The 72,089-nt window shown below is 45.0% G+C and overlaps 2 protein-coding genes across 3 annotated transcripts; both read left to right on the top strand.

Moving 5' to 3' along the window:
• The first annotated feature begins 34,159 nt into the window (after nucleotides 1–34,159).
• On the top strand, nucleotides 34,160–35,906 carry LOC138358987 (calphotin-like). Its single transcript, XM_069317476.1, has 2 exons — nucleotides 34,160–34,315; nucleotides 34,797–35,906. Exons 1-2 carry the CDS (start codon nucleotides 34,160–34,162, stop codon nucleotides 35,904–35,906), a joined length of 1,266 nt encoding a protein of 421 aa, XP_069173577.1.
• Nucleotides 35,907–45,458: 9,552 nt separating this feature from the next.
• LOC138358969 (uncharacterized) lies at nucleotides 45,459–50,973 on the top strand. Of its 2 annotated transcripts, none has more exons than XM_069317461.1 (4): nucleotides 45,459–45,870; nucleotides 46,018–46,095; nucleotides 46,223–46,456; nucleotides 46,615–50,973. In XM_069317461.1, the coding sequence occupies exon 4, from the start codon at nucleotides 47,609–47,611 to the stop codon at nucleotides 49,847–49,849; it is 2,241 nt and encodes a 746-aa protein (XP_069173562.1). In that variant the 5' UTR covers nucleotides 45,459–45,870; nucleotides 46,018–46,095; nucleotides 46,223–46,456; nucleotides 46,615–47,608; the 3' UTR covers nucleotides 49,850–50,973. The 2 variants fall into 2 exon arrangements, with proteins under 2 accessions (XP_069173562.1, XP_069173563.1); XM_069317462.1 differs by having other exon boundaries at nucleotides 46,615–47,794.
• The last annotated feature ends 21,116 nt before the right edge of the window (nucleotides 50,974–72,089 follow it).

The raw sequence follows: 72,089 nt of genomic DNA, 5'->3' as shown, positions 1-72,089 counted from the left end.
GTTGTATTACAGACACCAGCTCTAGTGTTGTATTACAGACACCAGCTCTAGTGTTGTATTACAGTCACCAGCTCTAGTGTTGTATTACAGTCACCAGCTCTAGTGTTGTATTACAGTCACCAGCTCTAGTGTTGTATTACAGTCACCAGCTCTAGTGTTGTATTACAGACACCAGCTCTAGTGTTGTATTACAGTCACCAGCTCTAGTGTTGTATTACAGTCACCAGCTCTAGTGTTGTATTACAGTCACCAGCTCTAGTGTTGTATTACAGACACCAGCTCTAGTGTTGTATTACAGTCACCAGCTCTAGTGTTGTATTACAGACACCAGCTCTAGTGTTGTATTACAGTCACCAGCTCTTGTGTTGTATTACAGTCACCAGCTCTAGTGTTGTATTACAGTCACCAGCTCTAGTGTTGTATTACAGTCACCAGCTCTAGTGTTGTATTACAGACACCAGCTCTAGTGTTGTATTACAGTCACCAGCTCTAGTGTTGTATTACAGACACCAGCTCTAGTGTTGTATTACAGTCACCAGCTCTAGTGTTGTATTACAGACACCAGCTCTAGTGTTGTATTACAGTCACCAGCTCTAGTGTTGTATTACAGACACCAGCTCTTGTGTTGTATTACAGTCACCAGCTCTTGTGTTGTATTACAGACACCAGCTCTAGTGTTGTATTACAGTCACCAGCTCTTGTGTTGTATTACAGAGACCAGCTCTAGTGTTGTATTACAGTCACCAGCTCTAGTGTTGTATTACAGTCACCAGCTCTAGTGTTGTATTACAGTCACCAGCTCTAGTGTTGTATTACAGTCACCAGCTCTAGTGTTGTATTACAGTCACCAGCTCTTGTGTTGTATTACAGTCACCAGCTCTAGTGTTGTATTACAGTCACCAGCTCTAGTGTTGTATTACAGTCACCAGCTCTAGTGTTGTATTACAGTCACCAGCTCTAGTGTTGTATTACAGTCACCAGCTCTTGTGTTGTATTACAGTCACCAGCTCTAGTGTTGTATTACAGTCACCAGCTCTTGTGTTGTATTACAGTCACCAGCTCTAGTGTTGTATTACAGTCACCAGCTCTAGTGTTGTATTACAGTCACCAGCTCTAGTGTTGTATTACAGAGACCAGCTCTAGTGTTGTATTACAGACACCAGCTCTAGTGTTGTATTACAGTCACCAGCTCTAGTGTTGTATTACAGTCACCAGCTCTAGTGTTGTATTACAGAGACCAGCTCTAGTGTTGTATTACAGTCACCAGCTCTAGTGTTGTATTACAGAGACCAGCTCTAGTGTTGTATTACAGTCACCAGCTCTAGTGTTGTATTACAGACACCAGCTCTAGTGTTGTATTACAGTCACCAGCTCTAGTGTTGTATTACAGACACCAGCTCTAGTGTTGTATTACAGACACCAGCTCTAGTGTTGTATTACAGAGACCAGCTCTAGTGTTGTATTACAGTCACCAGCTCTAGTGTTGTATTACACACAATAGGTCTAGTGTTGTATTTAACCCAGTAACTCTACTGTTGCATTACACACAATAGTTCTACTATTGTATTACAGACACCAGCTCTTGTGTTGTATTACACACAATATCTCTAGTGTTGTATTACACACAATATCTCTAGTGTTGTATTAAACACAATAGGTCTAGTGTTGTATTTAACCCAGTAACTCTACTGTTGCATTACACACAATAGTTCTACTATTGTATTACAATGAGCAGGTCTTGTGTTGTATTACAGACAAAGCACAACTGTACTAGATACAATAGCTCTTGTGTTTCTATCACAGACATTAGGTCCTTGAACTCATCCCAGGATACTGTGATATGAAATTTGTTACTAAGTCATGAATTAAATAAGTTGGTAACAATTATTTTGCTGTTAGTGGACTCAACTTTATATCGACGTTTGAGTGGTAAACTAACTAGTGGATAGTTGAGTGGATAACTACTTATTGTAGTTATCCACTCAAGTATGGTAAGTAGTTATCCACTCAACTATGGTAAGTAGTTATCCACTCAACTATGGTAAGTAGTTATCCACTCAACTATGGTAAGTAGTTATCCACTCAACTATGGTAAGTAGTTATCCACTCAACTATGGTAAGTAGTTATCCACTCAACTATGGTAAGTAGTTATCCACTCAACTATGGTAAGTAGTTATCCACTCAAGTATGGTAAGTAGTTATCCACTCAACTATGGTTAGTAGTTATCCACTCAACTATGGTAAGTAGTTATCCACTCAACTATGGTAAGTAGTTATCCACTCAACTATGGTAAGTAGTTATCCACTCAACTAACTAGTTGAGTGGATAACTACTTACTGTCTTGTGATAAACGCCAGTCACAGAGGGAAAATATAAAGACTAGCAGATCCATATATTTATTTCAATTAACATCTTCATAAATTACAGGAAAACTAAATCAATCTCGGATTTTGTGTTCCTTGGCTAGAATTTAGATTCCTTAAAATTCCAGGTGAGTGTGTGAGCAGGACTGGTAGCGTGGGAGGCTGGTTCATGAGGACAAGAACATCTACACTGTTGAATTTTCTATATGTGGAGAACACAGCATGGTATCACCAGAACAGAATGTTGGTTTTACAGTCAGATTGGTTCTCAACCCACAATCGAGAACCCGGGTTCGAGTCCCAGGTGAGAGAGACATGGTTAGGCTCGTTTCCTTTCACCTAATTCCTTGGTTCATCTAGCAGTAAGTACGGACCTGGGAATTAGTCATCTGTTGTGGAAATGCAACCTAAAGTGGGTCAGTAGTTTGACCTTGAGATCTTGATACCAGCCAAATGCACATACATACACAGGCTGCTTGTCCCTCTAAACATGTTTTATTATTAGTATTAGCTCATTCTCCATTCCCTCCTTCTTAAACTACCCAATGGAGAGTGTATGTTGAAGCAACATGAATGAAAAATACCAAGAATGAATGATTACATTCACTGTTGGCACTACCATTATTCTCACTATGTCAAGGATACAGTAGACACTGCTGTCACTACCATTAAACTCACTATGAAAACAGTGTCATACAACTCCAGTCACTGCGATCACTGCCATTATACAGGCTATGACAAGAACACAACAACAGCCACTGCTGCCGCTACCATTATACTCACAGGAAAACAACAAGCAGTGACACTCCCATTATACTCACTATTTCAAGGATACAACAGCAGTCACTGCTTTCACTATCATTATACACACTTTGCCAAAGATACAATAGCAGTCTCTGCTGCCACTTCCATTATACTCACTATAACAAGGAAATAACAGCAATCACTGCTTCTACTACATTATATGTACTATGACAAGGATACATAAGAAGTCACTGCTGACATTACCATTATACACTGCGAGAGATGAATATCTCATAGCACAAATTTATTGCTTGCATAAATGCTTGCAAGACACAACTTCGTTAGTTGCTATCCCAAGTGTGTCAAGTTGGATAACACTGGATTCCTTTTCACTTGAGGAGTCAAAACAGGCCATCGGTTCTGTCCTGGGTCATCGGGATCTGCTGCACTGGAGTCGCAACAGCGACAGTACTAGGAGGGAGGTACCCTCCTAGTACCTAGAGGCGAGGTGGCCTCTGGAGGAGGGAGGTTCCCTCCTAGTACCCTCTGCCAAGGGGAGGAATGTTTGCTACAAAGTGGTATTGGAGGGTCAGGACAGGTTCTCTCCCCGCTGATACGCTTGGGTACTGACTACTATTCTTCAGCTCACCCCCTCAGAAAAAGTGTGGACCTCTTGCTGGACGCGGTGAAACTAGACATGACGTCTCGAGGTGCCAAAGATGCCTCTCCCAATCAGAGGAGTTCACATGAAATGCGGGAAGGCCTAGGTGTTGTGATTGGTTTTAGGTGATAACGTCACTGAATCATGGAGGTTCCACGAGTTCCTCCATGAGGATCATTCGGTCGAGAACGTTCAGGGACGAAGGGACTGTTCTTCAGAAGCTCGAAGACATGCCTCTTGATTCTAAGTTCTAAGTTCGGACCCCAAAGCACCAGATCCGAATCACTGCGTATTACAGGTGTCATTTACAGGATTAATGTAATTACAAGTATTACAGGATTTATCTACATCAGAAGGATAGAGGATTAACGACACCATCAACGGTTCGAGGACTAAGCCGTGACCACATGTGCCATATGTGAGATACAAGCAGTGTGAAATATCTGCACCTGTGATCTCACTGGAAGGAGAGAGAGAGAGAGAGAGAGAGAGAGAGAGAGAGAGAGAGAGAGAGAGAGAGAGAGAGAGAGAGAGAGAGAGAGAGAGAGAGAGAGAGAGAGAGAGAGAGAGAGAGTGAGAGAGAGAGAGAGAGAGAGAGAGAGAGAGAGAGAGAGAGAGAGAGAGAGAGAGAGAGAGAGAGAGAGAGAGAGAGAGAGAGAGAGAGAGAGAGAGTGAGAGTGAGAGTGAGAGTGAGAGAGAGAGAGAGAGAGAGAGAGAGAGAGAGAGAGAGAGAGAGAGAGAGAGAGAGAGGGAGAGAGGAAGAGAGCGAGAGAGAGAGAGAGAGAGAGAGAGAGAGAGAGAGAGAGAGAGAGAGAGAGAGAGAGAGAGAGAGAGAGAGAGAGAGAGAGAGAGAGAGAGAGAGAGAGAGAGAGAGAGAGAGAGAGAGAGAGAGAGAGAGAGAGAGAGAGAGAGAGAGAGAGAGAGAGAGAGAGAGAGAGAGAGTGAGAGTGAGAGTGAGAGGGAGAGAGAGAGAGAGAGAGAGAGAGAGAGAGAGAGAGAGAGAGAGAGAGAGAGAGAGAGAGATGAGATCTCGGGTAACCGACATGGGAGATGGTGTGAGTCACTATGTGCTCCTATCCTGATTCACAGCGGTAAAACTCACTCAGGTGGAGTCTCAGAGGAGGTGATTGTAAGTTCAGCAGTTAAGCATCTTAAGTGACAATCACGTGTGAAATATCCCAAGGAAAAGTGTCCGGACAGTTGTGTCTAGGGAAATCGTGGTGGTTCACTATATCGATGTCGAGAGGAGGCGAGGTGATCTCTCACTCTGGTGTGTGTGTGTTTTCACCTAGTTGTATTCACCTAGTTGTATTCACCTAGTTGTGCTTGCACGTGTTGAGCCCGCCTCTTTTGGCCCGCCTCTCAACTGTCAATCAATCAACTGTTACTAACGACTATCCAACACACACACCCCAGGAAGCAGCCCGTAACAGCTGTCTAACTCCCAGGTACCTATTTACTTCTAGGCAACAGGGGGCATCAAGGAGAAAGAAACTCTTCCCATCTGTTTCCCCCGGCCTTGGGAATCGAACCCGGGACCACAGGACTATGTATCCAGCGTACTGTCCACTCAACTATCACACGCCTTGTGTGTGAGTTTGTACGTGCAGTTGTGTATAACCATGCAACACAGAAAATGGGAAACGGTGTGTGTGTGAGCACGCCATTTGAATTCTCACTAAGAGGGGTTAATTGTACTAACATTCTAAAGGAGTGATTGAGTGAGGGTGATAAGTTACACTAGAGCTATTGATGGACCACGCGAGCTGGTCAAGGTGATTGACCAGCTCGTGTGTTGTAAACCAAGCTATCTCCAAGTATTTACCCTCTACCATCAGGGAAGCTTGAGGTGTGAGCTTTAACTAACATTGTTGTGGAGGATACACTGTTGGGCTCCCTCGCTTAAAATCCCCAGTTTACCAGCGACCTGGATCATAGTAAGCAAAAAGTGTGAGTGATTGAATGTAAGTGCTAAAATCCGGGTTATTTAAAGTGCTGTACACATATGAATTTTGGTGATCAGTAATCACCCAATCTCGGCTAGATTAGAGTATATCTTTCCACCAGCTTTCTCTTTCTGGGAGTCCCAATGTGAATGTGGAAGTGTGAAGCTGTCAGGTCACTTACAAATGTCGCGTCGTTAGTGGAGTGACCGATGACGTATGTGTGTGTGTGTGTGAACAGTATTATTAAACACATTTGAGATGGGGTGTTAACATCTGTCACAGGGAGTGATTAATTACTACGGTCATCTTTGTCACACGTAAGTAAGTGGTGTAATTACGGTTATCTTAGTGACACATATTATTATTGTATGATTATCTCATTAAGGGTTATATTGTGAGGTGATACCTTGTTATTGTTTCGTCTGTGTGATAAGCAATAATAAGTATTCGAATTATCATGATTATTGTTGTGTTGATAAATTGATTGTTAACTGGTTGAGTGACAGTGTGATTAATGTAAACTAATTGACTGATTATTGACTGTCTGAGTGAACTGACAGTCAATAATCACAGTGTTTAACTTATGGTTGTTAATTAATTGATTGAATGTTGACTGAGTGACAGAGTGAGTATCGTAAATTAATTGTGTGTTAATTAATTCATTGTGATTTAGTGTCTTTGTGACACTGATAAAATACAGTAATTACTTGTTATTGTTGTTGTGAATGTCTTGGTGACAGTGTTCTTTTGTATTTATTTACGAGTGTAAATTTGTTGTGTTGGTGAGGTGTTAGGATACTGCCAGACGCAAGTGTGGTAATTGACCTGTCCATTGGGTGTAGACAGTTGTATCTTACACCTGCGAGAGTGGTGGGAACGGATTCTTGCTGCGAGGTGGTGTTTTGACGGTTGTTGAGGTGACACTCTTCAGTAACATAACGAATGTGAGTCACTGTGTATTAGTACATAACTTGTTTAATAAATTCATTTATTTTGTTATACGTGCCTGTAATGTCATTCCTAATTATGAAGTACTGCCCCATTATTCTTTTCAATTTCTTCTTGATATTGTCAATAGTTTGAGTTGGCTCGGGATCCAGCCCAGAGCCTCAAGAACTGAATACAAAATTCGGTGTGAGGTCCACCGTCTGCTACTTGTTAAATTTGCTCGCAAGCAAGTAGCAGAGACAAAGACCTATGTGTGGAAGGTCTGGTATTGCTTGTGGAATAGAAGACAGCCCTGGTCTTCAACACTTTCTGAAATACCTGTACCGTGGCGTCTTACTCACGCCTCCGGAGTGTATTCATATGTTTGTCGAAGACAAACATTCAAATATACATCCCAATAACCAGAAATCTCACATCTGGCGCCCAGCGCCATGCTAGAGAGTCTGTGAAGGGGTAAAATCTCACATCTGGCACCCACAACGTGGGGCTAGCCATGTGTGGAAAAATTGCTTCACATGCATACACACTATGACAAGAATATTTCAGGAGACACTACTACCACTACCATTATATAAACTATACAGCCCATCCTCTGAATATGGGGAGGTAAATGTAAGAGGACAAGTAAGTGTAATTATGTACTATTCCTAGCAGTCTGGAATTGTACCTATTTTCACTTAGTATTAAACCACACTGTCAAATAAATTGTGAATATTTGAGTTTACCTGAAACGCTGAATAGAAAACCACGACCTAACCTAACCTTCTTAGTGTATGAGGACAAGCGTTTCATTGCTTCTAAAATACAATTAGTACTTAACCTATAGCTATATTGATATTACAGTTTTATAAAACTAATAAAACAAAACTAAAATATTTCAATAAATTGTAAAATAACTTGGGATATTTTAAAATTTTGTATAAAATCTCTATTTGTTTAATAAAAATGATAAAGAACATCCTGATATTTAAAACTTTTGCATTCAGAATTGAACTTGAAAACTATGGGATGCAGCTATGACATGGTTACAACACCAGTCACTGCAATCACTGTCATTATACGACAATGATATAACAGCAGTCACTGCAGCTGAGAAAGACAGAGTTTCAGATTAATTCTGTTCTTCATAACAAGTAATAATAATAATAATGAGCTCATTACAGCGATCAGTGTCTAGATAGAGACTTACAATGAGGAGACGATGGTCAGCGTCTCTCACCTTGTGGTATTATTCTTAATGACCCCTCACACGTTGTTCTTGAGAAAGTAATATACAATATTCTTGGAGATAAAGAATAATCTCCCACTAAACTAAACTTATAAACTCCGAATAATTAAGAGAACACAGTGTGTTCTACGGCATCACCTAAACTCTAAGGACCTCATAGTAATATTGAAAATGCAACAATATTGAAAAAACACACAATGATCTTGAGTAGAAAAGTTGTTCTGGAGAATACACAATGGTCTGGAGAACACACAATGATCTAGAGAACACAATGATCTGGAGAACACACAATGATCTAGAGAACACAGTGATCTGGAGAACACACAATGATCTAGAGAACACAGTGATCTGGAGAACACACAGTGATCTAGAGAACACAGTGATCTGGAGAACACACAGTGATCTAGAGAACACAGTGATCTGGAGAACACACAGTGATCTAGAGAACACAGTGATCTGGAGAACACACAGTGATCTAGACAACACAGTGATCTGGAGAAAACACAGTGATCTAGAGAACACGCAGTGATCTAGAGAACACAGTGATCTAGACAACACAGTGATCTGGAGAAAACACAGTGATCTAGAGAACACAGTGATCTGGAGAACACACAGTGATCTAGAGAACACACAGTGATCTAGAGAACACAGTGATCTAGAGAACACAGTGATCTGGAGAACACACAGTGATCTAGACAACACAGTGATCTGGAGAAAACACAGTGATCTAGAGAACACGCAGTGATCTAGAGAACACAGTGGTCTAGACAACACAGTGATCTGGAGAAAACACAGTGATCTAGAGAACACGCATTGATCTGGAGAACACACAGTGATCTAGACAACACAGTGATCTAGACAACACAGTGATCTGGAGAACACAGTGATCTAGAGAACACAGTTATCTGGAGAACATAGTGATCTGGAGAACACACTTCCCGGAGCTGCTCTCTGTACCCGTTGGTCCCAGGAGAGGGAGTACCCTGTGGCTGCTCTCAGTACCCCTTGGCTCCCAGGTAACACACACACAGGGGAATGTTGTCCCACCTGATGAGCGACAAATATCGTCCATACGCCGTCACTGGAAGAGAATATGACACTATGAGTCTAAAGTTATCTTCCCAACACTCCAGCATGAAGTGGAGTTCAACACACCAGCTCTGGACGAGGAGTTCAACACACCAGCTCTGGACGTGGAGTTCAACACTCCAGCTCTGGACGTGGAGTTCAACACTCCAGCTCTGGACGAGGAGTTCAACACTCCAGCTCTGGACGAGGAGTTCAACACACCAGCTCTGGACGTGGAGTTCAACACTCCAGCTCTGGACGTGGAGTTCAACACTTCAGCTCTGGACGTGGAGTTCAACACTTCAGCTCTGGACGAGGAGTTCAACACTTCAGCTCTGGACGTGGAAATCAACACACCAGCTCTGGACGAGGAGTTCAACACTTCAGCTCTGGACGAGGAGTTCACCACTCCAGCTCTGGACGAGGAGTTCAACACTCCAGCTCTGGACGTGGAGTTCAACACTCCAGCTCTGGACGTGGAGTTCAACACTCCAGCTCTGGACGAGGAGTTCACCACTCCAGCTCTGGACGAGGAGTTCAACACTCCAGCTCTGGACGTGGAGTTCAACACTCCAGCTCTGGACGTGGAGTTCAACACTCCAGCTCTGGACGAGGAGTTCAACACACCAGCTCTGGACGTGGAGTTCAACACTCCAGCTCTGGACGTGGAGTTCAACACTCCAGCTCTGGACGAGGAGTTCAACACACCAGCTCTGGACGTGGAGTTCAACACTCCAGCTCTGGACGAGGAGTTCAACACACCAGCTCTGGACGTGGAGTTCAACACTCCAGCTCTGGACGAGGAGTTCAACACACCAGCTCTGGACGTGGAGTTCAACACACCAGCTCTGGACGTGGAGTTCAACACACCAGCTCTGGACGTGGAGTTCAACACACCAGCTCTGGACGTGGAGTTCAACACACCAGCTCTGGACGTGGAGTTCAACACTCCAGCTCTGGACGAGGAGTTCAACACACCAGCTCTGGACGAGGAGTTCAACACACCAGCTCTGGACGTGGAGTTCAACACTCCAACTCTGGACGAGGAGTTCAACACACCAGCTCTGGACGTGGAGTTCAACACTCCAGCTCTGGACAAGGAGTTCAACACACCAGCTCTGGACGTGGAGTTCAACACTCCAGCTCTGGACGAGGAGTTCAACACACCAGCTCTGGACGTGGAGTTCAACACACCAGCTCTGGACGTGGAGTTCAACACACCAGCTCTGGACGTGGAGTTCAACACTCCAGCTCTGGACGAGGAGTTCAACACACCAGCTCTGGACGTGGAGTTCAACACTCCAGCTCTGGACGAGGAGTTCAACACACCAGCTCTGGACGTGGAGTTCAACACACCAGCTCTGGACGTGGAGTTCAACACACCAGCTCTGGACGTGGAGTTCAACACTCCAGCTCTGGACGAGGAGTTCAACACACCAGCTCTGGACGTGGAGTTCAACACTCCAGCTCTGGACGAGGAGTTCAACACTTCAGCTCTGGACGTGGAGTTCAACACTCCAGCTCTGGACGTGGAGTTCAACACTTCAGCTCTGGACGAGGAGTTCAACACTCCAGCTCTGGACGTGGAGTTCAACACTTCAGCTCTGGACGTGGAGTTCAACACACCAGCTCTGGACGAGGAGTTCAACACTTCAGCTCTGGACGAGGAGTTCAACACTCCAGCTCTGGACGTGGAGTTCAACACTTCAGCTCTGGACGTGGAGTTCAACACTCCAGCTCTGGACGTGGAGTTCAACACACCAGCTCTGGACGAGGAGTTCAACACTTCAGCTCTGGACGTGGAGTTCAACACACCAGCTCTGGACGTGGAGTTCACCACTTCAGCTCTGGACGTGGAGTTCAACACACCAGCTCTGGACGTGGAGTTCAACACTCCAGCTCTGGACGAGGAGTTCAACACACCAGCTCTGGACGTGGAGTTCAACACACCAGCTCTGGACGAGGAGTTCAACACACCAGCTCTGGACGTGGAGTTCAACACTCCAGCTCTGGACGTGGAGTTCAACACACCAGCTCTGGACGAGGAGTTCACCACTCCAGCTCTGGACGTGGAGTTCAACACACCAGCTCTGGACGTGGAGTTCAACACACCAGCTCTGGACGTGGAGTTCAACACACCAGCTCTGGACGTGGAGTTCAACACACCAGCTCTGGACGAGGAGTTCAACACTTCTGTCGCTTCCATGAATTCTTTGAATTCTTTAATTTGGAATGAAATCTTACATGTGTATTTATTAAAAAAAATTAAAGCAAATTCGGCAAAATATACAGCAAGTTAAATATTATATTTTGATGAGAGGAGGTGACTAACGGAGACCTGAGGTCCCGGGTATTACAATAACAAAAAGAGATTATAGTTAAATGATGATCATAAATTATTTGTCCAAATTAGTGTGAGGTGTATGTAAAGTGAGGGGGAGGGGGGGTCGCCCTCTGAAGCATACACTGTAACAATATGGTAATCTTGGGCATAGCATAGCATTACCATCCGAGTGCCGGCGGGGAAGTGGTTCAAATAGCTTCGGCTATCACTTCCTTATGTCCGGTCGTGATGGTCAAGCGGATTAAGGCGTCCCTGTACATACCAGTTGCGTTGCTCCTGGCAGTATGGGTTCGAGTCACTTCTGGGGTGTGAGTTTTCAGTTGTATATAGTCCTGGGGACCATTCAGGCTTGTTTGCATATATATATATATATATATATATATATATATATATATATATATATATATATATATATATATATATATATATATATATATATATATATATATATGTCGTACCTAGTAGACAGAACGCACTTCTCAGCCTACTATGCAAGGCCCGATTTGCCTAATAAGCCAAGTTTTCATGAATTAATTGTTTTTCGACTACCTAACCTACCTAACCTAATCTAACCTAACTTTTTCGGCTACCTAACCTAACCTAACCTATAGAGATAGGTTAGGTTAGGTTTGGTTGGGTTGGTTAGGTTCGGTCATATATCTACGTAAATTTTAACTCCAATAAAAAAAAATTGATCTCATACATAATGAATTGGGTAGCTTTATCATTTCATAAGAAAAAAATTAGAGAAAATATATTAATTCATAACCTAACCTAACCTAACTGACATAACCTAACCTAGCCTACCTGACCTTACCTAATGTAATTTACCTAATTTAACCTACCTTAACTAAACTTAACTAACCTAACCTAATCTAACTTAACACAACTTACCTAACCTAAAATAACTTACCCATCTTGAGGTTATCTTGAGATGATTTCGGGGCTTTTTAGTGTCCCCGCGGCCCGGTCCTCGACCAGGCCTCCACCCCCAGGAAGCAGCCCGTGACAGCTGACTATCACCCAGGTACCTATTTAACTGCTAGGTAACAGGGGCATAGGGTGAAAGAAACTCTGCCATTGTTTCTCGCCGGCGCCTGGGATCGAACCCAGGGCCACAGGATCACAAGTCCAGTGTGCTCTCCGCTCGGCCGACTGGACCCATCCTAACATAACCTAACCTAAATTAACGTAACTTACATAACCAAACTTAACCTAACCTAGCCTTGTGTAACCTACCTAACCTAACCATATTTACTTAACATAACTTACTTAACCTAACCTAACTTACCTAACCTAACGTAACTTACGTAACCTAACTTAACAAACATAACCTAACTTTCCTAACCTAACTTAACTTACTTAACCTAACCTAACTTACCTAACCTAACCTTACTTGACTTACTTAACCTAACCTTACTAACTTAATGTAACTTACCTAACCTAACTTACGCATCCTAACTTAACTTAACTTAACATAATATACTTAACCTAACCTAACTTACCTAGTTCAACTTACCTATTTTCCCTATCTAACCTAACTTACCCATCCTGACCTAACCACTGTACCTAACTTACTAACTTAACTTGCATAACGTAACATAACTTATCTACCCTTAACTACCTAACCTCCTCCACATAATGTAACTTACCTAACGTAACTTACCCAAACTGACATGACCTAACTTACATAAATATTCCTGCGAGTCTTTTTAGTGTTTTGTCATTCAATATCTCATATTCATTTTCTCATTTCAAGGGTTAATTTCTCAAATGGTCATTTATGCATTTCAAGTACTATTTGTTAAAGATTAAGGTGTTTAAGCATTTTCAAAGGATTTGTTATATACTTGCATTTACTCCTTTCAAGGGGTAATTTCTCAAATGGATGTTTACACATTTCAAATGTTATTTGTTAAAGTTAGAGTATTTTAGCATTTAAAGGTATATTTGTTCGATATGTCAGTTTATGCACTTTGTATCTTTTTTACTTAAAGTTCGTCAAGTTGAACATAAGTTGAATTTATTCTATTTGATATAATTGTTCTTATTCTTCCCCCTTTAACCTAACCTCTTTTGATCTTAGTGTATTTATTAGGTTTTATATAATTTGTTCTTATTCTTTGACTTTTAACCTAACCTTTCAGATGTAGTTTATTGTGCTGGACATATTTTGTTAAATATATTATCCTTAACCTAACCTTATAGATATAGTTTTGTTACCCCTTTTTGTATATTTAACCTAAACCCACCTTAACTCGGCAGCTTAAACACGATATTAAGAAAATATCGTGTTTACACTGCACTCCCTACTACTAGTGTAGACAACACTGGTCAAGGGTACAGGGCACACACTGGTGTAGACAACAACACTGGTCAAGGGTACAGGGCACACACGGGTGTAGACAACAACACTGGTCAAGGGTACAGGGCACACACGGGTGTAGACAACAACACTGGTCAAGGGTACAGGGCACACACGGGTGTAGACAACAACACTGGTCAAGGGTACAGGGCACACACTGGTGTAGACAACAACACTGGTCAAGGGTACAGGGCACACACTGGTGTAGACAACAACACTGGTCAAGGGTACAGGGCACACACTGGTGTAGACAACAACACTGGTCAAGGGTACAGGGCACTCACTGGTGTAGACAACAACACTGGTCAAGAGCACAGTGCCCCACACTTGTATTATGAACAACACTGTTAAAGGTACAGAACCAACACTTGTTTAGAGGACATCAATGATCAAGGGTACAGTAACCCACACAGAGAAAGAGAACAACAATGCTCAAGGGTACAGTGTCCTCACAGGTGTAGGGAACATCGCTGATGAAGGGTACTATGCCCACACTGGTGTAATGAACAACATTGGTCAAAGTTATATTGTCCATACTAGTGTAGAGAACAATATTGGTCAAGGGAACAGTGCCAATGTAACGGAGGCGAGCCTTTAACCTCACTTAAACTGGTTAAATGCTGGTTGTTAATTAGTTGTTCTTATTATCCCAAAGTTTTTAATGTAACCTTCAGTCCATCTCATCGAATCTAAAGCGTTTGATCGCCTAGATATCACGATGCAAGGACACTGTACCTTCTCTGGTACACTGCAAACGTTGAGAGACGGCCGCCACCTCCTGACTTAGTAAACCCACTGAATAATTCCCCCAAATGACGGTGAAGCAGGAAACTGTCAAATAGACATAAATCCCCAAATGTCCATCCCTAATAATGAATACGAGGATGTTTTTACGTTAAGTGTGGTTTAATTTAAAACACAAAGTGTTTATATGAGGTAGTACATGCTTGAGGGCGCGTGCAGGACATCATGGGAGTATAGCACAAAGCATGAGGTCTTGAACACAACGAAAGAATATAAAATGGAGGGAACTCACTAAATACAAATTAATTGAATCAAAAGTTTAATTAATATAAAAGATACAGATTTTACAAAGGATGAACACTCCCTGAATGAACACTTCCTATCTGAGGCAAATGAGTAAGACTTAGCAAATACTAATACCAGAAACTTATTGAATTTTTAACTTAAACAAAGCCAGACCAGTTGTAATGCCTGCTTCTAGGAGCGGGTCTTGACCCTACAATATTAACAGCCACACTAGATTTTCTCTCCTCTCCCAGCTGTGAAGCTGACCTAGGATCGTTGCGCTATCCTCAGATTAATTGCCGCCGTTCATTACAATTGCTAATTGGTATTCACTGGCAACTAAGACTAACTGAATCTTTATCCTCAACACAGATGGTAACTATACAGATACTTGACCAACCTTATTTTGAAATACAATAGTGGATAGTAACCTGCATCTATAATTTATGAATTAACAAACACTGAGGGTGTTATACTTCTGACCGCCTGACCTCCTTGATCAAGAGTGAGTCAGAGGCCAGATCACAACTAGTCCTATATTCTAATTGACTTAAGTGGCCCTTTTGTCAACTTAAGGACTTCCTCTATATTTCCAGTAGACGTTAAATTGACACAGTTACTTAACACAAGATGTTATTATTTACAATCACTTTTAATACCTGAATTTATCTAAACCTGTTGAATTAGCTCACACCAAGACTGTAGCAATCATGCCTAAAAACTCAGGTAGAAACTATCCTGAAACTCCAAAACCAAGATTAACCATGTCGACAATAATATACAAGGTTTCAAAACTTCTAAAACAGCTTAGACTGTTACACCAACAATAGTGCTGAGAACAACAATGGTCAAGGGTACAGTGCTCACACTGGATAAGTGACAACACTGGTCAAGGGTACAGTGCCCACACTGGTGTAGTGAACAACACTGGTCATGGGTACAGTGCTCACACTGGTGTAGTGAACAACACTGGTCAAGGGTACAGTGCCCCACACTGGTGTAGTGAACAACACTGGTCAAGGGTACAGTGCCCCACACTGGTGTAGTGAACAACACTGGTCAAGGGTACAGTGCCCCACACTGGTGTAGTGAACAACACTGGTCAAGGGTACAGTGCACACACTGGTGTAGTGAACAACACTGGTCAAGGGTACAGTGCCCACACTGGTGTAGTGAGCAACACTGGTCAAGGGTACAGTGCCACCCTGGGTACTCACCGTTGAAGGTCTCTGTCGTGAACTCCGACGGCGTGTCACTCAGGTTGGCCACTATGGGGTCACGTTTGCCTTTTAAGAATCCCACCTGTCAACACAACTGTATGTCAAGCCCACCTGTCAACACAACTGTATGTCAAACCCACCTGTCAACACAACTGCATGTAAAGCCCACCTGTCAACACAACTGTATGTCAAGCTCACCTGTCACTGCAACTGTATGTGAAGCCCACCTGTCACTGTAACTGTATGTCAAACCCACCTGTCACTAACTGTATGTCAAGCCCACCTGTCACTGTAACTGTATGTCAAGCCCACTTGTCACTGTAACTGTATGTCAAACCCACCTGTCACTAACTGTATGTCAAGACCACCTGTCACTGTAACTGTATGTCGAGCCCACTTGTCACTGTAACTGTATGTCAAACCCACCTGTCACTAACTGTATGTCAAGCCCACCTGTCACTGTAACTATATGTCAAGCCCACCTGTCAATGTAACTATATGTCAAGCCCACCTGTCACTGTAACTGTATGTCAAGCCCACCTGTCACTGTAACTGTATGTCAAGCCCACCTGTCACTGTAACTGTATGTCAAGCCCACCTATCACTTTAACTATATGTCAAGCCCACCTGTCAATGTAACTATATGTCAAGCCCACCTGTCAATGTAACTGTATGTCAAGCCCACCTGTCAATGTAACTGTATGTCAAGCCCACCTGTCAATGTTACTGTATGTCAAGCCCACCTGTCAATGTTACTGTATGTCAAGCCCACCTGTCAATGTTACTGTATGTCAAGCCCACCTGTCAATGTTACTGTATGTCAAGCCCACCTGTCACTGTTGCTGTATGTCAAGCCCACCTGTCACTGTTGCTGTATGTCAAGCCCACCTGTCACTGTTGCTGTAAGTCAAGCCCACCTGTCACTGTTGCTGTATGTCAAGCCCACCTGTCACTGTTGCTGTATGTCAAGCCACCTGTCAATGTAACTGTATGTCAAGCCCACCTGTCACTGTTGCTGTATGTCAAGCCACCTGTCAATGTTGCTGTATGTCAAGCCACCTGTCACTGTTGCTGTATGTCAAGCCACCTGTCAATGTTGCTGTATGTCAAGCCACCTGTCAATGTAACTGTATGTCAAGCCCACCTGTCACTGTTGCTGTATGTCAAGCCACCTGTCACTGTTGCTGTATGTCAAACCACCTGTCACTGTTGCTGTATGTCAAGCCACCTGTCAACACGACTATGTCAACCCCCCCCCCCTCTCAATTAAACTGAATATTAATCTCACCTGACAACATATCTGAATGGTAATCCAATCTGTAAACACATCTCTATGTCAAACATCATAGATGAACACACACCACAGACGAGCGCATGACACGAGTGACCCTGCCACAAGTAGGGTAAATTGAGACGTAGACCGTGCGCAAGCCCTGCAACAGGTATGCAATTGCACACCTGAAGCAGGTAAATGCGTGGTCTGTGTATTCCGGGGGGGGGGGTGGTTATCTGTGGGGACCCGGGGAGCACGTGGCGGCGCGTCGCAGGTGTCGCTCAGTGGTTGTGTGTCGCGAGAAGTAGCATGTTGTGTCGCTGTGAGTAAAAGTGTAAGTATAGGAAGAGGTGAAGTGTCCAGGTGATCAATAATAGTAGTAGTAGTAGATGAATATGAACGAGTATGTACCGTAGAGTTAATCGTGTGTAGATATATAGTTAAATAACTAAATAATAATATTTACACACTAGGTTACTTTTAACATCTTGACGTATGTTAAAAGTAACCTAGTGTGTAAACATGTTAAAAACCACAAAAGTGACGACTCATATTATCAGCAGTTTCAGATTGCTACAGCGACCGGCTTTATTAACTTGGTTAATGTATATGTAAGGTGCGATCAAATGGTGGAAGCCTCTCTCCCAAAAATTACCAGCAGCTCTCAAACCATTGTAATGGGTGATTTTAATGCTAGACACACTAGCCTGGGTGACACCAAAACCAACAGGAATGGCAGAGTCTTTGTAAAATACTTAAGGGATAATAACATGTCCGTGTTCAACTTTGACTCTTCTAACGTCACACACCTCATGGGTGGCAGGCTTGATTATGTCATTGGTCACGGTCTCATTGATAATGCTGTCGGAGGATCAATTGTTCATGAATTAGTTAGTGATCATTTTGCCATATTCAGTTCATACACTATCAATAATGTCAAACCCCTAAGCTTTGCAAAAGAAATAATTAATATCCCTGAAAATTTACACATGCTCTTCAAATTCCGCATTTCTGAATGGTATAACACTTACTGCTTTACTACCGTCAATGCATTATATGAGGACCTGGTCACTGAAGTAACCGCTTTTTATGACAATGTTGTAAAATCCACAAGACCCAAACCAGTGAGGAAGGGACAGAGGTGGTTCACTGACTCACGCCTTAAGCCCCTGCATGACAGAGTTCTATTCCTAGCTGAGCAGTATAAAACACACCCTCAACATATTTCTTAAAGCCAGCCGAGAGTTTAGAGAGCTAAAGGAACAGGTGTATAACCAGCACTGGGAACAGTTTTTGCAAGGCATCAATCGTGCAACATCCTCATCCCAAATGTGGAATAAAATTAAAAATATTTTTCGTCCTAGCAGTCGTCAACTTGATCACCATTCACCTGTAGACTATGCCGACATGCTGCTTCAGCAATATGCAAGCACTGCTAGTATAAGCAGCCTGCCCCAAGATGTGCAAAACTATCTGGCTAGTACCAAAATAAATCGTAACTTCAATATTGAAATTGCCTGTAGTGAAATAGGGCCTGATGATAACTATGGCATAACCCCCTTTGAAATTAAAAATGCACTCAAAAAAGCTAAGGCTACCTCTCCTGGAGAGGATGGCATCACATACAACACCATGAGAGTACTTGCTGAGCTGCCAGATAGCCCTTTGCTAGAATTATTTAATCAAAGTCTAAGGCAGGGTGTCTTACCTGACCGCTGGACACAGGGACTCATAATACCCATACCCAAGCCTAATTCACAAAAATTTAGACCCTTTTCTCTGACGTCGTGAATGTGTAAAGTTCTTGAGAGAGTTATTCTCGACAGACTAATGTTTCAAATCAAGCCCCACCTTGCCCCTAACCTGTATGGTTTCCTTCCTGGAAGAAGCACACAAACTTGCTTTGCTGAGTATTTTATCAGAGAGGGACCAAACTCTCAGGCGGCATTTATTGATCTCCAAACTGCTTTTGATACAGCAAACAGAGAAATAATCCTAGAACAGCTAGCCTCTTTTGGAGTTAAGGGAAGACTGTTGACATGGCTCAGGGGTTACCTGAGTAACAGAACCGCCTCAGTCCTTTTCAAGGGGGCCAAAAGTAAACTTTGTGCACCCTTTGAGTTGGGTACTCATCAGGGTGGAGTGCTAAGTCTTACACTGTTCAATGTTCTGATGCATAAATTAACAATTGATATTCCCACACTACCTGACGAAGCCGTCATTTGTTATGCCGATGATATATGCATTGTTGCAAATTCCCAAACTAGACTGCAAGCTCTACTTGATTCATTCTCTGCTAAAAGCATTGAATGTGGTCTTGTTATCTCTATAACTAAATCCAGAGTTCTCCATCCCCAAGAGAAAACTCATGTCCCTATAACTTTCAAGGTCAACAACTTGAACATTGAAACGTGTAGGCAGCACAAATACCTTGGAGTTGGTATTAACAGTGACATTGTAAATGATCTACGCCGTAAGTTAAAAGAAAGACTAAAACCAGTGAGAACACTTACTGGTAAGAATATTGGTATCAATACTAAATATGCTAGACTATTCTATATGATGTTCGTTAGATCTCTCGTTGATTATAATGCTCTGCACTTAATTAATTTCCCCTCCTCTGTGTTGGACGAACTTGAAGTAGTACAGAATGAGGCCATGAGGATAATTCTTGGTGCTCCAAGATGCACAAGAATCATCAACATGAGGGAAGAACTGAAGCTTCCAACCATACTAGAGAGAATAATGCAAGTCAACACCACCTTTTGCCTTAAAGTCATGAGAGACCCTACATCTCCTGCATTGCTCAGAGACAAATTATTTAGTGCTGTTAACACCCTTTTGACTGGTGCCGACATACCAACTCACTCCTTTTATGATAATTGGCTGAGCAACAATGCTTACAATCTCATTAAACTTAACATTCCTTTTAAGTGCAATCTACCTGTCTCTGATATTCCTCTTTATCTGTACCCCACCATTCTAGTATCATACACACCTGTCACCAAGAGAGATAATGAGAATCTTGCTCTTCTTAAAGCTGTCACTCTTGTAACAATTGCCTCCTCCATCGAGAGTTCAAGATCTCACGAGCACTGTGTCTACACCGACGGCTCAGTCCAATCCTCTACTGGACGGACTGCAGCGGCATGTAGGATTTATAGAAATAATATTTGCACAAAGACAGTCAGTGTCAGGTTAAACAACTGGCTGACCTCCACACAAGCAGAACTAGCAGCATTACACTTAGCAACCAGTACACTAAAAAACATTGGAGGAGGAATAATATTCTGATTCAAAGTCTGCTCTTCAAGCAATCGAAAACTTCTCTTGGAAGATCGACAGCAAGAACCTCATACTCCCAATTATAAATGACCTAATTGATGCACAGAGTAAAGGGTTTCGAATCTCCTTTGTATTGATACCTTCACACATAAATATAACCCATCATAATGAGACAGACATTGCAGCCAAATTAGCGTGTAACAAGTTTGAAGTTGAATTAGATCTAGGAATCCCCATCTCTGCTGTCAAAACTGTATTGGTCCAAACATTCAGATCTGATAGGAAAGAACTTACTGACTCCCAACGACCTGAAAGTACTAGTATAAAAAGCTATGATTTGTTCAGATCTGAAACCTACATCTATGGGCAGCACAAAACGTCCACTAGACTGTGCGACACAGTAGTTGCAAGGATCAGGTTGGGTTACCGTTACCTGTGCCAGGTGGCTGCAGGTGACGGATCTCCCAATCCTGAGCACTCCAGTTGCAAACTCTGTGAGTAGGAACTACGGCACGATCTCCCGCACTACATCACTGAATGCCCAGTTATTAAACCTTTCAGACCAGTTGGCATGAGGTACCTGGAGCTTTGCAATTACTTTATTCACTCTCGTATTCTTGAAGATATCCTCACAGTGTACCCAAAATTTGCCAGTGCAGGCTTCTAAATACATGGCCCTGTATGACTAACCATCCTGCGAGATGGGGACTTGTATTACCACTGCTACCTTATTCAATCTTGTGTCGATGATATCCTCAAAATGCATCCGGAGTCTGCCAGTGCAGACCGCTTATCACATTCCTCTGTATGACTAACCATCCTGTGTGATGGGGACTTTTTAGCATCACCTAGTTACCATTTTTGACACACTGTACTCCACTTCATATAGTCTACACCCCACCCAAATGCAGGTATAAAAAAATTGAAGATGTTTAAGCTCTATTCAGTTATAGTTGTGTGTGTGTGTAAACTAAAGTCTTTGAAAATGTAATAAGTTTTATGAAACGCGCTCAAGTGTCGCGTCAGACTAGAAATAAAATTGAATTTTGGAGAATTGATTTTTCAATTACCATCAACAGTAAAAGGAAACATAAGAAAGATCGAGAAAATTCGTGTTAGAATTATTAATCTTACTTTTTCAGTCATATATAATAATATATGTCTACAGGAAAGACTGCTACCAAAATATACTAATATTAAAACGCACGACCCAGCAGCAAGGAATCAAGCCTTCACGATAAAATATCGCCAAGATCTGATTCGTAATCAGATATACAAGGCAGAAAATGAAATCAAAGACAACAAAACGCAACTACTTCATGCTACAAACGAATGTAGAAACAGCAACATCGACGAAAGTCTCCGTACTCGCATCGAGCAACACCTCGACATCCTCACAGACCGACATCACTTCAGCACTGAAACAAGGATAATCAAGAAACTAACAACGTTATATGGAGGACCTATGGCAATTCCACGACCAAGAGACGGCTTCCTGAACCTTGTAGGAATCAACCTCACTGAGGACCAAGTCACTCTCCTACATCTGGGTATAAACTGTCACGTTATGTACAGACCAAGTTAGATGGCCCGGGAAGTGGAGTTGGAGATTCTGTTGGACGACATATTCGACCTCGAGGCACAAAAGAAGGTCACCACCAAAGACACCTTACAAGCAGAACTTATTGCGGAAAGAGGAAAGAATCGATGCAACTACAGAAGCACCATACTGTCCCCCAAGCTCAAAGCGGCAGCTAAGAGTCTTCGTGAGAACAAGGAGATAGTTGTCAGGAGAGGTGACAAGTCGCCAATATACGTCATTCTTAAAAAAGACGAATATCTGGCAAAAATGAACCTCATACTCTCTGACCAAACTAAATTTCAAAGGGTAACGAAGGACACTACAGCCGAATTGAAAGCAAAGGTCAACAAATTGATCGAAACTGTGAACGCCAAGAAATCCGGACTCCACCTGCCAAAGATTATTGGGGAATATAAACCTGGATACGCGTATGGAAATGTCAAGACATATAAGCCTGGAAACCCACTTCGACCAATCATTAGCCAGATACCCACACCCACGTACAGACTGGCGAAACGACTCAATGGCTTGCTGACTCCTTATGTCCCTTACGCCTTCAGCCTGAAGTCTCCAAAGGAATTTGTTGACTTACTGCGGGGAACACAGGCCATAGGGATAAGAGCCTCGTTGGACGTAGAATCACTGTTTACCAACGTACCTGTGGATGAAACAATCGGGATGATAGCGAACAGAGTGTATCGTGATTTGGCCTGTACTCTTCTTGACATACCAGAAAACATTCTAAGGAAACTACTCCAAGCTTGTACTAAAGAGGCACCCTTCTTGAGTCAGGATGGGCACATGTATAAGCAAGTAGATGGGGTCGCCATGGGTTCTCCCCTAGGTGTCCTGTTTGCGAACTTCTAACATGAGAACCATCGAGCAAAAAGTCTTTGTTGACATGAACTTGAAACCGGCCATATACTGCAGGTATGTTGACGACATTTTTACACAGGTACCTGATGTCAGACATCTGCAGGACCTGAAGGAGGCATTTGAGTGGAATTCTGTGTTGCGTTTCACTTACAAGATGGAGAAGGATGGGAAGCTGCCCTTTCTAGATGTAACAGTCATGGAAAGGAGCGGAGGTTTCCACACTGCAGTCTACACTAAGGAAACAAACATAGTAATGTGCCTAAATGCCAACAGTGACTGTCCAGACAGGTACAAGAGGAGTGTTATTAACGCTTATGTCGACCGTGCTCTCAGCCACAGCTCAGGATAGAAGCAAGTCGACGAAGAACTCTGTAGGGTTAGGCAGGTCCTAGTCAACAATGGCTTCTCCAATGGTTTCTTTGAGGACATCATAAGAAGGAAAGTGAAACGCCATGCAACCTCTGAAGAGACAACTAACACAACACCTATACCCTCTATTAGACTATTTTACAGGAACTTCTTTTCCACAGCTCATAAAACGGAGGAAAGGGTCCTGAAAGATATTGTTAATAGAAACGTTATCCCTACAGATAAAACTCAGAAGATACAACTGACGATTTACTATAAAACCAAAAAAACGGCCAGCCTACTCATGAGAAACTCTTCAGACACAAAGCAGAACGCTTTATAAGAGACCAACGTCGTCTATGCCTTCAAATGCCCTCTTGGGGACTGTAAGCCTCAAAAAACTCAGTATATAGGCCAGACAACAACATCTCTTTCCAGGCGTTTAACGATGCATAAGCAACAGGGCTCCATTAAGGAACATATAATCTCTTCCCACAACCAAACCATCACCAGAGAAATCTTAGCAAACAACACAGAAATCATCGATAGATACAGCGATAGCAGGCGGCTTGACATCTGCGAGGCACTACCCTGGAAACACAAACCGAAACTGTCTCTATTTTCCGCTTGTTACAATTTGTAATAAAATTGTTACATCTTGGCTTAACGTGTTTATGGCGTATTAGAACGTTGTTACAACTTGCTATATTGGTTGTTATAGCTGGTTAGGAAGTGTTAAAACTTGTTCGAACGTTGTACCAACGTCGTAGTTTCGGTGTGTGTTTGGCGGGTACACATCAAGAAGTCAACACCAGCAATCAACAGCCAATTAATGCACAACTATATTCTACCCACTTCAAGACTCCGCTCCAATATAGAAGAATCAAGAAGTATGGGCCAATAGGCCCTCTGCAATTACTTCCATTCTTACCTTCAATACCCATTGATTCGTGTTCTTTCTTGTGGTGAAAGTTTGTTTTCACCTCATCCAAAACTGTTGTAACATATCACCCCACCCAAATGCAGGTATAAAAAATAGAAGATGTTTAAGCTCTATTCAGTTATAGTTGTGTGTGTGTGTAAACTAAAGTCTTTGAAAATGTAATAAGTTTTACGAAACGTGCTCAAGTGTCGCGTCAGACTAGAAATAAAAATGAATTTTGGAGAATTGATTTTTCAATTACCATCAACAGTGAAAGGAAACATAAGAAAGATCGAGAAAATCCGTGTTAGAAGTATTAATCTTACTTTTTCGGTCATATTTAATAATATATATATATATATATATATATATATATATATATATATATATATATATATATATATATATATATATATATATATATATATATATATATATATATATATATATTCATATATATATATATATATATATATATATATATATATATATATATATATATATATATATATATATATATATATATTAGTATATTTTGGTAGCAGTCTTTCCTGTAGACATATATTATTAAATATGACCGAAAAAGTAAGATTAATAATTCTAACACGAATTTTCTCAATCTTTCGTACATTACGCTTCACTGTTGGAGGTAAATCAAAAATCACTTCTCCAAAATTCATTTTTATTTCTAGTCTGACGCGACACGGGCGCGTTTCGTAAAACTTATTACATTTTCAAAGACTTCACAAATACACAACTGATTAGAACTTGCGTTTCCCTGATTTTATATCTACATTTGAGTGAGGTGGGAAGGGTGATGTGGCATTAACACAAGACAGAACACTAGGGGATATTAATAGGGTATTAAAAGTATCAACACAAGACAGAACAGAAACAATGGGTATTGAATAGAAGTGTTTGTAGAAAGCCTATTGGTCCATATTTCTTGATGCTTCTATATTGGAGCGGAGTCTTGAGGTGGGTAGAATATAGTTGTGCAATAATTGGCTGTTGATTGCTGGTGTTGACTTCTTGATGTGTAGTGCCTCGCAAACGTCAAGCCGCCTGCTATCGCTGTATCTATCGATGATTTCTGTGTTGTTTACTAGGATTTCTCTGGCGATGGTTTGGTTATGGGAAGAGATTATATGTTCCTTAATGGAGCCCTGTTGTTTATGCATCGTTAAACGCCTAGAAAGAGATGTTGTTGTCTTGCCTATATACTGGGTTTTTTGGAGCTTACAGTCCCCAAGTGGGCATTTGAAGGCATAGACGACGTTAGTCTCTTTTAAAGCGTTCTGTTTTGTGTCTGGAGAGTTTCTCATGAGTAGGCTGGCCGTTTTTCTGGTTTTATAGTAAATCGTCAGTTGTATCCTCTGATTTTTGTCTGTAGGGATAACGTTTCTATTAACAATATCTTTCAGGACCCTTTCCTCTGTTTTATGAGCTGTGGAAAAGAAGTTCCTGTAAAATAGTCTAATAGGGGGTATAGGTGTTGTGTTAGTTGTCTCTTCGGAGGTTGCATGGCTTTTCACTTTCCTTCTTATGATGTCTTCGATGAAACCATTGGAGAAGCCGTTATTGACTAGGACCTGCCTTACCCTACAGAGTTCTTCGTCGACTTGCTTCCATTCTGAGCTGTGGCTGAGAGCACGGTCGACGTATGCGTTAACAACACTCCTCTTGTACCTGTCAGGGCAGTCGCTGTTGGCATTTAGGCACATTCCTATGTTTGTTTCCTTTGTGTAGACTGCAGTGTGGAAACCTCCGCCCTTTTCCATGACTGTTACATCTAGAAAAGGCAGCTTCCCATCCTTTTCCGTCTCGTAAGTGAAACGCAGCACGGAACTCTGCTCAAATGCCTCCTTCAGCTCCTGCAGATGTCTGACATCAGGTACCTGTGTAAAAATGTCGTCAACATACCTGCAGTATATGGCCGGTTTCAAGTTCATGTCGACTAAGACTTTTTGCTCGATGGTACCCATGTAGAAGTTTGCAAACAGGACACCTAGGGGAGAACCCATGGCGACCCCATCTACTTGCTTATACATGTGCCCATCCGGGCTCAAGAAGGGTGCCTCTTTAGTACAAGCTTGGAGTAGTTTCCTCAGAATACTTTCTGGCATGTCAAGAGGAGTACAGGCTGGATCACGATACACTCTGTCGGCTATCATTCCGATTGTCTCGTCCACAGGTACGTTGGTAAACAGCGATTCTACGTCCAACGAGGCTCTTATCCCTGTGGCCCGTGCGCCCCGCAGTAAGTCCACAAATTCCTTTGGAGACTTCAGGCTGAAGGCGCAAGGAACATAAGGAGTCAGCAGGCCGTTGAGTCGCTTCGCCAGTCTGTACGTGGGTGTGGGTATCTGGCTAATGATTGGCCGAAGTGGGTTTCCAGGCTTGTGCGTCTTGACATTTCCATACGCATATCCAGGTTTATATTCCCCAATGATCTTTGGCAGGTGGAGTCCGGATTTCTTGGCGTTCACAGTTTCGATCAGTTTGTTGACCTTTGCTTTTAATTCGGCTGTAGTGTCCTTCGTTACCCTTTGGAACTTAGTTTGGTCAGAGAGTATGATGTTCATTTTCGCCAGATATTCGTCTTTTTTAAGAATGACATATATTGGCGACTTGTCACCTCTCCTGACAACTATCTCCTTGTTCTCACGAAGGCTTTTAGCTGCCGTTTTAAGCTCGGGGGACAGTATGGTGCTTCTGTAGTTGCCTCGATTCTTTCCTCCTTCTGCAATAAGTTCTGCTTGTAAGGTATCTTTGGTAGTGACCTTCTTTTGTGTCTCGAGGTCGAATATGTCGTCCAACAGAATTTCCAACTCTACTTTCCGGGCCATTTCACTCGGTCTGGACATAACATGACAGTTTATGCCCAGATTTAGGAGAGTGACTTGGTCCTCAGTGAGGTTAATTCCTGCAAGGTTCAGGAAGCCATCTCTTGGTCGTGGAATTGCCATAGGTCCTCCATATAATGTTGTTAGTTTCTTGATAATCCTTGTTTCAGTGCTGAGGTGATGTTGGTCATTGAGGATGTCGAGGTGTTGTTCAATGCGGGTACGGATACTATGGTCGATGTTGCTATTTCTCCACTCGTTTGTAGCATGAAGTAGTTGCGTTTTGTTGTCTTTGATTTCATTCTCTGCCTTGTATATCTGATCACGAATCAGATCCTGGCGATATTTTATCGTGAAGGCTTGATTCCTTGCTGCTGGGTCGTGCACTTTAACATTAGTATATTTTGGTAGCAGTCTTTCCTGTAGACATATATTATTAAATATGACCGAAAAAGTAAGATTAATAATTCTAACACGAATTTTCTCAATCTTTCGTACATTACGCTTCACTGTTGGAGGTAAATCAAAAATCACTTCTCCAAAATTCATTTTTATTTCTAGTCTGACGCGACACGGGCGCGTTTCGTGAAACTTATTACATTTTCAAAGACTTCACAAATACACAACTGATTAGAACTTGCGTTTCCCTGATTTTATATCTACATTTGAGTGAGGTGGGAAGGGTGATGTGGCATTACATTTGAGTGAGGTGGGAAGGGTGATGTGGCATTAACACAAGACAGAACACTAGGGGATATTAATAGGGTATTAAAAGTATCAACACAAGACAGAACAGAAACAATGGGTATTGAATAGAAGTGTTTGTAGAAAGCCTATTGGTCCATATTTCTTGATGCTTCTATATTGGAGCGGAGTCTTGAGGTGGGTAGAATATAGTTGTGCAATAATTGGCTGTTGATTGCTGGTGTTGACTTCTTGATGTGTAGTGCCTCGCAAACGTCAAGCCGCCTGCTATCGCTGTATCTATCGATGATTTCTGTGTTGTTTACTAGGATTTCTCTGGCGATGGTTTGGTTATGGGAAGAGATTATATGTTCCTTAATGGAGCCCTGTTGTTTATGCATCGTTAAACGCCTAGAAAGAGATGTTGTTGTCTTGCCTATATACTGGGTTTTTTGGAGCTTACAGTCCCCAAGTGGGCATTTGAAGGCATAGACGACGTTAGTCTCTTTTAAAGCGTTCTGTTTTGTGTCTGGAGAGTTTCTCATGAGTAGGCTGGCCGTTTTTCTGGTTTTATAGTAAATCGTCAGTTGTATCCTCTGATTTTTGTCTGTAGGGATAACGTTTCTATTAACAATATCTTTCAGGACCCTTTCCTCTGTTTTATGAGCTGTGGAAAAGAAGTTCCTGTAAAATAGTCTAATAGGGGGTATAGGTGTTGTGTTAGTTGTCTCTTCGGAGGTTGCATGGCTTTTCACTTTCCTTCTTATGATGTCTTCGATGAAACCATTGGAGAAGCCGTTATTGACTAGGACCTGCCTTACCCTACAGAGTTCTTCGTCGACTTGCTTCCATTCTGAGCTGTGGCTGAGAGCACGGTCGACGTATGCGTTAACAACACTCCTCTTGTACCTGTCAGGGCAGTCGCTGTTGGCATTTAGGCACATTCCTATGTTTGTTTCCTTTGTGTAGACTGCAGTGTGGAAACCTCCGCCCTTTTCCATGACTGTTACATCTAGAAAAGGCAGCTTCCCATCCTTTTCCGTCTCGTAAGTGAAACGCAGCACGGAACTCTGCTCAAATGCCTCCTTCAGCTCCTGCAGATGTCTGACATCAGGTACCTGTGTAAAAATGTCGTCAACATACCTGCAGTATATGGCCGGTTTCAAGTTCATGTCGACTAAGACTTTTTGCTCGATGGTACCCATGTAGAAGTTTGCAAACAGGACACCTAGGGGAGAACCCATGGCGACCCCATCTACTTGCTTATACATGTGCCCATCCGGGCTCAAGAAGGGTGCCTCTTTAGTACAAGCTTGGAGTAGTTTCCTCAGAATACTTTCTGGCATGTCAAGAGGAGTACAGGCTGGATCATGATACACTCTGTCGGCTATCATTCCGATTGTCTCGTCCACAGGTACGTTGGTAAACAGCGATTCTACGTCCAACGAGGCTCTTATCCCTGTGGCCCGTGCGCCCCGCAGTAAGTCCACAAATTCCTTTGGAGACTTCAGGCTGAAGGCGCAAGGAACATAAGGAGTCAGCAGGCCGTTGAGTCGCTTCGCCAGTCTGTACGTGGGTGTGGGTATCTGGCTAATGATTGGCCGAAGTGGGTTTCCAGGCTTGTGCGTCTTGACATTTCCATACGCATATCCAGGTTTATATTCCCCAATGATCTTTGGCAGGTGGAGTCCGGATTTCTTTGCGTTCACAGTTTCGATCAGTTTGTTGACCTTTGATTTTAATTCGGCTGTAGTGTCCTTCGTTACCCTTTGGAACTTAGTTTGGTCAGAGAGTATGATGTTCATTTTCGCCAGATATTCGTCTTTTTTAAGAATGACATATATTGGCGACTTGTCACCTCTCCTGACAACTATCTCCTTGTTCTCACGAAGGCTTTTAGCTGCCGTTTTAAGCTCGGGGGACAGTATGGTGCTTCTGTAGTTGCCTCGATTCTTTCCTCCTTCTGCAATAAGTTCTGCTTGTAAGGTATCTTTGGTAGTGACCTTCTTTTGTGTCTCGAGGTCGAATATGTCGTCCAACAGAATTTCCAACTCTACTTTCCGGGCCATTTCACTCGGTCTGGACATAACATGACAGTTTATGCCCAGATTTAGGAGAGTGACTTGGTCCTCAGTGAGGTTAATTCCTGCAAGGTTCAGGAAGCCATCTCTTGGTCGTGGAATTGCCATAGGTCCTCCATATAATGTTGTTAGTTTCTTGATAATCCTTGTTTCAGTGCTGAGGTATCAGATATACAAGGCAGAGAATGAAATCAAAGACAACAAAACGCAACTACTTCATGCTACAAACGAGTGGAGAAATAGCAACATCGACCATAGTATCCGTACCCGCATTGAACAACACCTCGACATCCTCACAGACCAACATCACCTCAGCACTGAAACAAGGATTATCAAGAAACTAACAACATTATATGGAGGACCTATGGCAATTCCACGACCAAGAGATGGCTTCCTGAACCTTGCAGGAATTAACCTCACTGAGGACCAAGTCACTCTCCTAAATCTGGGCATAAACTGTCATGTTATGTCCAGACCGAGTGAAATGGCCCGGAAAGTAGAGTTGGAAATTCTGTTGGACGACATATTCGACCTCGAGACACAAAAGAAGGTCACTACCAAAGATACCTTACAAGCAGAACTTATTGCAGAAGGAGGAAAGAATCGAGGCAACTACAGAAGCACCATACTGTCCCCCGAGCTTAAAACGGCAGCTAAAAGCCTTCGTGAGAACAAGGAGATAGTTGTCAGGAGAGGTGACAAGTCGCCAATATATGTCATTCTTAAAAAAGACGAATATCTGGCGAAAATGAACATCATACTCTCTGACCAAACTAAGTTCCAAAGGGTAACGAAGGACACTACAGCCGAATTAAAAGCAAAGGTCAACAAACTGATCGAAACTGTGAACGCCAAGAAATCCGGACTCCACCTGCCAAAGATCTTTGGGGAATATAAACCTGGATATGCGTATGGAAATGTCAAGACGCACAAGCCTGGAAACCCACTTCGGCCAATCATTAGCCAGATACCCACACCCACGTACAGACTGGCGAAGCGACTCAACGGCCTGCTGACTCCTTATGTTCCTTGCGCCTTCAGCCTGAAGTCTCCAAAGGAATTTGTGGACTTGTTGCGGGGCGCACGGGCCACAGGGATAAGAGCCTCGTTGGACGTAGAATCGCTGTTTACCAACGTACCTGTGGACGAGACAATCGGAATGATAGCCGACAGAGTGTATCGTGATCCAGCCTGTACTCCTCTTGACATGCCAGAAAGTATTCTGAGGAAACTACTCCAAGCTTGTACTAAAGAGGCACCCTTCTTGAGCCCGGATGGGCACATGTATAAGCAAGTAGATGGGGTCGCCATGGGTTCTCCCCTAGGTGTCCTGTTTGCAAACTTCTACATGGGTACCATCGAGCAAAAAGTCTTAGTCGACATGAACTTGAAACCGGCCATATACTGCAGGTATGTTGACGACATTTTTACACAGGTACCTGATGTCAGACATCTGCAGGAGCTGAAGGAGGCATTTGAGCAGAGTTCCGTGCTGCGTTTCACTTACGAGACGGAAAAGGATGGGAAGCTGCCTTTTCTAGATGTAACAGTCATGGAAAAGGGCGGAGGTTTCCACACTGCAGTCTACACAAAGGAAACAAACATAGGAATGTGCCTAAATGCCAACAGCGACTGCCCTGACAGGTACAAGAGGAGTGTTGTTAACGCATACGTCGACCGTGCTCTCAGCCACAGCTCAGAATGGAAGCAAGTCGACGAAGAACTCTGTAGGGTAAGGCAGGTCCTAGTCAATAACGGCTTCTCCAATGGTTTCATCGAAGACATCATAAGAAGGAAAGTGAAAAGCCATGCAACCTCCGAAGAGACAACTAACACAACACCTATACCCCCTATTAGACTATTTTACAGGAACTTCTTTTCCACAGCTCATAAAACAGAGGAAAGGGTCCTGAAAGATATTGTTAATAGAAACGTTATCCCTACAGACAAAAATCAGAGGATACAACTGACGATTTACTATAAAACCAGAAAAACGGCCAGCCTATTCATGAGAAACTCTCCAGACACAAAACAGAACGCTTTAAAAGAGACTAACGTCGTCTATGCCTTCAAATGCCCACTTGGGGACTGTAAGCTCCAAAAAACCCAGTATATAGGCAAGACAACAACATCTCTTTCTAGGCGTTTAACGATGCATAAACAACAGGGCTCCATTAAGGAACATATAATCTCTTCCCATAACCAAACCATCGCCAGAGAAATCCTAGTAAACAACACAGAAATCATCGATAGATACAGCGATAGCAGGCGGCTTGACGTTTGCGAGGCACTACACATCAAGAAGTCAACACCAGCAATCAACAGCCAATTATTGCACAACTATATTCTACCCACCTCAAGACTCCGCTCCAATATAGAAGCATCAAGAAATATGGACCAATAGGCTTTCTACAAACACTTCTATTCAATACCCATTGTTTCTGTTCTGTCTTGTGTTGATACTTTTAATACCCTATTAATATCCCCTAGTGTTCTGTCTTGTGTTAATGCCACATCACCCTTCCCACCTCACTCAAATGTAATGCCACATCACCCTTCCCACCTCACTCAAATGTAGATATAAAATCAGGGAAACGCAAGTTCTAATCAGTTGTGTATTTGTGAAGTCTTTGAAAATGTAATAAGTTTTACGAAACGCGCCCGTGTCGCGTCAGACTAGAAATAAAAATGAATTTTGGAGAAGTGATTTTTTATTTACCTCCAACAGTGAAGCGTAATGTACGAAAGATTGAGAAAATTCGTGTTAGAATTATTAATCTTACTTTTTCGGTCATATTTAATAATATATATATATATATATATATATATATATATATATATATATATATATATATATATATATATATATATATATATATATATATATATATATATATATATATATATATATATATATATATATATATATATATATATGTACAAATATATATATATATATATATATATATATATATATATATATATATATATATATATATAAATATATATATATATATATATATATATATATATATATATATATATATATATATATATATATATATAAATATATATATATATATATATATATATATATATATATATATATATATATATATATGTGTGTGTGTGTGTGTGTGTGTGTGTGCGCGCGTGTTCGGAAAATCTACAGAGAAATATGAAAGGAAGTGAACGTTTCGGCCTGTTTAATCCTTTGTCAAGACCAGATTGACTTTAAGGAGAGAGAGGATACAGGCCAACACCTGGAACCTGACCAACCCATTTCTAGGGAAAGAATTAACCAGAAATAGGTATAGCTTAGCTTAGAATGGTCAAAAAGGATTAAGCGGTCAGAGAATAAGGATGAAAGATTAAAGAAAAGCCTCATGAACACACAATATATGAATATAAAATTGTAATGAGACATTGTAAGCCTCTCTATCAGAGTTTTTTCTTAAACTGTTGTGCAATATTATAACTTAAAAATGGATCAAGTTTGTACATACCTGTACTAACATTAAGAAGATTTGGACACTGACTGATTAGAGCAGACTCAATCAAATTCCGTTCCACGAAACCACCACAATTGGTAATGCTTTTTGCCCCATTCTTGCACATGAGTTTATGCGATCACACTATTAACTGGAATGGGGCAAAAACCATTACCAATTGTGGTGGTAAGAGATTAAGGCCTTGAACTCAGGCTACTGGATTCAAATCATTGCTACTGTGTGTTTTACATCTCGTAACGTAAAGGGACCAACATGCAAACACCTTTCTATTAATGTGTGACTGTTTTTCAGTTCTTGTAACACAGTCAATGTAACGTAATGCAGGAAAATAAACTTTCTGCTGCCCAAATAAGTAGCATTTGAAAATGTATGCATATCTAGACAATCCCCCATAGCCTCCACATCCAACACCAGTAATAATTAGTACTGTGTAGCTGTTTTTTCAGTTCTTGTAACACAGTCAATGTAACGTTACACAGAAAATCTGGCATTCTGCTGTCCAAATATATATAATTGAAATGTACAGGTGGCAACTTAATCTCCCTCGCCTCTACATCCAACACCAACGCCAAATATTACTGTGCGATTGCTGGCCTGACTGCCAGGGGGTCTAGACGTGGTCGCCAAGCGCTAATGAACATAAGATAAATTTTTCGTAGGTTTTCTGTAGACACTAAACTTTAGTGAAAAATCTTCCTATGAGTAAGTACATCTAGGAATTGCAAACATTTAGCAATTTCAATTTCCATAGTAAATTTTATAGAGTTGACTTGCGCTCCCCAGTCGTTGCTAAGCGTTCCGTGTGGGAGGGGGTTGTTGTGGCGTCGGCGCCATGGGGACCTTCCTTCCCTCTATTCGCCACTCTGAGACCATGGGTCTGGAATTTTCTGGACGTGCGTCTTACCTAGCCCTTGAGATTGTCCTGTTAGATATGCTGCGTGTGCATGTTGCTGATGTGTACGGGCTCCAACTGCTGCCCACCTATCGGGTACTTGTTAAGTTTAACTCTGCTGCTGTCTATAGGGACTTCGTGGCCCGTTACGATGGGCGCTCTCTTCCTCTCCCTGGGGACGGTGGTACCATCACTATCTCTGACCGGTGTTGCTCGGTAACGTATGTGGCCCTGCCTGGGGTGCCGTTTGAATTCACGGAGGCTTTGCTTCGACGGTATTTTGGCAAGTTTGGGACTGTCGTTTCCATCCGGATGAACTCTGTCTCTGCCGGCAGGTGGCGTCGAGTCTTGTGTGGGACCCGGACTCTCAGCCTGAGGCTCAAGACTCCTGTTCCCTCCGCGGTGACCTTGATGGGCTACAACGCCTGCGGTGACCGTGCGGACGTTCTACGCAGGACAGCCTCGACAATGTTTTCGTTGTGGCATTGAGGGGCATTTGGCAGCTGATTGCACTGGGGTCGCGGTTGCACCTGTTAATTTGTTCCGGGATGAGGATTTTCCCCCGTTGGTGGCGCAGGACCTGTCACCTCGTGATGGTGTGGGTGGGGAGGTTCCCCTGCCGCCTGTTGACCCGGTGGTGGCTGTTGGCCCGGCATGTGTGGATGGTGGTGTACATGACGAGGTGGTGGTTTGGCCGGCTCCGCCCCCGCAGTCAGTCTCGTCGCTTCCAACGGCTTCTGCACCTGTTTCCGACTCTGTGCCTTCGACGTCTCTGCAGGCTCCCTCACCTGTGTTGGACCCTTCCCCTCCTGCGGCTGCGCCTGTTCCTTCTCCTGTCTCCTCTGTGGATGGCGATCTCGTCCCCCGTGTTGTTGAGGCTGACGTTTTGCGGAGTTGTGCTCCCTCGGTTGTAGGGTGGCCTGCCGCCGGCTACTCTCGGGTGCCTTCTGCTGGGGGTGACAGCTCCGATGATCAACGGCCTGTCCCCCAGCGTTCGCGTATGGATACGGGTGCTTCGCCTCCTCGATCGTGGGCAGAGGAATGTGAGGATGCGGCGAGGGTTGATGTTTCTTCTGAGAGCTGTTCCTCTGTGAAGTGTGAGGATGATGCGTCTGGTGCTGGTGTGGGTCCGGTGGATGGTGTGGGCCCTAGTGTGGCTCCTGCTGTTGGGGTGGGGGCCTGTGTGGGGCAGGTACCTCTTGCTTTGGGTGCGTCGCTTGCGTCGGATGGTTCCGGTTCCCCGTGGGGGGTGGTTCCCCCTTGCGAGGTTGAGAGTGGACGTGGCGACCTGGTGGTGGTGTTGAAGAAAACTGCTCACTCTGAGGGTTCTGTGCCCCCTCCCCCGTCTCCTGTTTCGTCGGCAGCGGTTATGCCGCCTCACACGTCTCCGGCCATTTATTCTGTGTCTCCTGCTTTGTTGGAGGCGGTGTTGCAGCCTCCGCCCGCTGTTCTGGCGTCTCCTGCTTCCTCGGCGGCGGTGTTCCTGTCTCCTAAGTCGGGTTCTTCCTCTCCGGTGTCCTGTGGTTGGGGGCGACCGCTCCCACCGGATGTGGTGATCCCCGAGAATATGGAGTACCCGCGGTGTAGTGAGGGCCGTTCCCCAACCAAACTAGAGTATTTGATTTGGGAAGCTTATAAGCGGAAGTATCCGTCATGGAAGTTTCCTGAGATATATCTGCCTTGTTGACTGTTGTGTGTTGATGGGTTGCTTGTGCCTGGGTGCGTGGGTGTGGGGTGGGGTTGCATGTGTGTGTCTGGGTCGGAGGGTTTTGTTTTCCGGTTCCTGCGTGTTCCATTTTTTTTTTCTTATTGTTTGCTTGTGTGTGTTTTTTTGTGTGTTCGTGTTTTTCTGTATATGTTCTGTGTGGTTGAGTGTGGTTTTATACTTCCGGCTCTGTGTGTAGTATGCGTGGCTGATTGTGCTATTGTGCTGCTGTAGTGGTGTGTTTAGTGTGGTGGCAATTTATATTATGTACTTGTGTTCTTACGGCTTTTTGGTCGTTTGCATGTTTTTTGTGCCTTTGTTTTTTGTACTTACGGATCCCTGTGTGGTTCAGTTTTCTGTTATTAATGCCTTGTGTCCTGTATTGCTTTTAGCTTGTCTTATGTGCCCGTGTTGGGGTTTGTTATATGCTTTGTATCATGTGTATTTCACTTTTGAATATTCTTGTGTTTGGGCTCTTTGACTGTTGTATTACTGTATACTATATTCTGTGTATCACGTATGTACTCATGTTTTTTTGTGTATGGTTTTCTGTTTGCACGTTGTGGTTTTCTTTTATCAATAAAAAATATATATATATTACTGTGCTGTCCTTGTAACACACAATGACATTAGCGCTGTTTGTCTCTGTCAACCCACAGTGGTTAAACTCTCAGCTGTGGTCGACGCACGGCTGCTCTCATCTCAGGTCGCCTACCCACACATCCGCCATCACATGCCCTCTCGTCCATCATACGTCATTTTCCAATCCCCGTAGCCTGTCTGTCTACATTTCTCAAACACACCAATAGTTGGAAAAAGTATTTATTTTTTCCAAGTAACCTTAGTTTTAAAGATTCTACACATCCCATTCTGCTTATTCAGAGGAACTATCTAACGATGAATGATAGATCGGTCTTGTCTCTTTTCTTTATCGCTGAGTTATCACACAGCTCAGCCACTCTTTCATCCCCACATTGGCGCTCGATCCACCAGGTGCCAAATATTTTTCACCTTAGTAATTCTCAATGGAATAGTCGGTGTGTGCTGTTAGCAGAGGAACTTAGTTCTTAGTTTAAAATTCTTTCAGTTGATAGCCGTTAACTACGTAGGATTGGATAGACCGGTTGTTCTGTGCAAAAGCCTTTACATATGATCATAAATAATAATACTAGAGTATGGACCCAGTTCACAAATGCACCATTAGGTTTGGAGACTTAAAACAGTACATTAACCGAAGGAAGACTGACATGTCTCCATCGGAATAAGCACAGAGGCCAACCCTTGTAACCTTGAAACGTAACGTGACCAACATGGTAACATCATTCTTTGCCCAAATAACATTTTAAGAGTAACGAGTGTCGTAACGGGGTCTTCAATCTTATTATTATAACAAATCAAAATCACTGTTACAATGTGTTTCACACTTTGTAACGTACCCTGACCAACGTGCAATCATCATTCTTTCCCCAAATATCTTCTTTTAAGAGTAACGAGCGCCATAAGACAGTCTTCAATCTTATTCCACATATAAATATTACTGCGAGTCTGTTTTAGCCCCCTTGTAAGACGCACCATGTGTCGTAACGCAGAAATCAACGATCTGTCGTCCAAATAAATATCATTTTGAAATGTAAAGCGTGTCTACCTAATGTAACGTGACGAACGTGCAAACATCGTTTGACCATTCTTTTACTGTGTGACTGTTCTAGACCTTGTAAGACACAATGTAATGTCACATAACATGGAAAATCATAGACCTGATATTATATTTTAAAATAGCTTGTTCATTGTCACTGAGTACAGCCCGGTTATCTCAATGCTAGCGTGTTTTTTCAACTCGAACGTAAAGTGACCAACATGTAAACATCGTCCGTTCGTTCTATTACTGTGTGTTTGGATTCCTGGCTGCGCCACCAGAGGGTGCAGACGTCGGGCTCTGGTTGTCAGTGGTCGTTTGCCGTTGCTGAGTGGCGGTTGCTGTGGGGGTGGGGTGTGGAGCTCCCGCTGGTCGGGGCCCCACCTGCCAGTATGGACGGGGCTGGTACTAGCCGTATCAGAAGACTAGACACAGTGCGGCTGGATTTTTCTGCTGATGTGGTTTGGCCCGTTGTAGAAGTTGCCCTCCTCGACGTCCTCCGTGTTGACGTCCCCGAGCTCTTGGGCCTAGAGAAGTTGTCGCCCGCCCGTGTTGCGGTGTCGTTCGCCAGGTCAACTGTATACCGGGAGTTTGTGGCCCGCTGGAATGGCCGCACGCTTCCTCTTCCGGATTCGGCTGTGTCTGTAGAGATCTCGGATCCCTGGGGGCCCTTGACGTTTGTGAGTATTCACGGCGTGCCGGTGGCCTTCCCCGAGGCGGCCCTCATGGCCTTGTTTACGCGGTTTGGGTCGGTGGTGAAGCACCGGTTCAACACTTTGAGTGCGGGCCGACTGAAGGGGGTCCGGCTGGGTTCACGCACGCTTGTCATGCGGCTCACAAGCCCTATACCGTCCAGGGTCTCATATCGTGGGCTGTCTCTGAGGACCTTCTATCAGGGGCAGACCCGGACGTGTTTCCGGTGTGGTGCTGAGGGCCACGTCGCGGCCGGTTGTGACGCTTCTCATACAGATGCCCCTTCAGTTTTCCTAGAGGATGATTTTCCTCGCTTATCTGTACGTGTGGACTCCCCGGCGGATTCTCGCTCTGTGCTCGTGCCTGGTGTGGATCCTGCAGCGGTTCCGGATGTCGATACGTCTGGACCGGATGTGTCTGCCCCGCCGGTGAGCTCGGGGAACCTGGGGGCGCCTGTTTCGGACCTTCATCGTTCGATGCCTGTGGACGTGCATCCGCATCCGGTGACCTTGGGGGATGCTGTAGGAGTGGTGCCTGAGTCTCCTGCTGGAGGCAATGTGCTTCCCGGGGCTGACGGTGCGGTGGTATGGTCTCCATCCCTGGATACCTCACGTGTGCAAACGTCTTCCCTTCCACCTGTTGTCTCTCTTCCTTCTCCGACTCCGGTCTCCGTTGCTAGTGGTGGCTTTTTGCCCCGCGTTGTTGAGGCTGCTGTTCTGCGGGAACGTGCTGCCCCGATTTTGGGGCCGCCTGTCGATGGTTCTTCTGGGTCAATGCTTCTTGGGGGTGACAGCTCCGACGATCAGCAGCCTCTGTTTAAGCGCCGTCGCTCGGCTCGGAGTGCGTCACCTCGCCGGTCGTGGGCAGAGGAGCGGGATGAAATGGAGGATGATGATGTGGCCGACGCTGTGTTGCCACCTGTGGTGCCTTCTGAGTTGGATGCTGTGCCTCCTGCTGGTGGCTCCCCTCAGTGGGCTCCCCTCAGTGGGCTGTTGCCCCTGGTAAGAGCGACCTTGTGGTGGTGTTGACGAAGGATGTGAAGCGGGGGGCCTCTGCTCCTGTTCTGGTTGGTGGGGGCTCTAGGGCCCTTGCGGAGCCACCCTCCGCGGGTCTCGGTGCGGTTCCTGACACTGAACGGTGTGCACGCCCTAGTGGGCGGGCCGGTGTGCGGCCTGCAGTGCAGTCAGAGGTGCTTCAGAGTGTGCGCCCGTGTGCCCAGCGTCCTCGGGGGAAACCTGTCCCTTTTGTCCTCTCGACCGGAGAGGTGCTCGACGGATCTACGGCAACTGTGACTTTTCAGTGTGATGACTTGGTGCGTCCTGTTCCCTGGTGCCCTTCTACCATCTGGGTTCCACGAGAGCAGTGTTTTGTCTCGGGAGTGCCGAATTCGATGCCTCGGCCTACTGCGACTCCTGGGTGTCCGATTTCTGACAGTCTCCAACTTGTTTGGGAGGCTTATTGTTTACGGTTTCCTGCTCGGGAGTACCCGGAGAAGTATGAGTGATTGGTTTATTGGTGTGTTTGGTTTCTGTCTGTATTGTGCATGATGTTTCCCCGGTGCCTGCGTGCACAGGTGGGTGTCCTTGTCTGTGCGTGTGGGTGGTGTGGGTATTGTTCTTGCCCCTGCGTGGCTTGTTTTCTTGTATGTTTTGTGCTATGCACTTGGTGTGTGTGTGTTGTGTTTTATGTTATTTATGTGATATTTATTTGTGACTTTCTGTTTGTGTGTGTGTGTGTGTGGGTGTGTACCTCCAGTGCCCGTTTCGGGGTTTTCTCATTGTGCCTTAATTTGTTTCTTGGTTCTTGTATGTTTCGTTTGCATCCGTGTTTTCACACTTTGCTATGTTTGTCCTGTATGTATGTATGATTTGTTTTCTATTGTCTGGTTTATATATTGTGTATTTCTTTTATAAAAATCTAATTTTGTATATGTATGCGTGTCTGGTGTATTCTGTGTATGGTTGTTGTGTCTTTCCATGTCCGTAATGCGTCCGTTTGTTGTATGTCCATTATTATGTTTAATTTTGTATTCGGTCTTATGTCTCTGGAGTTTCTAGGGTCTTGTACTGCAATGTTCTTTTATGCCTGTGTTTCTACTTATGTTTTGTTGTTCTGTTCTTGTTCTTCTGTTCATGTCTTCTATATTGTGCTATACTTTGTATATTTCTTTTATAAAAATAAAAAAAAAATTACTGTGTTACTGATTTAGACTTTGTAAGTCACAATGTAACGTAACATGGAAAAATCATAGACTCGATATTATATTTTAAAACTGGCATGTTCATTATCTCTGAATACAAGCCATTTATCAAGTTTTATTTCAAGGCTCGCTCTAACATCCAAAATAGTTGAAGCAGGTATTTACACCCGCCTCGTTTTCATATCTGCCAACCCAGGTTTTTTTTTTTATTTTTATAAATTACACAAATACAAGAACACACAAAACAACGCAAACCTGTACACATCAAGTACACCAATGAAGGAACAGTACACAGGAATAAACAGTCTGTACACTAAACAATAACAGTAACCGCAAAACAAACACAAGCGCTGAACAAAATAAAAACGCATTGAAGCAATGGGCTAAACAGTACAGGGAAATAAGTGCTAAAACAGTACATGGAAACAATAGGCTAAACAGTTCATATCTACATAGCAACACAGAACATGGCAAAGAAAATTACATGAAAAATAAAGAAAACAATAAAGTACATAACAATTAAACACACCTGTAACCAATAACATAAAACATGCACAGACGTGGATATAGAATCACGTGCACAAAACCACGCCTACCACACACACAGAAGAACAAAGGAGCACAGGACCATACACGCGCTACCCAGGAAAATGACACTAAATGAGAAGAAATTATGTACACACACACTAAACACACCCTAAACAAGACAAACACACTCATACCACCCACACCACCACGGCACACCACACTGCACCCAAGCACGCAAAATAATGGGTTACAGGCCAAAGCGAAACACGGCCACAAAAAGAACAGTAGAAAACAGTACAGCAGAAAACCCAGGCCCACGCAGGAGCCAAAACCCCCCTCAAAACCACACACCCACACGCATACGGACACAACCGGCACCCGGAGGTACGGAAACACACCACACACACACAGGAGCAGCAGCATCCCAAGGGGGGAGACACACAATCACACGCAACCCCCGCCAAGGACACCCAAAGAAGCGGAAAGGGAGCGCGTAGCAAAACAAACCCCGAAACCCCCCAACCCCTCTAAACCCCCATCGACACCCCAATCCCACCCAAGACGAGAACATCACCTACCCACCAAGGCACCCGCCGACCCAAAGGCAACCCCACGAACATAGGCATCTGTGAACCACCGACCAAACTCCTCCGGAAAAGCGCGCTGCAACCACCACCAGGTAAACCGCATGCGCCCCCGTAAAAACCCTAAAATTCGGGCAACCCCAAAACCCTCCCGCCTCCCAGCCCACACACAAAACACATAATCAGCAACCAAAACACATAATGTATTACGCACCCGCAGCGGATAAGCCGGAAAATACAAAAACAAAAACTGCAAAACATCACCCCGACAACCCGGACCACAAAACACCTCCAGGACATCCCGAAACCAGTCCACCAACCCCTGTAACCGGACACAAAAATAAAATACATGCACCTGCGATTCACTTAAACCACAATGAACACACACAATGAACACATTCATTCATTCGCACCGTAATGAGTGTAGATTTAGTTTTTCACATTTCATATCGTGTGTATCGATTAGTTTAAACCAAGGTGACCCTCTAGTCCACGCACTAATAGTTGGCGTTAGGAGGAAAGGTTTTTGTGAAATGTGAACCACACAATCCTGGAAGACAGATAAGTTGGGGAGACGTGATAACTACTTACAAATTCTATTATTTTTTGTATGATTTCACCATACACCTCATAGTCTCTCTCTTTCTCACACTAGGCAATAAACCTTCTTTCAATCATTTCTCGACTAAAATAGCACTCCGAAACATCAGTGCTCATCTTTATTCTCACGGTCACAGTCTTAGTCAACATTATTTACGTTTCACTACTGCGTGGACATCTCGGGATAATTTTTTTTTTCTTTTTGAGATATATACAAGAGTTGTTACATTCGTGTACAGCCACTAGTACGCGTAGCGTTTCGGGCAGGTCCCTGGAATACGATCCCCGCCGCGAAGAATCGTTTTTTCATCCAAGTACACATTTTACTGTTGCGTTAAACAGAGGCTACAGTTAAGGAATTGCGCCCAGTAAATCCTCCCCTGCCAGGATACGAACCCATGACATAGCGCTCGCGGAACGCCAGGCGAGTGTCTTACCACTACACCACGGAGACTGTAACTGAGAAATAACTAAACTGTCTTTACCCATCCTACAGATTTCATGCTGTCAGTTTTCTCATATTCTTATTCAAATAAAGTTTACTTACTGTTTCCACCAGCATTGCCTCACACTACATAAATATATTAATAAACTTTCAAATTCTTTACAACTGCAGTTCAGTTCAGTTCAATCATAATGCAATGCTAATCTTCAGTTCACTGAACTCTGTGATAATGAACAAGCGAATTTTTAAAAAAAATTACAAAATAATAATGTCAAGACTAAAAACTACTCTACCTAGTTAGCTTGAAAGTGTAAACTCTACTTTAAAAAAATAATGTAGACTAGTTTACGATGGACTGATGCTACTCTTAAGTGTTTAATAAAAAAATTAAAATTATATATATAAGTGTTTACGCCTTTTATCTACTTATCGACTGATGAAAGACATACAAGACCACAGCCTGATATGTGCCCCTCTCCTGCTTACCCACATACATATTGCTTTAAAACACAACAGTAAATTCTGACGTACCACGCTGAGTGAGTGAGTGAGTGAGTGAGTGAGTGAGTGAGTGAGTGAGTGAGTGAGTGAGTGAGTGAGTGAGTGAGTGAGTGAGTGAGTGAGTGAGTGAGTGAGTGAGTGAGTGAGTGAGTGTGTGTGAGAGTGTGTGAGAGTGTGTGAGAGTGTGTGAGAGTGTGAGAGAGTGTGAGAGAGTGTGAGAGAGTGTGAGAGAGTGTGAGAGAGTGTGAGAGAGTGTGAGAGAGTGTGAGAGAGTGTGAGAGAGTGTGAGAGAGTGTGTGAGAGTGTGTGAGAGTGTGTGAGAGTGTGTGAGAGTGTGTGAGAGTGTGTGAGAGTGTGTGAGAGTGTGTGAGAGTGTGTGAGAGTGTGTGAGAGTGTGTGAGAGTGTGTGAGAGTGTGTGAGAGTGTGTGAGAGTGTGTGAGAGTGTGTGAGAGTGTGAGAGTGTGAGAGTGTGTGAGTGTGTGAGTGTGTGAGAGTGTGAGAGTGTGAGAGTGTGAGAGTGTGAGAGAGTGAGAGAGAAAAAGAGAGAGAGAGAGACAACTGCTGTTACGAGTTAAAGGGTTTTTGCACATAACAACCGGTCCGGGAAGGGTGTAGCGGTGGTTGATGGTATGGACTGTATAGGGGGTGGGAGGGGAGTTGGAGTGGACACTCATTAGTGGAAACACAACTACCCGCAAGTGAGTTCCACCTGCGCTGCCGTTGAGTGAGGACGTGTCGCTTGACCGCTCCGGCAGTTTGGGGCAGTTGCCATTTTCGCCAGCAGGGGGTGTGGGGGTGTCTACCCTCCCTGCTGTTCCTGGTGGTGGGGGCGTGGCGTGTTTTGCGATGGGCGGCCCTATTCCCGCTGTTGTGCGGTTAAACTCCATCGGATTGGAGTTTACTGGCCGTGCTGGTTACCCGCTGCTGGACGTGGTATTGAGTGACATGCTTCGAGTCCCAGGTCAGGACATATATGGTGTTGAGCTGGTCACTGCTCACCGTGTCATCATAAAGTTTGTGGGTGAGGCGGTGTACCGTGCTTTTCTGCGGAGGTACGAGGGACGTACTTTGCAGCTGCAGGAAGGCTCCGGGTCTGTGACCATTTCGGACCGTAGTGGTGCTGTGACGTATGTCAGTGTTCATGGCGCCCCCATGGAGTTTCCTGAGACTCTCCTCCGGCGATTCTTCCAGAGGTACGGCTGAGAAAGCGCGCATCCTTTGAGAAAGGATGCACGCTGCCATGGTTTCCTGCAGCCGTCTGGTGGTGTGCCCGTGGCCGCTGGTGCCCCTGTGGTGGTGCCCACTGTTCGGCCCCCTACTGTGGAGGACCTGGAGGCCTGGGTTGCCGAGTTCCTGCTGTCTGAGAAGCCGGAGGACTTTTCTGATGAGCGGGTTCCAGGTGTATGGGATGGGTGGGGGTTACTCGCGTCCGGAGGGACACCATATGGGTTCCCTGTCTGCAAGTGTTTGTTGCCGGGGTTCCGCTTCACATGGCGCCCCCGGTGGTGGGTCAAGTCTCTTGGGGAAGGTGGCTGATTTGGGAGGCGTTTAATGTGCGGTATCCCCATTCCCGGGCACATAAGTAAGCTGATTTTACTTTGATATGTATGTTATCCTTCTGCATTGCTCGCATGTCTTTTTATTCTTAGCTTGTTGTGTGCTGTGAGATTTTCTTGTTTTGTTTCATGATGTCCTTTATGTTGTGTTTTGTTCTCGGTCCTTCAGGCCGATGCGTATTTGTTGTTGTGAGTAGTGTAAAGTACGACTACGGCGACGCGCACCAGCTGCCCCAGGTGGCACTCTTGAGTGCCATCTGAGCAGGTGAGGCGCGACGTCGTAGTCGCAGCGCGTCGTCGTCGTCACACAGGGTTATGGGGGATTTCCGGGGAAGTTTTGGTGTGTTTCGGACGCGTGTGAGGGTGTTGTGTTTGGGTATGTGGTCCGGAAAGAGGGGAGGTCATGTTGTTGGGTGCCAGGTGGCGCGCGACGTCGTAGTCACAGCGCGTCGTCGTCGTCACACAGGGTTTTTGGGGAATTTCCCGGAAGTTTGGCGCGTGTCGGAGGCAGCCCTGAGTGGCGGGTGAGCAGGTGTACCGCATCGCTCTAGACACAAAGGGAATTTCTGGGAAGACGTATGAAAATACAAGGATAAGAGTATAATATGAGGAAGGAGATTGTCATAGACTTAATGATAATAGTTTGATGATCGTGAGTAGAGGATGTTTGGGGAGGGGGGAGGGAGAGGAGAACCCCCATACCTGAAAGGAAGGCCGGGGAGGTCCATTAGCTTCCCCCCTACAGGAAGTCGCACGTGTTGAGGGGTGAGAGAGCGAGAGGGCACTCTCCTGCAGAAGTGGAGGCCATTTTGTCTAAAAGGTTTTCGTTGTCTTCAGAGTGTTGGTGTTAGTCCCACGACGACTCCCCTTACACTGTGGATTCCGGTAAGGAGGCGCGAGGTACTTACGACAGACCCACACCTGTCAGCCATCAATCACTTCTCATTTGTCCCGGGGCATTTCACTCCCCTCACACACAAACGCCGCCGCCAGTTCCCTGCGAGACTTCATCCGCTACACACGCGTCATACAGCTCCATGTCATGGAAAGGCGAAGCTCTACAGCATGCATGAAATGCGGAGTGTTTTATATTCCATCACCGAATCAACTGTGTCGACTGCAATGCGCTAGCTGTGAAAAACCGCCCCTAGGACATTACGACATCAAATGCAAGCGATGTCAGCAGATTTTCTGTGATAACCGTGAGTGTTATTCATATTTAATATTCCACAGTTCATTTTATGGCATCCACAAGTGAAATATCGCGTGTAAACTACTATAGTGTGAGAATATTAACTCATTCGGTCTATTACATTCCACACAGTTAAATATGTTCTTTCCAATTTCAGTTTACAAAACCGTGAAGTGTCCATATTGCTCACCCGCCCCGCGAGGAGGTCATCGTCGGAATGAAACTTCACATAAACGTAGGTAGCATATAAAAATATACTTCTCGTATCTGTATTTCATCCACTTGCAAGCGAACACACATGCATAATAATAAACATATTTTTCCCCATTCACCCGTGCTGAATATCATTTGTTCCATTTCAGGTTATAATCCATACCTCAATCGACGGAGTGAACAGAGCGACGTCATCGAGCCTATACCCCATTCCTCACACACTGAGCTAAGGAGTGCTCATCTCACTCGCGGCCACCCCCCGCCCCTTCATCAAGGTCAGCCACCCCGACAGATGGGGGGCTACGAGAACGTATCGCCCCCTGTTAACACGATGTTACGAATTCATACCCACTCACCTGCTCAACCCCTTCACCAGGACATAAGTAAGTTATTATTACTGTCTGATTTCAGTCTATTTCCTAAACATATTTATCCACACTAGTCTGTTCCCATACCTCATAATATATACGCTTTCATTCTTTCTAGAGATATATATATGGTTCATTCTTTCTAGAGATAATATGTTTTCTTTTTTTTACAGACGACACACCGCTGTGCATAGATTTGGCATCCAGCGACAGCTGCAGCAGCAGTGAGAGTGACACAGCAGGGCGGGCAGTAGCCACTTCCGGCTCTCACAGGGAGGGGAGGAGGACTCGTTCACCCGCCCACTCAACCCCCCGTTCCTCCCTCAGCCCCATACCCCAATCAAACAGCGACAGCTATGACAGCAGCAGCAGCATCAGCAGCAGCAGCCGCAGTGGTGAGAATCGTACCATTTTCATCTCGAACAGTGACTCAGACGACAGCTCAGCAGACCCTGACCTTGACCCGCCAGCGTCTGTCAATTCTGACTTGTTAGTACCGTCTGGCGTAGTAGCTGAGCCAGCGGTCTCACCCATTCATCTCGGAGGGGGAGGGTTATCACCACCCCCCACCCCTCCCAGCCCCATCCCATTACCCCCGCCACCTCTTTCCCCCTCTCCTCCACCTGCCCTAGAAATTCAACCTCAGCTGCTGGATCGAATTGATAACTATAACGGCAGCTATGTCCGGCTTTCATTCTCCATACCAGAACATGTTAACACCTCACCAGGACTCTATCTGAGAACATACAGGGATTTTTTCATTAATGAGATACGCGCCCTCTTCTCCCCACAACACCCATTCCTCCTAATTTACCCAGACATCACTCTAATTGTGCGAAATTTAAATGTACAACAAGACGGTGAGGATAATCTATTGGATCCTATAAATAACGATGGCTTTCCCATACGAGGTGAGGGGCAGAGAATTACTCTAGAGGAAGTAGAAACTCTTATGATTTTTGGGCTGATGAATTGACAGAGAAAATATCGCAGTATCTGGAAGCGAAGGAAGGGTCCAATGTCTTGGTTGAGCGGCTCACCGGGTTTTACATTAACTGTGGTCAGATTGAACATCCGATAAGATTAGGTTCGCATGTAGACTATCCTGAAGGCTTGCGTGGAAAGCAGTTGGTTTTCAATCCAGAGGGAGAGGCAGATATTTGCCTTATGCAGTGTGTTGCAGCTTATAAATGTTTAGCTAAGGGGATGCGACTAGGTAATATTCGCGCTAGATCTGTGAATGCTAGTTGGTGTCTCAGACACATGAAATGGCCAGCAGATGTCAATTCTGCAGTGACGTTTGAGGATATTCACAAGGTAGAGAAAATGAATAAAGTCAGTATATTCATCTATTCGCTAGAAAGAGATGAAAATGCTAGACGACAACAACGACACTACATTACACTAGCTAGGAAAGGAAGAGGAGGATATACAGATGTCATACCATTGCTGATGTTGGAAGCTCAACACTTAGTATTAATTAAGAATTTTAACCGATATGTACGTAATATGAGCAGCAATCCAGAGCACATCCCAAGTCATCACAGCTTCTGTCATTGTTGTTTGATATCACTCCCAGCAGATAGCATGCAGAGTCATGAAAGTACATGCAAAGTACATCAGACTCTCAAATTCTACCCACCAGAGAGGAAGATTACTTTTCGTAACTATGGACGGGGTTATGGTCCTAGTCACATGTGCTTTTATGACTTTGAGTGCATGCTAGACCGCTCGAACCCTAAGGGAATGATAGAAACACGTCACAATGCAGTGGCGTATGCGTACATCATCATTGACAGACAGAAGAATATTGTTGAGAAAGATACTTATTTGGGTAAAGATGCGGTCAATCACTTTGTAACCACGCTAGAAGCGTCATGGGCACGAATCAAGAAGGGGCTAGTATCCTATGAACTTCACATGTCCCAGCAACAGCAGGCACTATTTGAGACAAAAACAACCTGTGAGCTCTGTGATGAACCTTTTAACGGAGATGTAATCAAAGTCCGGCATCACGACCACACAGTAAGATTCCACAATTATCAAGCAGCGTACTGTGATAGATGTAATTTGCAGTGTGTAAATTCATACAAGTTCCTATACACTTTCTCCCACAACGCTTCCTATGATTTAGGAGTAATCCTAAACGAGATGAGAGATAGACCAGGGAGTGAAATAGATATATTAGCCAAGGATGGATTTAAATTTATGAAAGTTGATGTGAACAACTTAAGATTTTTGGATAGTTTAGCCCTTCTCAACGGCTCGCTAGGAAGAATAGCCAAGGATCATATTGATAGTGGGAAACCTACCACATTCACTTTGACTATGTTAAAAGGGGTAAATAAAGCAGCCATCTCAAAACTGCTGAAGGGTAAACAATCATTCTGCTATGATTATTTATCCTCTATGTCTGTGTTAGATGAACCACAACTCCCTTCTCGTGATAAGTTTTACAATACACTAAAAGACGAAGAGTTGTCAGAAACAGATTATAAACAAGCCTTAGAAATTTTTGATTTGGCTAAATGTCGCAACATAGGGGAGTATCTGCTCCTTTACCTCAAAGTGGACACAGGATTACTAGCCGATGTGTTCACAGTCTGGCGAGATACCATGCTTGCTCTCTACAAATTAGACATTTCACACTACATTTCTTTACCCTCATTTGCTTGGGATGCATTCTTGCTTAAATCGAAAGTTCAACTTGATGTTGTGTCAGACCCAATGTTATATGATTTACTTCGTCGGAATCTCCGAGGTGGGTTCACCAGTGTGACGAGACAGTACACGAATGTGGAGAACAGGCACACAGGCTTAGATCTAGGGGAAGATAGTAGCTACATCATCTACTTAGACTTTAATAGTCTTTACGGGGCGTGTATGACTGAACTACTCCCTCGTGGTGGGATCCGGAAACTGACACACAATGAGCGTGACGTACTGCTGGAGCAAGGTTTGGAGAATTTTCCATGTGACGGGTCCAAGGGATATTGGGTGTTGTGTGATACACTGCAGGTCCGACCGGATGTAGCTAGGTATACAGATGAACTGCCCCTAGTTCTTTCACATACTTGCATTACCGAGGAACACATTTCACCCTACAGTAAGAATATTCTTACAGAAGAAAGTCGTGGTCTGCCTAAAAACAACACTAAATTAATTGCTTCTCATCTTCCTCAGAAAGACTACCTCGTTAGTCTGGACTTGTTACAGTTGCTCATGCGCATTGGATTAGAAGTATCTAAAGTTCACGACATCTACGAATTCGAGCAGGAGAGTTACCTTAAAGACTTCATTGAAACCAATGTTCGTGAACGTGCCAGTACCAAATGCGCGATAAAAAAAAAAGGCTTTCAAACTCGTATCAAACTCTATATATGGAAAGAGTCTCACAGATGTATCTAAATATGGGAACAAACACTATTTGGTCACAGATCGTAGTCATTTCCTGAAACATGCTCGAAACCCATTCTTCAAGCGGAGTCTTTTGTTAAGTAAGGATCGTGTGATATGTACTATCAAGCAGAAGTCTCTCCTAGTCAACACTCCTACGTATCTGGGCTATCATATACTTCAAATTGCTAAGAGGCGACTCTATGAGTTCTGGTATGATGTTGTCAAACCTGCGTATGGGGATAAAGCGAGTCTGTTATATACAGACACAGACTCTTTCATCATTAAACTGGACTGTCAGGATGTGTTTGAAGAGTTGAATAAGTCTCCTCTCTTCGACTGTATGGATTTTAGCAATTTTAATGACACGCATCCATCCTACTCTAAAGCGCGAGAAGGTGAACTAGGATTGCTCAAGTCTGAAATAGGCTCTAAGATTATTAACCAGTTAATTGCTCTCAGACCTAAAACATATTCGTTCACCACACATGATGGGGAGCACACGTGTAAGTGTAAGGGTGTACCTTACCATCTACAAGAGAAACTCTCACATGACTCATTTCAACACACTCTTGAAACAAACACTTCAATCAGGTATGTGTCGAGATCTATACGCAACGTGTAAGGAAAGATTTGTACATGTCGCAGTACCTGCAGAGGATTGTCAGCATTTGACGATAAACGCTACATTTTAAGCCCCACACAGTCCCTAGCGTATGGTCATCCTGATATTCCCAATAACAATGATGATGAGATGGATGTAGAAGTGAGAGAGGAGGAGGAGGTGATGGAAGAAGAAGTGTTTATGGAGGAGGAGGAGGAAGTAGAGCAAGCACAGAGACTCTACCCAATATTCCATCCCTGGAGCAAACGCGATGCTACAGCTCAGAAACTATTCAACCCTCGCTAGATTTTATGTTGTACAATTGTTAGGTAGTATTAAGATGGATGCCCCATATGACTAGAACTTTGTATACTAAATGAATAGGATGTTTAATATTATCGTTTGTGAACTGTAAGAACTATGATTAGTTTTAAAATAGGCTGTTTAATATTATTGTTTGTGAACTGTAAGAACTATGCTGTTTAATATCATTGTTTGTGAACTGTAAGAATTATGTTTAGTTTTAAAAAAATGTTGTTGCTGTACATAAAATATGTGAATAAACACCTGTAAATGACTATGTTTGTATAAATACCACCTCAGTTCCTTAGTTTTTAGCAGTCTTAACGAAGCATTAATCATGGACAGTTCCTATGATATAATCCATGCGGAACATCTAGATATTTTCAGAGAACCATCTCGTGTTATTATTGCTGGTTATTCAAACAGCGGAAAATCCTACTTGTGCAGTAAACTTGTAAGGAAGTATCAACACAAGTTCTCCTCAATAATCATATGCGGAGGAGGTTACTCTGAATTATGATCAGATCCACAAATTAAAGGGAAGCTGATCGAGCATTCAACCATTATTGATCCTGTGGAAGAGCGAGTAGATAATGACTCGCATATCTTAGTAATCTACGATGACCTTTTTACAGAGTCTGCGAATTCAAAAATCGTATCAGACATGTTTACTAGGGGCAGACATTTCACGGTTTCCGTCATATTGATTACACAAAATATATTTTTTCCTGGTAAATGTTCTAGGAATATTAGTTTAAATGCTTCTCATTTCATATTGGTTAAATCACGAGATCTGTCACAAATTGAAACACTCGGACGACAAATATTTGGGAAAGTGGATTCAAAGAAATTTGTAGAGTTATATAAGCAAGTTATTAGCCAGCCCTATGGCTATTTGCTAGTAGATCTGGGCTCGAACACTCCATCTACGATAACATTACGCGGTAATATTGTTCACGAACAGCCCTATGAGATAGTTTACCAATGGTGAGCAAGAAAGATGTACTGGAACGAGTATATAACGACCCCTCATCTAGCGGAGGGCTTGGAGGGGTACAGAGATTGTATAAGGCCGCCAAATTAATTAACTCTAGTATAACTCTAGCCGATGTAAAGGACTATCTGAAAAGCTCTGACTCCTATACGTTGCATTATTTACATCCACATAAATTCCCTCGGCGTCGGGTGTTAAGCCCTAAACCACGACTATTTCAAGCTATAGACTTGGCCGAGATGAGTTTATTGGACAAACATAATGATGGAGTGAAATATTTACTCGTATGTGTAGATATTTTCTCCAGGTACGCCCAAGTAGTACCCTTACGCGCTAAGGATGGGAAAAGCACCACTAATGCTCTAGCTTTAATTCTAGATTCACCTCATTCTCAGGGTGTGCGCAAAATTAATTCTGATCGAGGTGGAGAATTTTATAACGCCACTATGAAAAAAATGCTGGCAGCAAGGAAAGTACAGTTATATAGTGTATTTTCTCAGGAGACTAAAGCTTCAATCGCTGAGCGGTTCATACGTACTTTAAAAGGTAAACTTTACAAGTTTATGACGGCGCGCAACACTTTAAAATACATGCAGGCTCTACCAGATATTGTGAAAACATATAATTTAACTCCACACAGAGGATTGAAGGGGAAGACACCTACGGAGGTGCACGCTCTATCCTCGCCCAGCGAACACGCCAAACAATTTGATTTAATGTATAAAAGCCCGAGCAAATCAAAGAGAGCTGTCATTCCTCGATTGAGTGTTGGTGATACAGTACGCATCACTCTATCTGATCGCATTTCCAAGTTTAAGAAAGGGTTTAAGCAGCAGAACACCCGAGAGATCTTTACAGTTACACGTATTGATCGGTGACAACACATCCCTTTATACTTTCTAAAAGATCTGAATGGGGAAGAAATTGATGGTGGCTTCTATAAACAAGAATTAACACCAACACATTTGCCTCAAACCTTTAATATTGAGAAGGTATTGGGACAACGCAGAGTCTCTGGCAAACTCCAGTATAAAGTTCGGTACGCAGGTTATGATCGATCATTCGATCAATGGATTGATGCTGCTGAGATATTACATTTATAATGAAGAAGCCCTTAGTTTATAAATACAAGGAATTGATCCAACTATTATCAAAACTTCAGTATTCCTCGAGAAAGCAGTTGATTGAAAAATTGAAGAAACCACATATAAATTGTTTATCAGAAACTTTTAATAACTTTAAAAAAAAAAAATTGCCCATGCCTGACAAGGTCGTTAAAAAGTTGAAAAAATATAAATTGCTTATTCGGTCACTAGCCTGTAAGAAACCTTCTGTGTCAACTAAGAAACAGATATTAACCAGCAAACGAGGAGGCAGTATTTTATCCATTATTTTACCGATTGCGGCTAGTTTAATTACACGGTTGTTCAGTAAGTAAAATGAAAGCCTTTTATCTCGTACCGCGTAAAATTGTGGACAACCGGAAAGCTGCACACAGCCCTGCCTACCCCCCTGTGAAAGCTGTTGCTCGTCATCTTACTGTCAAACCGCCTCCTCCTCCTCAGTTGCATACCAACCCTTCCATAAAACATTTAATAGATTTGAAGTTGAAAGTGAGAGATCACGAATATGCGAGATCCTTGCTAAACCATTATGATGCCACCGGAATCGTTCGTTGGGATCTGAATGGAAATGTATTGGCTCCAGTATCTGGCATACATATAATTAATGACATTATACATAAAATGACTGTGCTTAAATCTGTTTTTTTACCGGATAAACTCCCCATTGCTCAACTGTTTTTCACACTAACATCTACATCGCGAGATTTATTCCGTAATACTACGGCAAGCAGTCAAGTGTATGAACCTCCGTCTGTTAAGAGAAAGGCAACTGTCAAGATTGATCCTCACAGTAAAAGGAAAGCTTCTTGGATTGTATATTAGCAGGTGAGTGTATATAAATGAGCGTGTAATGTGTAGATGGCTTTACTAGACAAAAAGCGGTCTAAGGAGATAGAGCGATGGACACTCACGTGATATACGCCACCAGCGTATCAGATACGCATTTATTCCCCAATAACATCCCCGCATCTTTCCAAAATCGATTGTTTAACCAGCTAGAATTAGATCCCAGGAGGAGTTATGAAATGTGTCTACAAAAATTACTCCTCCCCACTTCACATTACGTTATTAAGCGTGATAATCCCGAGGCATATATACGTGTAGGCGTTACGTATGAGAAAGTGAGCGAGGGGAAATACATGCATTCAAAGCATTTATTATCATCTGATGTTTTAGTCGGAACTATAAAAGAAATTAATACCACGATTAATACAGAAATAGAGGCCATATTTTCAAGTAATGCTAAACTGAGTTTTTTAGGAAAGTCATTAAAACAATTTTCAGCTAAATATGGAACGCATTTTATTAAATATGATTCTTCCTCCAATCGAAACAAGTTCACTACTGTGATTAGTGATGAGAATATTAGCTCTGCAACGGGGCATAAAAACATCAGTAGAGTTACATTATCATTTGGAACCGCTTTTGGGAAAGTGTTGGGCGTAGTTCCAGAAATAGAATATGACATATTCGCAAAACGTCAGTATGCCTCGAGTGTAGTTAACAAATGTCTATTCCCGCCAATGCCTAGAGGAAGGAGTTGATATTCTGTGTGTTTATTGCGATAGAATCTCTTCTACTAGATATGGAAACCAGTCTGTAAATATTTTGGATGTAATCTCCCTAAATGGAAGTGATAACAGCAACAATAAAAAACTATATGTGCGTCTTAACACTAACATGATAGATAGCGTCAGCATCACTATTAGGGATCAAGATGGTAACCCCATACATTTCGATGAACGTGGGTGCAACATAGCAGTCTTGCATGTACGCCCCGTTGCAGGAGGTATATAACACCAATGCTTTCCCGACACTCCTCATTCGTCTGTAACAAGCGGAGAAATGCGTGTCCACTTTATTCCCCCCTCTGTTGAGGAATTATACATTCTGTTAACCCCTCCTAGAGGTGGAGGGACTGATGATATACGGATTTTCAACAGCAGTAGACGTTATACGCGTGGAGGAGGAATATTTTCCTTTTTAAGCGGGATAGCGCGTCGAGCAGCGCCCTTTATCATGAGGACTCTGGCCCCGGCCGCGCTTAGCTTGGGGCAGAACGTACTAGACGATATTAATAATGACAAACAAACTTTCAAACAATCTCTTAAGAAACGCGGAATTGAAACATTGAAAGGAGTGGGGAAGCAAATGATAGGCGGAAGAGTGCAGAAAAAGAATAAACAAACAAACAAATTAGTAAACATCAAACGTTTTACTAAAGCGAAATATAATGATGTGTTGTCATAACTTCTTCTCACTCGGCTGGTGTTGTCTAAAGCGCGAACATGGCCGGATATAACGCTCTGGGCCTCCAGGTGCCATTAGAACATTATACCGCTGCTGTTAGTGAAGCCTTTCCTAAAGTATTTTCCCCTCGATTGGTAGAATCAACAATTGCCAGCAGACAAACGGTGGATGTATTACCTGTGAATTCTGGGGTCAATAATAAGTTTACAGACACTTATCTGGAATTCATCATCAAGGGAGTGAATGGTCAACTGGTGGATTTATCATCTATAGCTTTGGAGTTGACTATTGATCTAACCGAAGAAGATGGAATAACGCCTTTAGGAGATGCTAAAAACGCATCGTTGGTGAATGGATTATCGCAAACTCTATTCAAATCCGCTATTGTGTATTTAAACGAAACAGTAGTTGAAACCAGCTCATTATTCTCATTCTGGTCATACGTAAAGTTATTATCTACGATTTCTGGGTGTAAGGCTAACCGCTATGATAAACTGTCACAGTTTTTTAACCGAGTTGATCTTGGTAAAATTGAAGCTGGTTATTTCACTAATGCCTCGGCTAGTGAGAAGCAACGGATGACTGATATGAAAACGAGTGGTGTGAATACTTGTTTTAAACTAATGCTGGATGTCACATCCGTTAGTGAATACGTTTTGGATAATGTGGACATCAGGGTGAGGCTCGAACTTCAACCTGATAAGTGGCTTATACTCAGCGATAATGAACATGCTAATTTTAAATATAATATCAAGTCTACACGTCTATGGGTGGATCGGGTATTGCCATACCCTGAAGGATTAGTAGCAGTTAATAAAGCCATGGTGCAGAACAACTCTCCTATTACGTATACTTTTAATAAAACTTTATACAAAACGTATATATTGGGCACAGGTCAACGCTCTATTACAATGGACCAGCCGTGGGGGACTGTTATACCAGAACATTTATATATGATCATCCTTGATATGGAGGCTGTGTCTGGTGCATATAATCGCAACCCGCTTTATTTGGAAAACTGCGAGCTTAGTAAAGTATTAATATCCCAGAATAGCACTAATATTGTCAATATTGGGTGTGACTTCCCTCATAACTGCGCCAAGTTGTATTACACAGCATTACAAGCCTTAGGCTTCGATAAAGACAATATATTATCTTATGACACATATGTGAATGGCGGAACCATACTGGCCTTTAATTTACAACCCGAGGATATCGATGACACCATCCCGATTGAAAAAAGTGGTAATCTGAGGATCGCTTTGGAATTTAAACGCGGAGTAGCTAGAAATAAAGTCATACTAGTTTACGGCTCTACAACAGGTGTGATCAGCATTAACGCGGATCGTCGCGTTATTTGCGATACGCGAGGATAAAATACTAATATGAATTGTTTGGAAATAAATGAGGCTATCAGAAGTAATTTAGGTGCTAAGGTAAACTATCTAGGATGTTTCCTAGCTGATGACGTACGGAAAATACTGACAAAAATACATAAAAAAAGACCTGTGGTGTTCATAATGAACACTCTGGACTCGGGTTCTCGTAATAAAATGGGTCATTGGATAACATTCTATGTAAATAAGGATGAAGGTAGAAGTGAGATAGTTATACTAGACAGCTATGCCAATCCTGCTATGCCAATTGATATGGAGGCTGTGTTGATATGGAAATATTCAAGATATTTCGAAGAGTTTATGTCTTACTTCCAAGACTATACCCTATATATTATGAAGAAAAGGATTCAATCCTTGAATAGTTACTTCTGTGGGAATTACGCCGTTTATTTTGCATATCATTTTTGCAGACTAGGCTTAGAGGCCGCCCTGCTTCACTTTGATGAAGCGTTTAAATATGGTCAATTTCGCAAGAATGATGAAAAAGTGTTGAAATTCAATTACGCTCAGATGAAAATGCCTGTGTGTAGGCAAACATTCTGCTTAAACGGTAGTGATGCTGAGTGTGAAACGCTGTGTGACGAAGTTGGCTAGGATGTTACTGCGGTGAGTAATACTTTATGTAGGATTGAATGATGAACATAATAATGACTGTATTTATGTTTACAACATTGACAACAACGAAACTTATAACCTTTTTCCCTTTCTACAGATTGACTGATTGACTAGCGTGTCGGGAAGGACGATGGACTGAATGAAAGCCTTTCTACATCTGTCTGCTAGCTAAACCACCAAGAAGAAGTCTTATTATTATTATTATTATTATTATTATTATTATTATTATTATCGTTGTAAATCGCTTAAGTGTTTAATAAAGAAATAAATTTATATAATGTGTTTACTTTTCCCTCGTTATTGCTCTCACCATGTTGATCACGTTGCGATATAGCTTACACATACTAAAAGAGAATGCACGGAACAATGGTTGATGGTATGGGAGCGGGTGGGGATGAGGGGTGTGAGTGATTGATTGATGGCTGACAGGTGTGGGTCTGTCTGTCTGTCGGCAGGAGTAAGTACCTCGCCCCCTCCTTACCGGAATCCACAGTGTATGGGAAGTCGTCGTGGGACGAACATCTCCACTCTGGACAACGAAAACCTTTTAGACAAAATGGTCCTCCAGCTCCGCTGGAGAGTGCTCTCTCACCCCTCAACACTTGCAACTTCCTGTAGGGGTGAAGCTAATGGACCTCCCAGCCTTCCTCTCAGCTATGGGGTTCTCCTCTCCCTCCCCCCTCACCCCTCCCCAAACAACATATCCAATATGCCGGTTCCCCTCTCTTCCTCTACTCACGATCATCAAACTAATATTAACCTCACTCAGGATTAAGTCTACGCTAAACACATATACATATTCATTTCACTCCTTCCTCTTACTCCACCACTTACTCTCACACAACAAGATCTCCAATCTTTCCTGACCACTTACCTTAACCCCTGAGGACTAGACCCGCGCGCTCCAATTACCTCCGACACGCGCCATAACTTCCGGGAAATTCCCATAACCCGCGAGGACTAGAGGGACGCGCGCCACCTGTCAGACACCTGTCCTTTCTTACAACAACCCAACTCTTTCTTAACCAGAACACACAGAAAGCTCCCCAAAAACCACGAGGACTGGAGCGACGCGATCCACTTTCCTCCAACACCTGTCATAACATCCCGGAAATTCCCCCGGAAAAAACTTGAGGACTACAACCGCGCGCGTGGCACCTGTCGGCTGGCACTCACCTGAAGGGGAGTGCCACCTGGCAGGTGCCGCGCGCGCGGTTGTAGTCCTCAACTTCACTACTAGGTGTGTGTGTGAGAGAGAGAGAGGAGGTGCCAGGTGTGTGTGAGAGAGAGAGAGAGGAGGTGCCAGGTGTGTGAGAGAAAGAGACAGAGGAGGTGCCAGGTGTGTGAGAGAGAGAGAGGTGCCAGGCGTGAGAGAGAGAGAGAGGAGGTGCCAGGTGTGTGAGAGAGAGAGAGGTGCCAGGCGTGAGAGAGAGAGAGAGAGAGAGAGAGAGAGAGAGAGAGAGAGAGAGAGAGAGAGAGAGAGAGAGAGAGAGAGAGAGAGAGAGAGAGAGAGAGAGAGAGAGAGGAGGTGCCAGGTGTGTGAGGGAGAGAGAGGTGCCAGGCGTGAGAGAGAGAGAGGAGGTGCCAGGTGTGTGAGAGAGAGAGAGGTGCCAGGTGTGTGAGAGAGAGAGAGAGGTGCCAGGCGTGAGAGAGAGAGAGAGAGAGAGAGAGAGAGAGAGAGAGAGAGAGAGAGAGAGAGAGAGAGAGAGAGAGAGAGAGAGAGAGAGGAGGTGCCAGGTGTGTGAGGGAGAGAGAGGTGCCAGGCGTGAGAGAGAGAGAGGAGGTGCCAGGTGTGTGAGGGAGAGAGAAGTGCCAGGCGTGAGGGAGAGAGAGAGGAGGTGCCAGGTGTGTGTGAGAGAGAGAGAGGTGCCAGGTGTGTGAGAGAGAGAGAGGTGCCAGGTGTGTGAAAGAGAGAGAGGTGCCAGGTGTGAGAGAGAGAGAGAGGTGCCAGGTGTGAGAGAGAGAGAGAGGTGCCAGGCGTGAGGGAGAGAGAGAGGAGGTGCCAGGTGTGTGAGAGAGAGAGAGAGGTGCCAGGTGTGAGAGAGAGAGAGAGGTGCCAGGTGTGAGAGAGAGAGAGAGGTGCCAGGTGTGAGAGAGAGATAGGTGCCAGGTGTGAGAGAGGGGACGCCAGCGAGGCGACAGATCTGACCTCTGGAGTCAGCCTCAACCTGCTGATGGAGAATAACAACTGTGACGTGGGTGTGACGTGTTCATGACGTCATCTCTGCTACTGATCATGGAACGATCAATATGATTGGTTCCCGCTCTTTTGCTGAAACGCCATTGGTCAATTGTAACCCCTTGTGTTTGTGCCCACGAGGAGCCCTGCTTCTCTTGCAAGGACATTCACGTGAGGAAGCCCGTACATAAAGGACGTGTCCTGTTCTGTCTATCGGCCAATAGACTGAACACCGTCCATTCCTCACCGTCAAGTTAAACTCAGCACCTTTTAGATATACCTACGCTCGCTCGGAATCGCGATCATGACTATATAGTTTAGAAGCCTAGTGACAAAGCACCACAGGAAACAGACTGGTATCAGGTAACCCCTGGTGACTAGTGGAGATCCTTGTGAGTGACCTAGAGTGAACTAAGGAGTGCCGCTGCCTAAGTAACCTGTGTGTGACTTTACCACAGTGTACCGCATGGTACCGTATAACCTGCAGCCGCCAGCCGCCACTCTGTCCCGAGCGTGTAGCAAGCCGCCGCCCTCACTGTACTACGTGACGTCACCACCTTACTCACCGCTAGTGCCAACAAGTGTGTGTGTGTGTCTGTCTGTTAAACATACAGCGCGCCCTCCTGCGAGTACCCTCCGTGTCAAGTACGGTTTGTGGGAAAGCCTGTCGCCGAGCGAACCGGCTGTCAGGCCACCTACGAGTTCTTGCATAAATGTGCCTCAGTAAGTGAGTGAATAAGAGAGGTAGCCTGTCTGTAAGTACAAGATCTTGTCATTGTTATATTGTGTCTGTCTGTGTTGATCTGAGGGATCAACCACAGTTCTCACCTTCTTATACCTGACACAGGTATAGGTGGAGACCTAGACACCCTACGGTGTATGAGTGTTATCTGTGTGGTATCACGATATTACACTCGTCTGTGAATGTGAGCTTCACATACACCACACATTTAGTATTGTGTGATTATTATTGTGCATGTTATTGCCTGTCCCATTGACAGTGTAGTTGTGTTTATTGCATATCATCATTACCGAGTATCCGGTTGGAACTCTTGTGATCCCTTTGCATACCGGCAGTTAGGTTGCCGTGTTAATGATTGGCTGTCAACTGTGTTAAGTTAGGTGTTTCTCCACGAGTGGATCCGAGTCGTTTAACCAGACGTCAAGAGTCTCGCTAATATAACCATAGCTTTGCTGACGCCAATCTAAAGTAAATCAAGCTCCCTGTGTATTAGTGGTTAAGTTAGTAAATAAACTATTGTTAAGCTTTATGCGGTGTTTCCGTTGAACCACTTCTGAATACTGCCAATATTACTCCAGCCTTCTGCTCTGGGTGTCTTCAACACCGAGTTGCCTATATTCACTAAACTATAAATGTGATGAGGACCCTAGGAGTCCCTTAAAGTGTTACATCATTGAGGAGATTCCAACGATCAACGTGGAGCAGGACCAGGTGAGGCTAGTCTGAGAAGAGACCCTCAAGGACTCTAACTCGACCTTGCTCCCAGGCCCTGTACGGTTGCTCTCATTTTCTCTGCTAATTCCGACAGCTTCGTGAAGCGTCTGCCACATGTACATTGGCGACGTACTGCAGTCGGAAAAGCCGAATAGAAAACCCCCAGGTTTCATGTGGGTTTTAGTTGGTACCTTGTAGACGCCATGATGTGCATGCTCCAGCAACGCCAGTCCCGTGGGTGGAGCTGGCTGGCGTGGACATGTTGTGGAGTTAAGTCTGTAGTATTTGTTTATTGTTTAGTAACAGCTGATTTCCTGGTTAGACCATTATGTGCTGACCCATCTATCTATTTAAGTTTTAAAATAGTGATCAGTGCTCATATAATGATATTGTATTCTGGTGCATTAATATTTCTGGCTGCCTGTATTTCCATTTATATGTTTGTATGTCTTTGTTACCCTTACTTTAAGTATATTGCTTTGTTGAGTAAACAGTTGAGTTATTTACCCAAGATACTTATAGTAGGCAAGGCCGTGTTATTATATATTGTTTTACAACTGCAAGCAGAGGAACCATACCCAGAGGTCAAGGGTCATAACAAAATGAGGGCCTATGTCCGGGATCATTAATTCCCATAATTTAATGTACTAAATAGTGGTACTCACCTAATTGTGCTTGCAGGCGTTGAGCTTTGTCTCTTTGGTCCCGCCTCTAAACTGGTGTACAGGTTCCTGAGCCTATTGGGGTCTATCATATCTACACTTGAAACTGTGTATGGAGTCAGCCTCCACCACATTGCTTCCTAATGCATTCCACCTGTTAACTACTCTGACACTGAAAAAGTTCCTTCTAACGTCTCTGTGGCTCTTGTGGGTAATAAATTTCCACCTGTGTCCCCATGTTCATTGCATGTCATGGCACCTTCATGGTGTGGTTATGGCACCATCATGGTGTGGTTATGGCACCTTCATGGTGTGGTTATGGCACCATCATGGTGTGGTTATGGCACCATCATGGTGTGGTTATGGCACCATCATGGTGTGGTTATGGCACCATCATGGTGTGGTTATGGCACCTTCATCGTGTGGTTATGGCACCATCATGGTTTGGTTATGGCACCTTCATGGTGTGGTTATGGCACCATCATGGTGTGGTTATGGCACCATCATGGTGTGGTTATGGCACCATCATGGTGTGGTTATGGCACCATCATGGTGTGGTTATGGCACCATCATGGTGTGGTTATGGCACCATCATGGTGTGGTTATGGCACCATCATGGTGTGGTTGTGGCACCATCATGGTGTGGTTATGGCACCATCATGGTGTGGTTATGGCACCATCATGGTGTGGTTGTGGCACCTTCATGGTGTGGTTATGGCACCATCAAATACGCTCATGGCTGTACACACGCGCGTGTGTGTGTGTGTACTCGCCTATTTGTGCTTGCAGAATCGAGCATTGACTCTTGGATCCCGCCTTTCCAGCTATCGGTTGTTTACAGCAATGACTCCTGTCCCATTTCCCTATCATACCTAGTTTTAAAAGTATGAATAGTATTTGCTTCAACAACCTGTTCCCCAAGTGCATGCCATGTTTCCACTACTCTCACGCTAAAAGAAAACTTTCTAACATCTCTGTGACTCATCTGAGTTTCCAGTTTCCACCCATGTCCCCTCGTTCTGTTATTGTTACGTGTGAACATTTCATCTATTTCCACTTTGTCAATTCCGCTGAGTATTTTATATGTCCCTATCATATCTCCTCTCTCCCTTCTTTTCTCTAGTATCGTAAGGTTCAGTTCCTTCAGACGCTCTTCATATCCCATCCCTCGTAACTCTGGGACAAGCCTCGTCGCAAACCTCTGAACCTTCTCCAGTTTCCTTATGTGTTTCTTCAGGTGGGGGCTCCATGATGGCGCGGCATACTCTAAGACAGGTCTCACGTAGGCAGTGTAAAGCGCCCTAAAAGCCTCCTCATTTAGGTTTCTGAATGAAGTTCTAATTTTCGCCAGTGTAGAGTACGCTGCTGTCGTTATCCTATTTATATGTGCCTCAGGAGTTAGATTAGGTGTCACATCCACTCCCAGGTCTCTTTCTCGAATCGTTACAGGTAGGCTGTTCCCCTTCATTGTGTACTGTCCCTTTGGTCTCCTGTCACCTGATCCCATTTCCATAACTTTACATTTACTGGTGTTAAACTCCAGTAGTCATTTCCCTGACCATCTCTGCAACCTGTTTAAGTCCTCTTGGAGGATCCTACAATCCTCGTCTGTCACAACTCTTCTCATTAATTTTGCGTCATCCGCAAACATTGACATGTATGATTCCACTCCTGTAAACATATCATTTACGTAAATTAGAAAGAGGATTGGTCCCAGCACCGATCCTTGAGGTACTCCAATTGTTACTGTTCGCCAGTCCGACTTCTCGCCCCTTACCATTACCCTCTGGCTCCTTCCTGTTAGGTAGTTCTTCACCCATACTAGGGCCTTTCCGCTTACTCCTGCCTGCCTCTCAAGTTTGTATAGCAGTCTCATGTGCGGTACTGTATCAAAGGCTTTTTGGCAGTCAAGAAATATGCAGTCTGCCCAGCCTTCTCTGTCCTGCCTTATCCTTGTTACTTTATCATAGAATTCTAAAAGGTTTGTTAGGCATGATTTCCCTGTCCAGAACCCATGTTGGTGCTTGTTTACAAACCCAATGCTCTCCAGGTGCTCAACAAGTCTTAGCCTAATTATTCTTTCAAGTATTTTACAGGGGATGCTTGTCAGTGATACGGGTCTGTAGTTAAGTGCCTCCACCCTATCACCTTTCTTGAAAATCGGTACGACATTTGCCTCCTTCCAGCAACTGGGCAGTTCTCCCGACATAACTGACTCATTAAAGATCATTGCCAGAGGCACGCTGAGAGCGTGCGCTGCCTCTTTAAGTATCCACGGTGATACTTTGTCTGGTCCAACAGCTTTATTTGCATCCAGTGTTGTCAACTGTTTCATTACCTCCCCTGCTGTCACCTCTATATCTGATAGTCTTTCATCTAGAGTAATCGCTTCTAACAATGGGAGTTGCTCAGGCTCGGTTGTGAACACTCCATGGAATTTTGCATTCAGTACCTCGCAGATTTCCTTGTCGCTTTCTGTATATGCCCCTTCTGTTTTCCTCAGTCTTGTCACTTGGTCATTTACCGACATCTTCCTTCTTATATGGCTATGTAGTAATTTAGGTTGCTTTTTCGCTTTGACTGCAATATCATTCTCATAATTTCTTTCCGACACTCGTCTTATGTTAATGTAATCATTCCTAGCTCTGTTACATCTAATCCTGTTGTCCTCTGTCCTTTGTCTTCTGTACTTCCTCCACTCCCTCCTGCTTCTCACCTTTGCTTCCTGACACTGTCTATTAAACCATGGGTTATTATATTCCCTCCTGCTTTTTTCCTTTATTGTTGGAATAAATCTATCTTCAGCCTCCTTGCATTTCCATATGACTTGTTTCATCAGTGTGTGTGTGTGTGTGTGTGTGTGTGTGTGTGTGTGTGTGTGTGTGTGTGTGTGTGTGTGTGTGTGTGTGTGTGTGTGTGTGTGTGTCGCGTACTGTGTTAGATGAGCTCACCCGGCGTTGTCCGGGTCTCTCTATCTACAATCTATCCCATCTATCTATCCATCCATTTATCTTTATCTATCCATCTATAGATATATTCATCTATCCCCATCTATCAATATATACATCTTCATATCAATCTTGCTATTTATCTTTTTCTCCATCTATCTGTAAGTCTATCTGTAAGTCTATCTATCCAACAGCTTATCAATTTTTAAATCTATCTGTTCATATCTCCATACATCTAATCATCTTATTATCCATATATCCATACATTTATCTATCTATCCATTTATCTATCCACCCATCCATCTATCCATCTGTCAATTTATCAATGTATCCATTCTATCCATCCATCTATTCATCTACCTATCCAGCTATCTATCCATCCATCTATCTACTGTCTCTGCCTCTCTCTCTCTCTCTCTCTCTCTCTCTCTCTCTCTCTCTCTCTCTCTCTCTCTCTCTCTCTCTCTCTCTCTCTCTCTCTCTCTCTCTCTCTCTCTCTCTCTCTCTCTCTCTCTCTCTCTCTCTCTCTCTCTCTCTCTCTCTCTCTCTCTCTCTCTCTCTCTCTCTCTCGTCTTACGAAAATATATTAGTGAAATGTGGTGGTGGAGGACAGTGAGAGGAGTTTACTATAGGTAAACATCTATAGTATACAGTTTACCTATAGTTGTGCTGGTATTGTCGAGGCTTAGCTCCTCGGCCCCACCTTACCGTTATCATTTACAATGACTCTATAGCGCCTCTTCTCCCTCCTGTTTATTCACATTCACTTTGCTTAACGTTAAATATATCAATTCAGACGTGAAATATTTCAACACAAAACAGAATACGAAAAAATAGTTACAAATTGGCTAAGTTTTGAGGCAGAAAATACCTTGATAAATACCTGTTTGGGAAGAGGATTGTTGATTTATGGAATAAATTACAGGAAAATTAATGAGTTTAGGGTGTGTGAGTTTAGGGTGTGAGAGTTTAGGGTGTGAGAGTTTAGGGTGTGAGAGTTTAGGGCGTGAGAGTTTAGGGCGTGAGAGTTTAGGGTGTGTGAGTTTAGGGTGTGAGAGTTTAGGGTGTGTGAGTTTAGGGTGTGAGAGTTTAGGGTGTGAGAGTTTAGGGTGTGAGAGTTTAGGGTGTGTGAGTTTAGGGCGTGAGAGTTTAGGGTGTGTGAGTTTAGGGTGTGTGAGTTTAGGGTGTGTGAGTTTAGGGCGTGAGAGTTTAGGGTGTGTGAGTTTAGGGTGTGTGAGTTTAGGGTGTGTGAGTTTAGGGTGTGTGAGTTTAGGGTGTGTGAGTTTAGGGTGTGAGAGTTTAGGGTGTGAGAGTCTAGGGTGTGTGAGTTTAGGGTGTGAGAGTTTAGGGTGTGAGAGTCTAGGGTGTGACGGGTTGTGGTATCGCAGCTATACTGAACCAAGATGGTATGGCTCTCCCGCACATAATAAACAAAATGCTGCTATTGGCCCTGCAGTGTGTAAGTCACAGGTGGAAACAAATAAAAATCAAATAATTCAACAATTTACTGAAATATTAATGAACATAAATGCCCCTGAAAATACTTGGCTCTCATGTAATGCAAAAGTGAACAAGTTAATATGATCTTAAATGTAAAAATATACTACAGTATAAGCAATGAAGAGAAGCATAAAGATATACTGGTGTACTGAAGACAGCTACCATACCACCATGGCATCACTCACCATACCACCATGGCATCACTCACCATACCACCATGGCATCACTCACCATACCACCATGGCATCACTCACCATACCACCATGGCATCACTCACCATACCACCATGGCATCACTCACCATACCACCATGGCATCACTCACCATACCACCATGGCATCACTCACCATACCACCGTGGCATCACTCACCATACCACCATGGCATCACTCACCATACCACCATGGCATCACTCACCATACCACCATGGCATCACTCACCATACCACCATGGCATCACTCACCATACCACCATGGCATCAGTCACCATACCACCATGGCATCACTCACCATACCACCATGGCATCAATCACCATACCACCATGGCATCAGTCACCATACCACCATGGCATCAGTCACCATACCACCATGGCATCAGTCACCATACCACCATGGCATCAGTCACCATACCACCATGGCATCACTCACCATACCACCATGGCATCACTCACCATACCACCATGGCATCACTCACCATACCACCATGGCATCAGTCACCATACCACCATGGCATCAGTCACCATACCACCATGGCATCACTCACCATACCACCGTGGCATCACTCACCATACCACCATGGCATCACTCACCATACCACCATGGCATCACTCACCATACCACCATGGCATCAGTCACCATACCACCATGGCATCACTCACCATACCACCATGGCATCACTCACCATACCACCATGGCATCACTCACCATACCACCATGGCATCACTCACCATACCACCATGGCATCACTCACCATACCACCGTGGCATCACTCACCATACCACCATGGCATCACTCACCATACCACCATGGCATCACTCACCATACCACCATGGCATCACTCACCATACCACCATGGCATCACTCACCATATCACCATGGCATCAGTCACCATACCACCGTGGCATCACTCCCCATACCACCATGGCATCAGTCACCATACCACCATGGCATCAGTCACCATACCACCATGGCATCACTCACCATATCACCATGGCATCAGTTACCATACCACCATGGCATCACTCCCCATACCACCATGGCATCAGTCACCATACCACCATGGTATCAGTCACCATACCACCATGGCATCACTCACCATACCACCATGGCATCACTCACCATACCACCATGGCATCAGTCACCATACCACCATGACATCAGTCACCATACCACCATGGCATCACTCACCATACCACCATGGCATCACTCACCATACCACCATGGCATCAGTCACCATACCACCATGGCATCACTCACCATATCACCATGGCATCAGTTACCATACCACCATGGCATCACTCCCCATACCACCATGGCATCAGTCACCATACCACCATGGCATCAGTCACCATACCACCATGGCATCACTCACCATACCACCATGGCATCACTCCCCATACCACCATGGCATCAGTCACCATACCACCATGGCATCACTCCCCATACCACCATGGCATCACTCACCATACCACCATGGCATCAGTCACCATACCACCATGGCATCACTCACCATACCACCATGGCATCACTCACCATACCACAATGGCATCACTCACCATACCACCATGGCATCACTCACCATACCACCATGGCATCAGTCACCATACCACCATGGCATCACTCTCCATACCACCATGGCATCAGTCACCATACCACCATGGCATCACTCACCATACCACCATGGCATCACTCACCATACCACCATGGCATCAGTCACCATACCACCATGGCATCACTTAACCATACCACCATGGCATCACTCACCATACCACCATGGCATCACTCACCATACCACCATGGCATCACTCACCATACCACCATGGTATCAGTCACCATACCACCATGGCATCACTCACCATACCACCATGGCATCACTCACCATACCACCATGGCATCACTCACCATACCACCATGGCATCAGTCACCATACCACCATGGCATCACTCACCATACCACCATGGCATCACTCATCATACCACCATGGCATCACTCACCATACCACCATGGCATCAGTCACCATACCACCATGGCATCACTTACCATACCACCATGGCATCAGTCACCATACCACCATGGCATCAGTCACCATACCACCATGGCATCACTCACCATACCACCATGGCATCAGTCACCATACCACCATGGCATCACTTACCATACCACCATGGCATCACTCACCATACCACCATGGCATCAGTCACCATACCACCATGGCATCACTCACCATACCACCATGGCATCAGTCACCATACCACCATGGCATCAGTCACCATACCACCATGGCATCACTTAACCATACCACCATGGCATCAGTCACCATACCACCATGGCATCACTTACCATACCACCATGGCATCAGTCACCATACCACCATGGCATCAGTCACCATACCACCATGGCATCACTCACCATACCACCATGGCATCACTCACCATACCACCATGGCATCACTTACCATACCACCATGGCATCACTCACCATACCACCATGGCATCAGTCATCATACCACCATGGCATCACTCACCATACCACCATGGCATCACTCACCATACCACCATGGCATCACTTACCATACCACCATGGCATCACTTACCATACCACCATGGCATCACTCACCATACCACCATGGCATCAGTCATCATACCACCATGGCATCACTCACCATACCACCATGGCATCACTCACCATACCACCATGGCATCACTCACCATACCACCATGGCATCACTTACCATACCACCATGGCATCACTCACCATACCACCATGGCATCAGTCATCATACCACCATGGCATCACTCACCATACCACCATGGCATCAGTCACCATACCACCATGGCATCAGTCACACGACGTTGGCTGAAGGTGGACGACGGGTGAGAGACACGAAGGTGATCCTAGAGCACTAGGGGAGAGACTGGCTCTCCAGGGTTGTTGTTGTTGTTATAGATTCAGCTACTCGGAACACGTTCCAAGTAGCACGGGCTATGGTGAGCCCGTAGATAGCTCTCCAGGGAGGCGGCGCCCTTTATATAGTCCAGCGGTGAGGACTCCTCCAGTGTCAACGCGAGGAGGACCTCTGGTCAACTAGCACACTGCTCCTTGTGGCTGGCGGTGCCTTTGTGTTGAGCTGCACCACTGTCACTTGAAGGCGGCTAACTGCTTGTTTGTGGGGGCAAAGTACCGGTTAGCAGAGGCGCCGGGCTTCCCTCTGAGTCGTGCCAGGCCGTGCCAGGCCGTACCAGGCCGTACCAGGCCGTACCAGGCCGTACCAGGCTGTACCAGGCCGTACCAGGCCGTGCCAGGCCGTACCAGGCCGTACCAGGCTGTACCAGGCTGTACCAAGCCGTACCAGGCCGTACCAGGCTGTGCCAGGCTGTACCAGGCCGTGCCAGGCCGTACCAGGCTGTGCCAGGCTGTGCCAGGCTGTACCAGGCCGTACCAGGCTGTGCCAGGCTGTACCAGGCCGTGCTAGGCCGTACCAGGCTGTGCCAGGCTGTGCCAGGCTGTACCAGGCCGTGCCAGGCTGTACCAGGCCGTGCCAGGCTGTACCAGGCCGGGCCAGGCTGTACCAGGCCGTGCCAGGCTGTACCAGGCTGTGCCATGCTGTACCAGGCCGTACCAGGCCGTGCCAGGCTGTACCAGGCCGTGCCAGGCTGTACCAGGCCGTGCCAGCCTGTGCCAGGCTGTACCAGGCCGTGCCAGGCTGTACCAGGCCGTGCCAGGCTGTACCAGGCCGTGCCAGGCTGTACCAGGCCGTGCAAGGCTATGCCAGGCTGTACCAGGCCGTGCCAGGCCGTACCAGGCCGTACCAGGCCGTACCAGGCCGTGCCAGGCTGTACCAGGCCGAGCCAGGCTGTACCAGGCCGTACCAGGCCGTGCCAGGCTGTACCAGGCCGTGCCAGGCTGTGCCAGGCCGTACCAGGCTGTACCAGGCCGTACCAGACCGTGCCAGGCCGTACCAGGCTGTACCAGGCCGTGCCAGGCTGTACCAGGCTGTACCAGGCTGTACCAGGCCGTACCAGGCCGTGCCAGGCCGTACCAGGCCGTGCCAGGCTGTACCAGTCCGTGCCAGGCTGTACCAGGCCGTGCCAGGCCGTACCAGGCTGTACCAGGCCGTACCAGGCCGTACCAGGCCGTACCAGGCCGTGCCAGGCTGTACCAGGCCGTACCAGGCCGTACCAGGCCGTACCAGGCCGTGCCAGGCTGTACCAGGCCGTACCAGGCTGTACCAGGCCGTACCAGGCCGTGCAAGGCTGTACCAGGCCGTACCAGGCTGTACCAGGCTGTACCAGGCCGTACCAGGCCGTACCAGGCCGTGCCAGGCTGTACCAGGCCGTACCAGGCTGTACCAGGCCGTACCAGGCCGTACCAGGCCGTGCCAGGCTGTACCAGGCCGTGCCAGGCTGTACCAGGCCGTACCAGGCCGTGCCAGGCTGTACCAGGCCGTGCCAGGCTGTACCAGGCCGTGCCAGGCCGTACCAGGCCGTACCAGGCCGTGCCAGGCCGTACCAGGCCGTGCCAGGCTGTACCAGGCCGTGCCAGGCTGTGCCAGGCCGTGCCAGGCTGTGCCAGGCCGTGCCAGGCTGTACCAGGCCGTGTCAGGCTGTACCAGGCCGTGCCAGGCCGTACCAGGCCGTACCAGGCCGTGCAAGGCCGTACCAGGCCGTGCCAGGCTGTACCAGGCCGTGCCAGGCTGTGCCAGGCCGTGCCAGGCTGTACCAGGCCGTACCAGGCCGTACCAGGGTGTACCAGGCCGTGCCAGTCTGTACCAGGCCGTGCCAGGCTGTACCAGGCCGTGCCAGGTTGTACCAGGCCGTACCAGGCTGTACCAGGCCGTACCAGGCAGTACCAGGCTGTACCAGGCCGTGCCAGGCTGTACCAGGCCGTACCAGGCTGTACCAGGCCGTGCCAGGCTGTACCAGGCCGTGCCAGGCTGTACCAGGCCGTGCCAGGCTGTACCAGGCTGTACCAGGCCGTGCCAGGCCGTACCAGGCCGTACCAGGCCGTGCCAGGCCGTACCAGGCCTTGCCAGGCCGTACCAGGCCATGCCAGGCCGTGCCAGGCTGTACCAGGCTGTACCAGGCCGTGCCAGGCCGTACCAGGCCGTACCAGGCCGTGCCAGGCCGTACCAGGCCTTGCCAGGCCGTACCAGGCCATGCCAGGCTGTAACAGGCCGTGCCAGGCTGTAACAGGCCGTGCCAGGCTGTACCAGGCCGTGCCAGGCTGTACCAGGCCGTGCCAGGCTGTACCAGGCCGTGCCAGGCCGTACTAGGCCGGGCCAGGCTGTACCAGGCCGGGCCAGGCTGTACCAGGCCGTGCCAGGCTGTACCAGGCTGTGCCATGCTGTACCAGGCCGTACCAGGCCGTGCCAGGCTGTACCAGGCCGTGCCAGGCTGTACCAGGCCGTGCCAGCCTGTGCCAGGCTGTACCAGGCCTTGCCAGGCTGTACCAGGCCGTGCCAGGCTGTACCAGGCCGTGCCAGGCTGTACCAGGCCGTGCCAGGCTGTACCAGGCCGTGCCAGGCTATGCCAGGCTGTACCAGGCCGTGCCAGGCCGTACCAGGCCGTGCCAGGCTGTACCAGGCCGTGCCAGGCTGTACCAGGCCGTGCCAGGCCGTACCAGGCTGTACCAGGCCGTACCAGGCCGTACCAGGCCGTACCAGGCCGTGCCAGGCTGTACCAGGCCGAGCCAGGCTGTACCAGGCCGTACCAGGCCGTGCCAGGCTGTACCAGGCCGTGCCAGGCTGTGCCAGGCCGTACCAGGCTGTACCAGGCCGTACCAGGCCGTGCCAGGCCGTACCAGGCTGTACCAGGCCGTGCCAGGCTGTACCAGGCCGTGCCAGGATGTACCAGGCTGTACCAGGCTGTACCAGGCCGTACCAGGCCGTGCCAGGCCGTACCAGGCCGTGCCAGGCTGTACCAGGCCGTGCCAGGCTGTACCAGGCCGTGCCAGGCCGTACCAGGCTGTACCAGGCCGTACCAGGCCGTACCAGGCCGTGCCAGGC

Source organism: Procambarus clarkii, chromosome 88 (genome assembly GCF_040958095.1).
Source record: "Procambarus clarkii isolate CNS0578487 chromosome 88, FALCON_Pclarkii_2.0, whole genome shotgun sequence".
Taxonomy (NCBI): Eukaryota; Metazoa; Arthropoda; class Malacostraca; order Decapoda; family Cambaridae; genus Procambarus; species Procambarus clarkii.
The sequence above is the reverse complement of the archived record's forward strand: the minus strand, read 5'-3'. Positions and strand labels throughout refer to the sequence as shown.

Bases quoted from the DNA above. Each gene is read 5' to 3' on its own strand.
- LOC138358987 (XM_069317476.1), top strand. From the start codon at position 34,160: ATGGGGACCTTCCTTCCCTCTATTCGCCACTCTGAGACCATGGGTCTG. The intron at 34,316-34,796 runs GTACTTGTTAAG...TTGGTGGCGCAG, and splicing joins AACTGCTGCCCACCTATCGG to GACCTGTCACCTCGTGATGG.
- LOC138358969 (XM_069317461.1), top strand. From the start codon at position 47,609: ATGCAGTGTGTTGCAGCTTATAAATGTTTAGCTAAGGGGATGCGACTA.